The 72,089-nt window shown below is 36.2% G+C and overlaps 2 protein-coding genes and 2 pseudogenes across 3 annotated transcripts; 2 read left to right on the top strand and 2 right to left on the bottom strand.

The window, feature by feature from the left end:
• Positions 1-3,218: 3,218 nt before the first annotated feature.
• LOC143588053 (cysteine-rich receptor-like protein kinase 42) lies at positions 3,219-7,658 on the bottom strand. The gene is made up of 6 exons (XM_077069166.1): positions 6,866-7,658; positions 5,523-5,636; positions 5,092-5,442; positions 4,142-4,376; positions 3,913-4,057; positions 3,219-3,820 (listed from the first exon to the last, which is right to left on the bottom strand). The coding sequence occupies exons 1-6, from the start codon at positions 7,656-7,658 to the stop codon at positions 3,440-3,442; spliced, it is 2,019 nt and encodes a 672-aa protein (XP_076925281.1). The 3' UTR covers positions 3,219-3,439.
• Positions 7,659-29,584: 21,926 nt separating this feature from the next.
• Positions 29,585-34,388, top strand: LOC143588051 (isocitrate dehydrogenase [NADP]-like). The gene is made up of 15 exons (XM_077069164.1): positions 29,585-29,813; positions 29,879-29,922; positions 30,006-30,115; positions 30,753-30,790; positions 31,149-31,226; positions 31,666-31,719; positions 31,809-31,910; positions 32,001-32,089; positions 32,178-32,281; positions 32,357-32,425; positions 32,554-32,669; positions 32,852-32,886; positions 32,960-33,102; positions 33,259-33,381; positions 33,987-34,388. The coding sequence occupies exons 1-15, from the start codon at positions 29,585-29,587 to the stop codon at positions 34,078-34,080; spliced, it is 1,428 nt and encodes a 475-aa protein (XP_076925279.1). The 3' UTR covers positions 34,081-34,388.
• Positions 34,389-38,445: 4,057 nt separating this feature from the next.
• LOC143588057 (glutaredoxin-like) lies at positions 38,446-39,231 on the top strand (annotated as a pseudogene).
• Positions 39,232-39,673: 442 nt separating this feature from the next.
• On the bottom strand, positions 39,674-44,291 carry LOC143588052 (anthranilate phosphoribosyltransferase, chloroplastic-like; annotated as a pseudogene). The gene is made up of 10 exons (XR_013145018.1): positions 43,858-44,291; positions 43,643-43,786; positions 42,241-42,402; positions 41,908-41,991; positions 41,299-41,487; positions 41,134-41,224; positions 40,361-40,420; positions 40,159-40,277; positions 39,957-40,091; positions 39,674-39,859 (listed from the first exon to the last, which is right to left on the bottom strand). The product of XR_013145018.1 is annotated as an anthranilate phosphoribosyltransferase, chloroplastic-like (transcript).
• Positions 44,292-72,089: the final 27,798 nt, after the last annotated feature.

Genomic DNA, 72,089 nt, shown 5'->3' with positions numbered 1-72,089 from the left:
CGTCCAAATTTACTTGAAGTCGTTGGGTTCCAAGTTGGTGTAAATCTTGGAGTCGAGAGTTCATTAATTGGAATTGGCTTTCCAATTCGGGATTCGAACCCGTTGCCGACGACGAACCGGTTGTGGATTTTGGTTGCCTTGACGGGCATATTGGCCGAAACCGAGAATATTTTGGTTGTTGTTTGGAAACATGATAGTAGAAATATTAGTGTAAAAGATATAAATTGGTATAGAAGTGGAAGGAGTGTGTTAAAAAAAATGAGTTTGGTTTGTTTATATAGTATAAATTATAATTAATATAATTTATTTATTTTTTTTAAATTCCCAACGGCTCCAACGGCTATTTTTTTTATTTATGTGCCAACCCCGCGTTTTGTATACAACGCAGCCAAAAACAAGCTTCACATAACGCAGGGGGGCGGTGTACCCCCGCGTTTTCGTCACATAACGTAGTGGCAACGTTGCCACTACGAATGGTCTTACATACCCTGGAAATTAAATCAAGAAACACTAGGACGCTTTGATATATAGAATCAGCATATCAAAAGACAATAAACTTCATGTACCTAGTAGCAAACATTTTGTATTGGGCATGCTAACGAAATACTAAATCACTTAGTTAAATAAAGTCGTGCGTAAATATATAAAATAACCTGCGCGCCGAAACACATGTAATAAAAAGCTTGTTTTTCTTTTGATAGAAAGCGTAATTCTGAAAATAAAATGGTACTCGATTCAATTAGTATTTAAACATGCACCCAGAACATTTATTTTAATCCTTTTTTATGTTTTCAAAATGCCATATTTTTTCTACCAGTTATGGTCTAATAACTTTCCTCTATGATATCTAAGGCTTTAATTATTCGAAGTTGACTTTAAAAGATCAAAATTCGATGAATTTGAATTAGCTTTTCTGAGTTTTTGAATCGGGAAAGCATACAAACAGAAACACTTTTTGAATCGAAATCAAATTTGTGATATCCGAATCGCTTCGACCAGGAATATACTTATTCTTTTTCATCTTTCAAAGACATGATTATTCATATCATGACAACAACCATAAACGCGGCACAATTAAAATCATGTATTGTGAAACACAACATGTTTAACTATTTGTCTAAATGAGTTAGTGGGTTGATGGGTACATGGTTTGTAACCATTGGTAGACATGGTAAACGAGTCATAACTCGGTTAATTAACAAATTGCATTAAATGTGTTACATGGGACAGTAAACAAATTGATAAGTCCACAAGATCAATTAATTTGAATATGGGGTTTCACTTGATAAAGGAAAAAAAACGAACTATTTTCATGTGTACTAGTTCTAGTAGTGGTCCATGTAAACAAATGTTGAAAAAGATGGTATAAGATACATATAATTGTTCTATTTATTTTAATCTTACTAGTGGTCCATGTAAGCGTGATTGTACATTATGCCCACTTAATTAATTCATCTCTAGACTAACGATATAATTTATTGCTATATCAATCATCTTTGTCTTTACATACAAGTCATTTTCTATCAACCAACACAACTTATCCGACAAGCAATATGATAATAATAGTTTTATGTTTTCATTGTCAAATAATAAATTTTCATGAAAACTTATATGTAGATAAAATTCAAATTTAAACACGTGAATATCGATATTTATTGCCGTGCTTGTAAAATGTTCTATCTCTAATAATTTTTAATTTTATTCTACAACCAGCTTATACTTTTATCTTTGATCTTTGTTGTAGCTTTACAACTATTTCTAAAATTCAAGATTGGCTTTTGAATTGAATTTGTTCCGAATTTTTGATGACTGGTTATTCAGAATCGGTGTTTGAGTTGAGTTTGCTCCGAATTTTTGATGACTAATTTGAACTTGTCTCGGTATTAAAATTTAGGTACGTTGCATGATTTGTAAGAGAAAATAATTGTGTATAATGTGTCGCCGTGGTAGGATGAGAGATTGAGGTGCACATTAAGAATCCCGTCACGCAAGGGGCGCATTGGGGGGAAGATGGTTGACGACCAACCAATGATGGTAAAAGTGACAAAGATATATAGTATGGTAGGGAAAAGAGGAAAATAAGAATCATAACATGTAGAATAGATAGTGATACCATGCAACGAAGAGCATGCACTTCTCGCATATCATTGGTTGGGAGTTGTGGTCGTTTCTTTGATGAGTCATTTGCAAGAAGAAACCGGTGACCCATGTTAATAATCGAAACAAAAAGGATGGCCCTAGCGCAATCAAGGGCATTACTCGAGAGCCAAGACCTTATAAGACAAACTTGTAACAAGTGGTATTAGAGAGAGCATAACATGGGGGCAAGTTGGTAAGTCAAAGTCACTAACCCGAAAAGTTCTTAAAAGGTTGTTATGCAATAGTGGTGGAAGATGATAAAAAACAAGTTCTCAAGAGACAAAGTTAAAGCGAGTTATTATGTTAATGTGGGGCTAGCTCACTTGGTAAAGACATTTGTCTCTTAGAGAAAGATCCTATGTTCAATTCAAACCATGGCAAAGTTGAATACTTAAATTATTGGTGTAAGTAGTGTATGGCTTTTTTGAATGAATGATGCTATTTGTTAAAAAAAAAAAAAAAGTGAATGATGATATTTGTAAGCGGCAAGTATGGCTTCTTGAACTCCGATCTAGTTTCATAAAATTGTAATTGTTCTTGTCATGTTCAAAATGCAGTGCTCTACGATGGGTGTGTCAAAAGCGTAAGACAAAGCATGGAATGAGTTTGTGTGAAAATTTCTTGATGCACGTTGAACTATCGGGCGTCCCTCTTAACCAAAGAAAGCAACTGATCTCGTGTGTTGTATGTGGATGTGCAGCCATGCACAAGGAAACCCATGCTTTGATGGTGGGAGGATCAACTGTGCTGTCATAGACCAAATGCTTTGAAGATCGGATCAACTCGATTACGCTTAAATGATTTGGGTTCAATGGCTACATTTATCTTCTCATCCGGGAAAGCTTCAGTGATTAAGAAAATCTGTCCAACGAAAATGCTTACACATCACACGTACCACTAGTCAGGAGTTGTGGCCGCGCTCTCATATCCAAAAACAATTTTATTAGCGGGTCACTCTCATATCCAAGATAATATTATATAGCGACCAACATCATATTAATTAACCTAGGCCTCTAAAATTAGTTTCTTTACAAAAAAAAATAATAATAAAAAAATTGCCTGGAACCACTAAATAAATATAAATGTAACCAAATTTTTATTTGATTAACTTGTTGATAAAATCCACAAAACTCCCTTACAAAGATATACTAAATATTTGCAAAAAGAAAATAAAAAAAAAATAATTAACAAATTACCAAGCACATATGAACCTAGACTTGGTTATAAAATATACACAAATCCCTCCCAATCCAATAAAAAATCCCCTCAAACCCAAACTCTATGGCCAAAAAAAACCAAGCTAACTCGAGCTCAGTTCATCAATTCTTAACGGCCACTCTGAGCTTGGCGTAGTAGACGACCGTGATGTGTTGGTAAACGACAGCCCGATCTTGGTCAACGGGCTAGAAGTCGAGCTGCTGCTTATCCCTTGATTATTCATCAGGGACCGAGCATTTAAAAATGGCGGCTGATTCGGGACCGGCATAGGGGTCACCCGGTCTTCGGCTTTTGTTGTTAAAAACTCGACCACTTCCGCCATTGATGGTCGTAAAGCCGCTGATGCTTGCGTGCACAAAAGCCCGATTTGCATCACTTCTAACGCTTCATGCTCGGGAAACTCGCCGTTTAGTAACGGGTCGATTGCTTCCGTCACCACACCCTCTTTGTATAGCTTCCAAACCTGTTTATTGTTTGATCAAAACACGGTTATAATTTAAAACAAAGAAATGAGTTAAGAACATGGAAAAAAAACGTTTGATTTTTAATTCGTACACTTTGCAAAAGCGAGCCGGTATCTTCTACAAAGGCATTGTTTCTTTTCCCACACGCGATTTCAAGAACCACAACTCCGAAACTAAAAACATCAGCTTTTTCTGTAAGTTGTCCTCGGACTATGTATTCAGGCGCCATATAACCTCTGAAATTAAACAAAAAAAAACAAATTATTAACATTTTCACACAAAAGAACATGGATTTGCAAAAACTATACACATTTGCTTACAAAGTTCCAGCGATCCCGGTGGTAAGATGACTCCGGTCAGCGCCAAAAGTTCTGACGAGGCCAAAATCAGCGATTTTGGGATTAAAATCTTTGTCAAGAAGAATGTTGCTGCTTTTAATGTCCCTATGGATAATTCTTACATGACACCCTCCATGAAGATAAACTAAACCTTCAGCTGTTCCAAGTATCACCGCCATTCTTTGTCTCCAGGTTAAAACTTGTACTTTATCTTTGTCTGCAATGAAATAATTTAATCATATTCAAACAGTTGTCTCATGTTTTCTTTTCTGTGAACTGTGGGAACCCGTTAAAGGAAAACTCACATAACCCGATCAATACCATGCTAACTAATGGGATCGGGTAAAACACGGCTTTTGCTGCCCAGGTGGTCTTCAAGGTGGTTAAAAGCAGAGAACCAGTGGAAGCTAGATTCGAATTTATAGGCTGTAAATGAGCTGAGCCTGTTAGGACTTGGGCTCAGCTCGTTTACAAACCAAGCCGAGCCAGCTCGGCTTGTTTATCTTAATGCGTTGTAATGTTTAGCATAGGCTTGGCTTGTAAAAAGCTTGAGCCGACTCCTGGCTCGTCAAGCAATCTCATTTATTTAATAAAAATAATAATTTTATATTTTTACACATATTGATATGTATAAGAAGAAAACAAACACTATTTTTAGCATATCAATAATGCATAATTAATAAGCTACAAAAGTAATAGTTTATATCTATTCTATATAACAAGATTTGGATAATAATTTTTATATATATTAAAATTTGGGCTTTTAATTTTAACGAGCTTAACAAGGGAGTCAACAAGTCAGCTAAACGAGCCGAGCTTACTTTGGCTCTGGCTCGGCTCTTACCATTGCGCCACCTCTTTGAAGATTACTGTCCCGCATTTTTCCTAACAATTAAATTAGTTATAAAAAATAGAAAAGATAAGGAAATTACCGAAAAGGAAATGATCAAGGCTCTTATTTGGAACGTATTCATAGACCAAAAGACTCTCGGGTCCTTCGATACTACAAGCCAAAAGCTTGACGAGATTCTTGTGTTCAATTGCACTGATCAAATTAACTTCATTAAAGAACTCATCGACCCACTGTCGGGTATTGAAAAACAACCGTTTCACAGCAACAACATCTCCATTCGGAAGAGTTCCTTTATAGACCGAACCCGCTCCCCCTTGACCTAACTTATTTGAAAGGTCAAAGTAATTCGTTGCCTTCTCAAGCGTTTCATATTTGTACTTTAATCCAGACTTGTTAAACGAATTCGATAACATGCCCATGTTTTTCCGCTCTGTAAACGCAAGTCAAGATTTTGATCTCTCGGGTCAGAAATTTATTTTTATATTTAATTTTATTAAGATTTAAGTTTACCTTCTCGGATCTTTGATATTCTTATATATGCAGCATAACCAGCAAAAGATGAGATCATGAGGAAAGCAACTGCAGCCAAGACAACGGCTACTTTGGCTCCTGGACTAGATAGCCCTGAAACCATGGGTAACTACAGGTTAGAATTACCATTATACCCTTTGACCAAAGACTGAAAAAAGCCATCGTTCCCGGTCAAGAAACCGTTCTTACAGAGTCAACATTCAAACACGAGGACTAGTGATACAGACGGTTCTCCTTGTGGTTATTTTTAGAATAAAAAAAATACAACTAATATGTTTTGATTGAGAATAAATCCTTGTTTATGTTTTTATTGAATACCAGACAAACAAGCAAATAGAAAAAAAATAAGGATAAAGAAATGGACCAAGACTGAAAAGTCAACAAAATAAAATAGACCTTCTTCCAGGTAGGTTAACAAGAACATACACCCAAATTTCATTTGATCTGAGGATAATAAATTAAACATGACCAAGCAACCTTGCACATGGAGGAGGTTCATAGATCCAAATAAAAGTTTGACTTTTGAATGTCAAATAAAAGATAACACTTTGGGTTCAATTATTGCAAGGAATGTTAAAACTTAACTTAAAAAAAGGGTTATCATGTTAAAACTGTTTAAGTAATTCAGTAATTAAAAAAATGTAGCTGAAAACAGAAGACACCCATATTAGTTTTGAGTTTGAAAATTACAATGTTTGACCTTTGAATTTATAAAGGTCAATAAACGAAGTGAGCCATTATATTTGAAAACTGGCCAATCTTGAGAATCTTAAGCACCACTTGCCACGAAAACTAGAAAAATTGGTATAATAACATGGCTTGAAACATAAGATGTTCAAAAAATATTACAAAGAAATCAAACAAAAACATATAACAATTTAGAACAAATCACATGAATCACCCAAATACCAAAATCAATTTTTTAGAGTTTATTTTTTTTACCGTACCCGTTAATACCTGTTAACCAATAAAACCGTATAACAATTAGAAAACTGGATTCGTACATGAGACCTCTTTCAGAAAGACTCAATGTGGCACCGAGTGATCAAAAGGTTAGTTGTAAATTCGTCCAATAATAAGTCAAAGTGCAAAATGATGAACAAGCATCATCATATGATCACAAAACCCAAGCATATTAATATTATTATTATTATTATTAAAAGAACTAAAAAGGAAACTTCTTGGCATTGGGATCACAGTTAAATTCATAAAAAACTGAAATAAAGCTTCCAAAAAGCAACCCACTTTGAAAAAAAAAAATCAAAAAAAATTCTAAGAAACATAAAAATGATAAAAACCCAGAAAAGGAAGAAGTGAAATACCAGAACTACCCCCATCTGCCTGAGAATCATTGTTGAAGAACTTGTGAGTAGAATACCTCAAATAACATCCAGCATTCATGCTCCTTCCTTCCCTACTGGGCAAACACCCAACAGCCTCAGCCTTAGCCTTATCCAAACACGTCCGGCACTCGTCGTTGGTCAGGCTCTCCCAGCACTGTGCCAACCCATACACCCTATTCAACCCCAACACACCAAACCCACTATTATTAACCGCTAACCTACTAACATTCTCCACCAACTCACCCACACTCCGATTAAACTCCATAAACCCACCTTGGAAATCATCCCAGTTATTAGTTACCAAACTGGAAGTGCAGTTCCTGGTATCGGTTGCCGGGTCAACGGCCTGTTGGAAGAAGCTGTTGTTATCGTACCGGACGAAGCATCCGTCGAGGAATATGCGACCGGAGGTGCGAGGAAGGCAGCCGGGTACGGCGGTGCGGCTGACGGCGTAGCAGACGAGGCAGTCGGTGCGGGAGAGGTCGCGGTGGCATTGGATCAAGGCGTAGAAGGGGGACTGGGATGGGTCGGTGATGTTGGTGATGGCGAAGTTGTTGCTGGAGCCGTTGAGGTTGCTGGAGAGGCGTTCCATGGCTTGGACGAATGTTGGGATGAAGTTGGGTGAGGTGGCACGGTCGCCGGAGCAGGTGAGGTTGCCGGCGGGGGTGGCGCGTGGGTCGGAGTGGGCGGAGAGGAAGAAGATGGAGAGAAGAAGAGGTTGAATGAAGATGATCTGGGAGGACATGTTTGATGTTTGGTTTTGGGTGATCATGTGAGTTGGGTGTATGTATATGTATATGTAAATGGAGTGGAGAATGAATGAGTCAAAGGTTTAGAGCTGATTTCACACGCTTTTTTTGGTGCCCTTCTCATCTGCCTGCCATCGCATTCAAGTCAAGGATGATTTCACGTTTTCACCTTCTTTATTTTTTTTATTACGTTTTTTACTTTGCTTTAGTCGCACTCATTTTTTTTTTTAACGGCAACTTTCAATAAACTTAAAAAGACCCTATTAGCCAGCAACTAGCAAGGGACGAGAACGTTACAAAAGCCACAAAACAACAAAGCCAAATTAAACATCGAAATCCAACCAATTTCTCCACTCAACCCCTAACTTTCTTGACCGAGCCTTCAACCAAATGAAGCTAAGAGATTTAATTTGGCCCACAATCCTATGAACATCCACCTTCTCGTCTTCAAAAATTCTTTTATTTCTAGCTTGCCAAATGCACCAACAAGTAACCAACACAATAGCTTGGAACATCCTTTTCCTACTGCTTGGAATGGAGATGAAATTGTGCAGCTCAAAGATGTCTTTCAAAGAAAAGACAAAAATTGGTGGAGTCTTACACCACCTTTCAATACGCTGCCACACCAAACACGTAATAAGGCAAGAAGAAAAGAGGTGTTCACTAGTTTCCAAAGCACTGCTGCACATAGGGGAAACAGAGTTGACTGGAACTATATTCCTTTTAGCTAAATCCATTTAGGTAGGCAAACGGTTCTGTAAACAACGCCACCCGAACACATTAACTTTAAGAGGGATCCAATTGTTCCAACAAAAAATATCCGACCCGTTGACCGCTCCGAATGACGACAATAATTTTTTGGCAGACGCCACTGTAAATTCAACGTCTTTATCACCCATCCATCTCCACCTATCCGGTTTGTCTTGAAGAACGACCTGACCAAGACTTTGGGAAAGAGAGACAAACTCAATAACGGTTTCCTCCGTCCACCTGTTTTGGTTCCAGTTCCAGCTTCTGATAACTCGTTTACCACTCATACCGCACCGATCTTCAACTAAACAACCCTTCTTTGATTCGCATTTGAACAGATTAGAATACAAGAATTTTAAAGGTTTATCCTCCAACCAGTAGTCGAGCCAAAATCTAATCTTTTTGCCGTTGCCAACAATACCCTTTATGGCTCCCCCAATATGCAGATTAGCTGAGAGGAGAAAATTTTCAAGATTTGCTATGGAAGCCCAAGTGCCTGAAAAACGTTTATTGTAGGGAAGCGCAGGCCACTTCCGGGGGGGTAAATGTAACGCATCAATCACCTTTCTCCATAACTTATTCTCTTCTACTTTGTACCTCCACCACCACTTCGAAAGAAGGGCAATATTAATTTCTTTTAAAGGACAAAGGCCCAAGCCTCAGTCTTTCTTCGGCCTCGTAACCCGCTCCCAAGGGTCTTTCTTCTACTATCAGTACTCCCCCACAGAAAATTTCTTCTTTTGGCTTCCAACTCCTCTATGACCTTCGTCGGAGCCTTATAGATAGAGAAGTAATAGATGGGGATGCTCTCGAGCACGGACTTGAGGAGGGTTAAGAGACCTCCCATGGATAAAGAACTTGCCTTCCAACCTGTTAACCTAGCATTGAACACATCTAACACCGATTGCCAATTGTTATAGCGGTTCATATTTGCTCCAACTATAACTCCCAAATGAACAAAGGGGGTTGAACCCACCTTGCAGTGTAAGATAGAAGCAAAGTTTTGAATTTCTCCATCCCCAGCCTCAACCCCTATTAAGCAAGATTTGGCAAGGTTGATCTTTAGGCTAGAAATGATATGAAAGATTCATAGAATCCTCGCCAAATTATTAACATTTTCTAGGGACCATTCACCCAAGATTATAGCATCATCCGCGTATAATAAATTAGAAATGAAAGGGCCACTATTTGGTAATTGTAGCCCTTGAAACATCCCTTGTTCACACGCATTAAGAAATAAAACCGACAGCACCTCCATACCAATGATGAAAAGAGAGGGAGAAATCGGATCTCCTTGTCTAATCCCTTTCTCGCACTTAAATTCAAATGTGGGAGATCCATTAACCAACACCGACGACTTAGCCGAGGAAATAATTCCAAGGGAAGCCCATCCTTTCCATAACCTTGTCTAGAAAAGACCAATTAATGTGATCGTAAGCCTTTTCGAAATCAATTTTAAAAAACATCCCTTTTTTTCTTCTTTTTTTTTTAGCCACGAGAGAATTTTGTTAATTATAAGTGGCCCGTCAATGATTGATCTACCACGAAGAAACGCAGTCTGATTCTCTGAGATCACTGAATCTATAACCAGCTTTAACCTATTAGCAAGAACCTTAGACACCACCTTGGAAATAGACCCGATCAAAGTTATAGGCCTGAAGTCATTTAGCGAGATCGGGTCGCGGACTTTGGGAATAAGGGTAGTAAAATAAGAACACACCGATGTCGACAGCGAACCATGAACATAAAAATGGCTCATTAACGCTTCAAAATCACGCTCTAAGAGGGACCAGAATCTTTTTATGAACTTAAAATTAAACCCATCCGGACCTGGAGCCTTGCTTTCACCACACTCCCAAACCGCTTTATTAATTTCCTCAACCGAGAACGGAAGAATAAGCGATTCAGCCTCTGCATCAGAAAGGGATTTAAATCCCCAAGACTCCTTAAAACTCCTTTTGAAAAACCCAAACACCTCCTTTTTTATCTTAATCGGTTTATCACACCACCTACTATTAATAATAAGGCCATGAATCTTATTTGACATAGCCTTATGTTTAATGATCCTGTGGAAATAAGCCGAGTTAATGATTGATGGGTTTTTATTTGTTTTTTTTTAATAAATAATAATGAGGTAATAATTAGTTGGGTCTCATCTAGGCTTTTGTAAACGAACCGAACATTCGGTGAACTGTTCGTCAACCGTTCGGCGGAAAGTTCGTTTATGTTCGTTTATTTAATAAACGAACGAACATGAACACAAAATTTGTGTTCGTTTAACTAAATGAACGAACATGAACAAATGTTCCATTCGTTCATTTATGTTTCATGAACGTTCGTTTATGTTCGTTAATGTATTAATATAAAATAATTAAATATTATCCAGATATGTCATCTGCTTAAAGGTTTTATATCTGTTAATTTATGTTCATTTATGTGTTTTCATATTTAAGTTTGTTTATGTTTGTTTGTGTTCATTCACATTGGTTTGTATATGTTTATTTATGTTCGTTTATCTTCGTTTAGTTATGTTTGTTTATATTTTAAACAAACGAACATAAACTAACACAAATGTCCATTTTTAAATAAACGCACATGAAAATAAATATTTGTTCGATTAATTATAAAGTTAAATGAACGAACACAAATATGCCATTGTTCGTGTTCATTCGATTCATTTACGGGCTTTCAATATTCACATTGATAAATACATCGGTCTTATTCTCTAGCCTCTACCGATTTTATTTTTGTTCGTTTGTGTTTGTGAACGTTCGTGAACACATTAATTTTCTTAATAAACGAACACGAACATAAAAACCCGTTCGGTAAGTGTTCGTGAACCGTTCGTGAACACAATATTTTCTTAACAAACGAACATGAACAACGCCTTGTTCGTGTTCGATCGGTTCGTTTTACAGCCCTAGTTTCATCCGCCACACTCTTTTTTGTCTGACCGTCATTATGGTGAAATGGCGCAAAACGCTCTCATATGGGCTCCAAGGTCTTATTATTCATAAAATTTGTTCATTTCTAACAAAATACGAAATATGATAAAAAAAAAAAACCTTAAAAGATTTGTTGAAACATATGGTATGGTCGAAGATGATATAGGAATTCCAATATGAATGTTTTTTTTTAAATCAAAAGAGTTGTCGACCTAGTTTTGAGATTTCACAACTTGCCTTGAGCTCAGGTGAAACACGTCAATTGAAATGGGTTTGTAAACGCACTTCGGTAACTCACGCACACGCTTGCTTTTTAGCCAAGTCCGTTTAAATTAAAGCCCAAATTTTAATTTATTAAAAAAAAGTTAATGACAGCATAGCAAGCTTTTATATAGTAATTCCATTGCTAGATAGAAATCAAATGCCACTTCCCTCTGTTTTTAATCCAACTAACGTGTCACACTTCGGCTTAGGGCCTAGGCGTATGACCAATAGTTGGTACCTGTTTTGTAAATATATCAGAGTTGCTGTTTATTTTAGCGGAAGACTTTGGTTATAATAAAATATTAATTTATTTGAAAGCTTCCCGGATAATAAATACCCGAGTGTTTGATTTATAAATCATGTTTAAATCTTGTTTATAATATTATAATAATTTAAAACTGAGCCATCACTTGTAACGATTCCGACGAAACCAGGTATACCCTAACCGAAGGACGTTAGTTACGTCATATGTAATGTCGGGTACATGAGTTACCATGGTAATTATACGAGAATACATGGTTCATTGTATTGATTGTACGTGAATATATAATTCACCGTATTGAATATGCGATCAAACGATCGATAGTTATTGAAACCCGAATGAATCGAGGGTTCAATTATAGACGAGATATATGATATTTGGTGATGTTACGAAGTATTAAAGCTTCGGGATAAGTGGATTAAAGCACAGAAAAAGGATTTCGATTTAATAGTGCGTCGGTACGTTAAACGAAACCTTTAATACCAAACCGAGCAAGAGACGATCGATCAAGCCGAAAAAGATGCGTAATAACTAATAATATGACGTTTTAAGTAATAAATGTCATGGTTTAAGTTTTTAAATCGGTTTTATATAAATTTTATTTTTAGACCAAAAACGACCGTTTAGGCCTCGTTTTAAACCGAATTAAACGTTTAACCGAAAAACGAACTGAACCAGATTATCCAAAACATTATCCGGATTGCGGATATCCAAATGAGTGGCCAAAAATGAACTTGTGGGTCCCACCCCACCCCCACATGGAGCCGATCGGAATTGGGGTTATACCCCTTTCCTTTTTATTTTTTTTTTCATAACTCAATCATCCATCTTCATCCTTTCTCTCAAGTTCACAAGCTAAAACCCGAGTTTTCTAGCAAGAACAACGAGGTAAAGATCGAGTCATAATCATTTTCATCTTCCTTTTTCGAGTTATTTGCAAGAAAATGAGGTCTCAATGATGAAAACCGATTCTTGCATGATCAAGTGATGTATACGGGTTATACAAGGGATCTTGGTCCAAGAAAGGAGTTAAACGAACCAAAAACGAATTTTTACGGTTAAATCTTTGTTTTTAAAGCAATAACCGAAACTATGGTGTAAGAGGCTTGATCGTGAGTGTAACTTGCTTGGTATTGTGGTATGTTGTTTGTAGGCTCTGTGTTTAGTGGTAGATAAGGCGGAAAGACGAGTTTGTAGCTTGTAGTGGCGGAAAACGAAAGGTATATTCGGTTTATGTCGGTGTACGTGTTTTTGGACAGATTGTTGGTCGTTTAGAGTTAGGTCATGAAATTTTACAGAGGTGTTAAACACATGAAAATATGAGTTCTGTGAATTTTTGGTAATTTTTGGATAAAGGATGAATATTTGGTGAATTTAATGCTCGGTTTTGGCCAAAAATGGTGAAAAATAGTTAAATATCATGAAAAATTCTGGAAAATTGCAGATAAGCTTTTCATATCATGTATAAGTCACACACAAAATTTTAGGTCCGTTGGAGAAGTCTAAGTAGGCTTTTCGGTTAAACGAGTTCTAGGGATTTCTACCTCGGTTTTAGTAAAAAAGGCATGTAAAAGAAGATTTTGGTTCTGGAAAAATTACAGGGGACTATGTGGATGGCAGGGGACATCCAGGAAAAATTTGGGATTTTTCTAAGATCGTTTGGTATTTACGACATATTTAGTGTTTAAATGGTGTTTAAAAATAGATAAATAATATTTAAATATAAGAATTAATTCTGGAAATATTTTTATAAAATTACACACTGTTAAAAAGTGATTTGGGCAAAATTTCAAGATCCGAGAGTAAACGGATAATTAATCGTGCTAATTATCAAACTTTTAAAGTTAAAACGCGTAAACCGGTAAAGTTCGCATAAGCGAGCTGACTGGTGTATAAAAACATTAAAAATGGACTAATTTCATATAATTGAGTTAAACAAGTAAAAATGAATCATCCGAAAATAAGTCGGATGATTTGGGTATTTTTAACCGATTTTAACGGTTTCCGGTACGCCAAAGACGGAAACGAGTCCCGCGGCCAATCGGGACGTCTAAACCGAGCTATAATTTCACATTTTAAATCAAATTATCAGACAACCACTATTTTCGGGTCGTGTGTGACCAAACTCATTTTTGGAAACATAAAACGGATATTCGTGCTAGGCACTCAAAACGAGAAAACGACTAATAGAAATTGTGACCATGGAACTCTAAACGACATCACAATCTGAGTCCGGAGAAGTATTTATGGGTTAACATTGCCCCGGAACAGGTACAGTACTAGGTTAACAGTGTCCCCAGATGTACCGATTGATAAGGTTAAAGATTATATAAACGATAATTGCATAATAACGATCGTAGGGATCATATTACAGATTGGACGTGTTAACTGATATTGATTGTTGTTACCTGCTTGCATGTGCTAAGGTGAGTTTTCACGAGCCCCTTTTTACTGAACTGTTTTAAATATTTTCCCGGGGCGGAAAGCATGTTTTTTTTATCAAAGTGTTTAAGTACATGCTGATCGCATGGAAATTAACGTATTTATATAATGTTTATTGTACGGGAATCGTACGGTAATGAATTAAGATGGTAATTGTTTGAGTTGCTAACAGTGTAAGGCCCGAAACAGTGTTCTGGGGTAATCGAGTTCCCAGAGGTTATTAAATGTGTTCTGGGGTAACCGAGTTCCCAGAGGTTATTAAATGTGTTTCTGGGGTAACCGAGTTCCCAGAGGTTATTAACTGTGTTCTGGGTAACCGAGTTCCCAGAGGTTATTAAATGTGTTTCTGGGGTAACCGAGTTCCCAGAGGTTATTAAATGTGTTTCTGGGGTAACAGAGTTCCCAGAGGTTATTGGAAGTATTCTGTGGTAACAGAGTTCCCGAAGGTTAATCGATATGTTTTGGGATTAACAGAGTTCTCACTTGTGGGCTCAGCATAATTACATCGATAATAATATTATTTTATGATAATGATTTATCATGGTTTACTCGAATTGTGAAACTCACCAACTATTCGTAGTTGACCCGTTTTCTCACATGCTTTTCAGGTACAACTTAGATAAAGTGATTGATTACGTGCTAAGTGCTTGATGTGTGTAAGGTTTGCGTGCTGGACGTTAGGATACATTATAACAGATAGAATTATGAACCGTATTGTATGATGTGTGTATCACCTAGACGGTAATGAAGGACGAGATAATGTAATTTTGAAGTATATTAATGCATTCGGTTTTCTTTATAAACAATGTGGTTGATATCAGAGGTGTCTGTCGCATCCCGTTTACGTTTCCGCTGCGGTTACGGGGTGTTAAAGAACTTGGTATCAGAGCCATTGGTTATAAAAGAATTAGGATGTCTTTAAAAGATACCTAAAATATAACCAGTAGCTCAAGTATTATAGGATCTGAATATCAACTAATAATTTATAGTGACGAGAGCTGGGTGAACTTGGATGGACAAGTGGGTTATTATGGTCCGGAACATAATAACATACTTGTCCGCACGAGGGAATTCAGGGGAAGTCACGGGGTACATTAATAGGTAAAAATGGCAACATATGTGTAAAGTATATGGTATTATTTATACGTGTTAATGTGTATATATATATATACATATCTTGTGGGTACATGTATTGAGAAATGGGACCCGGATAAGGAACCGGGGAAGGAAATAATAAAAAGTACCGAGGATGCTGAGATTTCTAGAGCATCGGTTGATAATGAGTCTGACTTATCGGGCTATAGTTATGATAGTACCAAGTTAGATCTCCCGTTTGACATTAACCAGAAATATCTAGTAACCGTCACTCCCAACCAAAATTGATGAATCCCTTACCCTACCAACACCGGTACCGTATAACCTAATAACCCCAGATGTTCACCCGAACCGTCGACCCTCACGTACGGACGGATCCGTGCCTGAAACCACTCTTATTTCATTAAGGTAAATAAATAAATAAAATAATAATAATAAAATTTGATAATAAATCAGCAGATAAAAATAATATATAGAAATATATATATATGTATTTCTCACTCTCAAACATATGAGTCATACCACCTCCAGATCGAGAATTACCGATTTCAACGAACCTAGAACGCCTGAGGACATTGACTGAGCAAGTGATAGAGTTTCCCATAATAATAATTAATAATATTTGAAGGCAACCCATGTTGCGCGATTACCTTGAACCTTGCAACTCCCTATGTTATCCTTACATCCGTTAGATGCTTATACCCATGTATACTCGAATAGAATGATTACATATACACAAAGAGGTGTTGGAATCATTATAACATTGTTGGATATTCGTTCTTAGGTGGTATACCGTGTATGCCGGATATACGAATAGACACGGATATTATAACTCCGTGGTACGTAATTGTTTGGTGCTCACGGTGAGCGTGTATCGGTTATGCCGACATGCAGAAGGATATTGAAATCATGAATATTAAACATTGATTTTTGTTGAGAAGGATCTATATGTCAGATGGTGACAAGGGTTATGAACCATAATTAGACGTTAACCGACGTCAGGTTAAGTCTATATGTTATTATATTTGTGGGACATATATACTAGATGCCGGTATGTGTAATATATATGATAACATTTGGTGTGTATGTGTACCTGTTGTTATGATTGAGCTGGTAACGAGTTATATGGTGAGATTAGTATTGATTACTGTGTACGGGTTGAGTACGGCAGAATGACATAAAAAGAGTAACTCCAATGATGGAGATTGATATGATTCAGTTGATTGCTCAAAGATAGCAGATGATGATACCGAATGTAGTATCACAGATCACTGCTAGTGTTGATGCAAATGTGAACGCAGAATTATAGATCGAGCAATCACATGATTATGAATATTTCAATTCTTAGTGGTATTGCTAAGAGTGATAATGTCCCACCGAATGCTATTATGACTACAAGCATTAGTTATATACTAAACATGAATAGTAGTCGTAATGAATTAGATCCGGTGTGAAGAATATGTTTATCGGTTGTGTTAAAGGGATTATTAATAGTTGGCTGATGGTAAAGGGAGGAATAGATTAGCGAGTGGATAGAAAAGATCGAAATGGTTAAGGATATTGGTAAGAGTCTAGAACATTGTGTAGTGAAGTATGCTACAGATATGTTGGTAGATTATGTTGTATTGTGATGGAACACGATGGTAAAAAAAAATAATCAATAGAAAATTTTGGCTCAGAAGATGTGGTCGGAATTTAAAATTCTTGTGCTAGAGCACTTTTATTCGAGTAATTAAGTTCAGAGATTGGAAAATGAACTATGGAAGATAGAAATGTTGTATGCTGATCACTTAGAAAACGTTAATCGTTTGAAGGAATTGTCATGTCTGGTAACATGGCTAATTACTCCTGAAACTAAGCGAAGTGAGCGCAATATTGGGGACTAACTCCATCGATAAAGAGTATAGTCAATCCTGTAAAATATACAACCTTTGAAAGGGTTGTGTCGCAAGCCAGCATTGATATATTTTACTCTATGGGAAGTGGACTGGAAGGACGTTAGGTGAGACGTCGAGTAATAAAGAAGAGAAATGATAAAGGAAGAAGAATGTCGAGTGATAGTAGGCCACGGGTGTGGTAAAGATGGACGTAATGCCCCATTTGTAGAACCAATTGAAGCCATGGGAACCGGCAACCCCAACCCATTCATGTACAACCACTCCGAACCCAACAACTTCAATAACAATCCATCCAAAGAAATCAAATTATGCCAAATAGTTGTACTTGCTATGAATGTGGCAGTACAGAACATTTCAAGCGAAATTACCCAAAGTTGAACCAAAGTGTCGTTAGAAGACGAACCTCATGACAAGCATTAACCTCTGATCAAGCAAGGAGCCGAGCTTTTGTGAGTAATTTGAATAAAGCACGTCATGATCCAAAGGTGGTATTGAGTACGTTGTAGTTTTAAATCAATAGGCTTCAGTGATATTTTTACGGTCGTCGATAGAAGTGAGTTCCTGTTAACCTTCTATCATTTGGAAAGATACCGATTAGTGAAACTATAGAACCCTATACTGTAGAATCGCTAATGGTAAATCCCTAATGGTTAACTAAATTGTTCGGAATTGTCCTATTATTCTGAACGATTAATCATTTCCTTATTGACCTACGACCAGTAAAGTTAAGAAGTTTTGACGTAACAGTTAACATGGATTGGCTAATTCAACATGAAGCTGAAATCAAATATGAAAAAGAAGATGATTAGAAGCTCTCTTTCGGACGATGAAGCGATTAGATACGGAGAAAAGTGTACGGTATTATGTTACCACTCTAATCTCATCTTGAGGTGTTATAATATTTACGACAAGAAGACGTGGTATACTTAACAAACGCGATTGCCAAAGTATTTAAAAGAAAACATATAGAAGATATCCCAATAGTACGCGAATTCCACAAGTTTTCCCAGAAAAACTTCCTGGATTACCGCCAACCCGACAGGTCGAATTCAGAATCGATTTAATGCCTCAAGCTGGCCCTGTTGCTAAAGCACCCTACCGACTTGCACCGTCTGAAATGCAAGAATTTTTTGATAAGGTTTTATACGATCTAGTTAGTCACCATGGGGTGCACCAGTGTTATTGAGAAATGAAGGACGAAGGTGTTAGGATATGTATTGATTACGGAAAATTGAATAAAGTGACGATCATGAATAGGTATTCACTTCTTCGAAGTAAACGATCTGTTTAACCAACTGCAAAGGGTGATTTATTTTTAGAAAATTGATCTTAGATATAGTTATCGCCAAATGAAAAATCCAAGAAGAGGACGTTGCAACAACAGCGTTTTGGACTCGCTACGGCCATTATGAATTCTTAGTTATGCCTTTCGGGATAACAAATGCGCCGGCAGCATTCATGAAACTCATGAACCGAGTCGGTAAACTTTATTTTGACAAATTTTTCATAGCATTCATTGATAATATTTTGATATATTTGCAACGTAAGGAAGAGCACGAACGACGGTTAAGGAAAATTGTAGAAGTGTTAAAGCAAGATGAGCTATACGCGAAGTTTTCGAAATGTGATTTTGAATAAAGAAGGCATAATCCCTTGGTCATGTTGTAAAGCAACAAGGATTACGCAAAGATCCAAATAAGATAGAAACCATTAAAATTATGCCAAGCGCCGATTTTAAGTCTCCCCGGTGGAGACGATGGTTTTGTCGCGTATTGTGACGCATCGCGTAGAGGGTTAGAATGCGTGTTGACGCAGTATAATAAGGTTATAGCCTATGCTTCCCGACAGTTAAAAGTACACGAGTAAAATTACACTACTCACGACTTAGAACTGGGAGCGGTTATCTATGCACTTAAAATGTGGAGACATTGTCTCTACGCTACGAAGTGCACCATCTTCACCGATCATAAAAGTGTGCATCACATATTCGATCAGAAAGAACTAAATATGGGGCAACGAAGATGGGTCGAGTTGTTAAGCGATTATGACTGTGACATCCGTTATCACCCTGGCAAAGCTAACGCCGTAGCCGATGCTTTGAGTAAGAAAGATCGGGTTAAGCCATTGCGAGTGCAAGTGCTGGGGATGATAGTCCAGTCGAACCTTCGAACCTGATTCGAGTCGCTCAACGTGAGGCGTTGAAAGAGGAACAATTGGAAAAGAAGGAACTTTACGGCAACGAGAAGAATTTCGAACAGCGCGTGGACGAAATTCTCTATTTCAAAGATCGGGTTTGGATCCCGACCCTCCATGACCTCCGTGAATTAATCATGGACGAAGCGCATAGATCGAAATATTCCATACATCCGGGATCGGATTAGACTATTGATGATACGAATATCTGAAAGGATTTTATTAATGGCCAAGTTTGGAGAAAGATATGGTTACGTATGTTGGTGAATATTTAAGTTGTGCAAGAGATAAGGCTACATACCGAAAACCCTTGGGAACGCCACAACGACAGAAAATTCACCAATGATAGTGGGAATAAATTACATTGGATTTCGGGACGCGAATTCCCAAGATATATCAAAGGCATGAGGACAATTGGGTAATCGCGGATCGATTAACCCATCCTCGCATTTCATTCCAATCTATGACGTTTACCACAATGAATTCTCGCCCAAATTCCTAATGGTGAAATGGTATCTCGTCGTGGAGTACCATTTTCAATGATCTCAGATCGAAATAGTCATCCTACTTTCATTATTGGAAGGAGGGGAAGGAAGCATCGAGAGCTTGAAGCTTTCTATGGGTGAAGTAGTTATCACCAATTAGTTAAATTGAAAATGAGCGTCGATCGAGCCATAAGATTTGAATTGATCCGAGAAACAACCAATCGGGTTTATAATGTTTAAGAGAAGTCGAAAGTAGCGCGAGGATTGGCAAAGAATTTATGTCAACGTTCAAAGGAAACCATTGTCACTAAATAGAGGTGACAAGGCATTTTAAGGCATCACCTTAGAGAGAAGTGATGTGAGGTTTGGCAAAACTGAAAATAGCTTCTTAATATATTGGACCCCATGAGAACTATCTCCATGATAGGTCATTTAGTTTATCGATCAAAGTACTCCAGGGACTAAGTACTATACATGATGTTTTGCCATGTATACGGATTAAAAAGTACCTAAACGATGAGGCAACGAAAGTACTAGTAATGGAAGTACTCATAGAAGACATATTTGATATCATAAATAATTCCGTTGAGATAGTAGACGGGAAAACTAAACAGTTTGGACATACCAAGCTTTATTGATTAAGATTAAGTGGAATTCATAGCGAAGACCAGATTATACTTGGTAACACGACGGTGAATTCTGAAGGAAAAACCCCCACCTCTCTCTCGATGGGGGATAGAGGGCGTGTAAAATTTCGAGAACGAAATTTCTTAACGGGGGGAGAATGTAACGATTCCGACGAAACCAGGTATACCCTAACCGAAGGACGTTAGTTACGTCATATGTAATGTCGGGTACATGAGTTACCATGGTAATTATACGAGAATACATGGTTCATTGTATTGATTGTACGTGAATATATAATTCACCGTATTGAATATGCGATCAAACGATCGATAGTTATTGAAACCCGAATGAATCGAGGGTTCAATTATAGACGAGATATATGATATTTGGTGATGTTACGAAGTATTAAAGCTTCAGGATAAGTGGATTAAAGCACAGAAAAAGGATTTCGATTTAATAGTACGTCGGTACGTTAAACGAAACCTTTAATACCAAACCGAGCAAGAGACGATCGATCAAGCCGAAAAAGATGCGTAATAACTAATAATATGACGTTTTAAGTAATAAATGTCATGGTTTAAGTTTTTAAATCGGTTTTATATAAATTTTATTTTTAGACCAAAAACGACCGTTTAAGCCTCGTTTTAAGCCGAATTAAACGTTTAACCGAAAAACGAACTGAACCAGATTATCCAAAACATTATCCGGATTGCGGATATCCAAATGAGTGGCCAAAAATGAACTTGTGGGTCCCACCCCACCCCCACATGGAGTCGATCGGAATTGGGGTTATACCCCTTTCCTTTTTATTTTTTTTTTCATAACTCAATCATCCATCTTCATCCTTTCTCTCAAGTTCGCAAGCTAAAACCCGAGTTTTCTAGCAAGAACAACGAGGTAAAGATCGAGTCATAATCATTTTCATCTTCCTTTTTCGAGTTATTTGCAAGAAAATGAGGTCTCAATGATGAAAACCGATTCTTGCATGATCAAGTGATGTATACGGGTTATACAAGGGATCTTGGTCCAAGAAAGGAGTTAAACGAACCAAAAACGAATTTTTACGGTTAAATCTTTGTTTTTAAAGCAATAACCGAAACTATGGTGTAAGAGGCTTGATCGTGAGTGTAACTTGATTGGTATTGTGGTATGTTGTTTGTAGGCTCTGTGTTTAGTGGTAGATAAGGCGGAAAGACGAGTTTGTAGCTTGTAGTGGCGGAAAACGAAAGGTATATTCGGTTTATGTCGGTGTACGTGTTTTTGGACAGATTGTTGGTCGTTTAGAGTTAGGTCATGAAATTTTACAGAGGTGTTAAACACATGAAAATATGAGTTCTGTGAATTTTTGGTAATTTTTGGATAAAGGATGAATATTTGGTGAATTTAATGCTCGGTTTTGGCCAAAAATGGTGAAAAATAGTTAAATATCATGAAAAATTCTGGAAAATTGCAGATAAGCTTTTCATATCATTTATAAGTCACACACAAAATTTAAGGTCCGTTGGAGAAGTCTAAGTAGGCTTTTCGGTTAAACGAGTTCGAGGGATTTCTAGCTCGGTTTTAGTAAAAAGGGCATGTAAAAGAAGATTTTGGTTCTGGAAAAATTACAGGGGACTATGTGGATGGCAGGGGACATCCAGGAAAAATTTGGGATTTTTCTAAGATCGTTTGGTATTTACGACATATTTAGTGTTTAAATGGTGTTTAAAAATAGATAAATAAATTTTAAATATAAGAATTAATTCTGGAAATATTTTTATAAAATTACCCACTGTTAAAAAGTGATTTGGGCAAAATTTCAAGATCCGAGAGTAAACGGATAATTAATCGTGCTAATTATCAAACTTTTAAAGTTAAAACGCGTAAACCGGTAAAGTTCGCATAAGCGAGCTGACTGGTGTATAAAAACATTAAAAATGGACTAATTTCATATAATTGAGTTAAACAAGTAAAAATGAATCATCTGAAAATAAGTCGGATGATTTGGGTATTTTTAACCGATTTTAACGGTTTCCGGTACGCCAAAGACGGAAACGAGTCCCGCGGCCAATCGGGACGTCTAAACCGAGCTATAATTTCACATTTTAAATCAAATTATCAGACAACCGCTATTTTCGGGTCGTGTGTGACCAACTCATTTTTGGAAACATAAAACGGATATTCGTGCTAGGCACGCAAAACGAGAAAACGACTAATAGAAATTGTGACCATGGAACTCTAAACGACATCACAATCTGAGTCCGGAGAAGTATTTTCTGGGTTAACATTGCCCCGGAACAGGTACAGTACTGGGTTAACAGTGTCCCCAGATGTACCGATTGATAAGGTTAAAGATTATATAAACGATAATTGCATAATAACGATCGTAGGGATCATATTACAGATTGGACGTGTTAACTGATATTGATTGTTGTTACTTGCTTGCATGTGCTAAGGTGAGTTTTCACGAGCCCCTTTTTACTGAACTGTTTTAAATATTTTCCCGGGGCGGAAAGCATGTTTTTTTTATCAAAGTGTTTAAGTACATGCTGATCGCATGGAAATGAACGTATTTATATAATGTTTATTGTACGGGAATCGTACGATAATGAATTAAGATGGTAATTGTCTGAGTTGCTAACAGTGTAAGGCCCGAAACAGTGTTCTGGGGTAACCGAGTTCCCAGAGGTTATTAAATGTGTTCTGGGGTAACCGAGTTCCCAGAGGTTATTAAATGTGTTTCTGGGGTAACAGAGTTCCCAGAGGTTATTAAATGTGTTTCTGGGGTAACAGAGTTCCCAGAGGTTATTGGAAGTATTCTGGGGTAACAGAGTTCCCGGAGGTTAATCGATATGTTTTGGGATTAACAGAGTTCTCACTTGTGGGCTCAGCATAATTACATCGATAATAATATTATTTTATGATAATGATTTATCATGGTTTACTCGAATTGTGAAACTCACCAACTATTCGTAGTTGACCCGTTTTCTCACATGCTTTTCAGGTACAACTTAGATAAAGTGATTGATTACGTGCTAAGTGCTTGATGTGTGTAAGGTTTGCGTGCTGGACGTTAGGATACATTATAACAGATAGAATTATGAACCGTATTGTATGATGTGTGTATCACCTAGACGGTAATGAAGGACGAGATAATGTAATTTTGAAGTATATTAATGCATTCGGTTTTCTTTATAAACAATGTGGTTGATATCAGAGGTGTCTGACGCATCCCGTTTACGTTTCCGCTGCGGTTACGGGGTGTTACATCACTACCTTGCGAGCGTCTATCTTCATGAATATCTATATCCCTTGCTACCTATGATAATATGTTTCCCTGAAATGTGGGAAAAAATACGTCAGCTATATACTGGTGAACACGACTCTATAAAACATTTCGAATGACAATTATAATACAATCATAGTTTTCTGTACACTCAGCATATGCACGTCCACATTTGGGCTTTGTACCACTCCCCTACACACACACAATTGTTCCCCCGAGCTATATGTGTATAGCCCCTGCAAGGAGAACTAGTTGTGACCGTTAGCCCACGGCCACACCGGCCATTGATTGATGGGCTGAACAGTTATGTTTGGATCCAGACACATGTGTACTCGGTCTGAGTTGCTTTTATTGTCTATATTGTATTATAACGTTTTAAATGATCACATAATTTCATGTAAACATTGACTGACTCGTTAAGACAAACACCCGTTCATCTTATCGAGTATAAATATATTTTGATTGATTGAAAAGGTTAATGTATTCACGTTATAAAAGGTTTGAACGTATTCACCTGTGGTTGTCTGTTCTGAATGATATGGTGATCTTGTTTGAAACTTTGACTGTGAATGAATGATTTATTGACTAACTGATTGATTGATTGATTGACCGATAATAAAATAGGTATATAAATATCCGGATCTTCTCTTGATCCGGCTATAGACCTTTAGTCTAGTTTTGATAGCTTTAAACCTTGATTAATCATTTGTTTGAATAAAATATTGAGATTTGTAGTCTTTCTGTTTATTGACTAATCATATGCTGAGTTTCTTCTTTATGAAAAAATATCTATAATCTGTTTCTTCTTCAAGAAGAAACATTCATTGATTGCTACCTTTGTATGTAAAATATTATCGGTCATGTCATATAGGCCCGAATTGGACATCCAATTGCTTCGATTTGAATTATCCGGAGAATGCCTTATCTTATATAGATATCCAATAATGTTTCTTAATCATGAAGAAACTATATTTCTTGTATATAAAATGTTACGTTTCTTAATCGCGAAGAAACTATATATCCTTATGAATGTAAACTTTGTGTTTCTTAATTGTGAAGAAACATTACTATAATCCTTTGTGTGTTTAAAGCTTATGTAAACATAAGACAAAATGGCAAAACAGGTCCTTTATGTTTTCATGGTTTTTCAATAGTCGTCCTTTAGCAAACTTAATGGCACAAAACATCCTTTATGCTTAAAAAATCTATTACGTTACGTCCTTTGATCATAACCCAGTTAAATTTTCTCGTTAAATCCAATCATGTGCAAGGCACATGAGGGTAGCTTAGTCATTTTGCGTGAGTAGTTTAGTCACTCCACCTCCTCTCTCTCTCTCTCTCTGATTCATCATTATCATCATCATCATCATCATCACAAAACCTCCAAGAAACTTACAAAATTCATTATTCATCTTTCATCCACCACCATCACCCAACTTGCCACCGTCCCTTTTTGCACTTTTCGGCCGTCGGCTACCATAAATCGCCGTCCGATCATCGCCCACAACCACCCTCAACCTTTGTCTATCATAAATTAATCGTTCGTTACAGGTATGGTGTTCGATCATGGCCGGAAAGAAGAAGAAACAAGTTCGAACTCACCATATCTGGGTTTATTCATGTGCCGCAAACAAGGTCTTATCTCAGATCTGGATCTGTCATTCTGTTGTTGGTTATGAAGTGAAACCACCAGATCTAGGTTTTGCTCGAAACCACCATCACCGTGTTTGTCTCCGCCGCTATAGTGGTGGTAGCCACCGCTTCTCTCTCTAGAAAAGAGGGTTATGTGTAATTTAAGCTACGATTTTGAATGTTGGAAATGATTTGGTGGTTTTAATTGGGGAGAGATGTGAATAAGAGGTTGAAGGAGCTAGGAAAGGTGAGGTAGTGGCAGGTGGTTAGCTTGACGGGGTTCTGGAGTTGGCTTGACGGGGTTCGACGGCGTAACCTGTGGTGGTGGATTTGAATGATGGTGGTAGAAATGGTGGTGACCTTGAATTGTACGGTGATGATGTACAGTAGAGAGATAATCAAGAGAGAGAGATGGATGAAATAAAGATTTATTTTAAATATCATTAGTTTTTTTAGTAAAGGTAAAATGACCAAACTACCCTCATGTGCCTCGCACATGACTGGATTTAAAGAGAAAATTTAACTGAGTTAATCAATAATGGTTAATCAAATCATTGACCATTAATTATAAATTAATGGTTAATCAATAATCATATACCAAAATTGTTTAAAATTACCATATTCAAAGCATTGACCTACATTGACCTTAAATATGTAAGGTCAAATTTGAGTGCGTGATCAATTTTATAACTATCCATTACATATACTTATATATGGTGATCAATTTTATAACGATAATAAATTTTTTAAATTAGAATACAAATAGAAATCAAATAGTTTTGTAAATTATAAAAATACGGTAATATAAGTTATGTTTTAAAATATAGTCAAAATTTAAATCTATATAAAATAATATATTGTAGTCAAATCATTATTATTATTATGAACCATTATTTATAAGGAAATTCAATATTCAAAATTGATGTTAATTAAAGTGTGATTGGGATAATTAAAGTATTTAAATTACAATATTCATGTTAATTCGGTTATTTAAACAAATATGGAAAGTCAAACTAAATAAATTGTATTAATGAGATAATTAAATATGTAAATGAATATACATGGTTATTCAAATAATAAATATACATCAATATAAAAAAAATACATCTTATAAAGTCATCCTCAATTCGTGAAATTAGATAATACGAGTGAGACAATAACCTGAAATAATAAAATCGAATATTAATATTGATATTATGGATTATTTTAATTATAATTAATAACCGGAAAATTTTAAAGGTGTTACCGGAAAAACGAAATTGTGAGAATGACCATGGTATCTCGGATTTTTTCGTAGAATTTAAATTGAAATTAGGTTGTATGACTCGTGACATTCACCTGAAATTATAAAGTAGAATATTAATGTTGATGTTATGGAACATTTGATATTTAATTTATAACCGAAAAAATTATATGTCTTTCCGGAAAATAAGAAATAATGATAATAACCATGGTATCTCCATTTTTTTATTAAGAAACTAAAATCAAATTTTCCGTAAATCAATCGGGTAAATTACCTGAAATAATAAAGTTTTGTTATAACATTGATATTATGGAATATTAGAATTATAATTTATAACCGGATAATTTAAACGTGTCTTACCGGAAAAAAGAAATAATGATACTTAATATGGATGAAGCTGATTTATATTTAGAACCTAGAAGAAAAACATGTATAACAAAAAAACAGGAAAAATATTAAACTTCAAATAAATATAAAACACCCATTGTTATAGGTATAACACATAAATGGAAAACTTACCGGAATAACGTAAATACGTAGAAATATTAGCTTTATCGCCGTTTTTGATTTAGAACATAAACTGATTTTTAAAAAAATCAGTTAACAATGAATATAAAGATAAAAAGGTTAGATCTACAATAACCGGAAGAAAATATGATGTTGCCGGAAAAAGATATAATCTTGCCGGAAAACCATATAACATTGTTGGCCATTAAAGTATAATATAAAACCTTACAGGAAAACGATTAATCTCGATCTACATTACCGGAATATAGAAGATGGTGGATGGTGGAGTTAGTAAGCCGAGAGAGAGAGAGAGAGAGATTAAAATGATTAGGGTGGAAAATTCTAAGGTTTAAATAGTGTGTGAGATGACACGTGACAGAATATTAGAGCACATGAGAATGGAAACATGCTGACTGGATTGTACACGTGAACAACCTAAAAGAAAGACATGTGTCTACATTGTATTGCTTTATTACTATTTAAATATTACATATCATTTATTTAGACGCTTTTAGTGGTTATATATACTTACGAAAACCCATATAGAGGCGATAGTGCTAATGAGTCATACACCACGGTCAACAAAAACTTTTACCAACTCATTTTGACTTGTGGCTTGTTAGCTAACTAATCCAACATTCCAACCTACCATTTTACAATTTTAATATCTGTATACGTATATTTAGTACAAGGAAAGAAAAAAAGAGAAAAAAGCCATTTGAAGAACAGCTAAGCAATAAACAACTAACCAAAATCGATCAATAGAAGAACAACATATCAATACTTATAAGTATCAAGAACCCTCGTAATAAACCAATACCTATATACTTGTATTAATAGTATTGATACGTACAAGTATCAATACTACTCATTATGTCTATAATTGTTTAGAAGTTCCCGAGTATAATTCGCGATTTAGAAGTTCCCGGGTCTAATTCACTATTTGATTAGCTTGAATAGTATACCTAACTGAAAAACTGCTAGGTCTTAAAAGATAGTGTGAAATTCGTGTTGTTGGAATATTAAAGCAATAGAAAATAGTGAAAATAAAGATCAAACAAATTTCTTCACTTTGTTCATGGTAACTAATTTCTTATTTGGTATTAAAGATTTCTCAATTTCGAATTGATCGTTATGGCGGTCCTTCATCAACCTTATTTTTACAACAAATTTTTTAACATAAAATTCTCTAACCTTACATTTGCAAAGATTTTAATCATTGTATTAACCATTTGTTATGTTTGTATTCTTGTTATTTATTATATCACTAGATATATTTGATTATTATTGTTATTTTTCAAATTGAAGTTATATAACCCAAAAACTATTTAGGAATCAACTTTTTCATCAAAATAGAAGGCAAGCGAAGAAATGTGTGCTTAATGTCATGATATGGTGTAAGCATGTTTTCATCATGATCTATACATAGGGTGGGTAAAGTTTAGTCAAGAAGAATCAACAAAATCATAATCACAGGTAACCAAATTTTATAATATACAAAGTTATATTAAATGTTTAGTCAAGAAAACGTGTTTGGAATCTTTCATAAGAATAAATGGTTGAAGACCTCGATGAACACATGCTAACACTTTTCTCTTAATACAATTAGTTTTGATAAACATATTAATAGTACTATTATCTTGATAGTATAAATCACCAACATATTTTGATTAATCATCCAATCTAGTTGGTCGACACAAATTTTCCAAGATGCTTAACGTTGTTTTGTAAGTGTTAACAAACTTGAGTGTGACCTTAACTAACCTGAACAAAATCAAGAAAAACACATATCTATGTTGATGGTCTTACTTAAAACTTATTGTTTTACAAACACAAAACACTCCTTGTTGATTTATATTCTAAAGTGATTTGAACTTTCCATAGACGATTTACATGTGCAAAGGCATTCTCAATTGGTTTTTCTCTCGTTTATAAATAAAATATTTTTATACCTTTATCATTTCATTTCTCATTCACTCACATTCATTTGAAAAAAATATTGAAAAATTATAAAGGAAGAATAGTGTTTTCTTTAAATTTAAACAATACCAACAAAATTTAATCTCCCTTCTACTCACAACCACTCCAGTCACACTTAGAAACCAGTAACACACTCGTATAATGTAAAGAAACCCCTTAGTTTACATTACCAATTCATTATCAAATTAATCAACCAAATTCATTTTAATGATATTTTCATAATTATATATATATATATATTGAATCCAAGTAATGTAAGTTGTTAGAACATTTTAGAAAGAATAAACCCGGTTAAATGTATAGTCGGCGTAAGTCCGTAACGCATTAGCACAGCATCAAAGCTGACGAATTGACAATCACAATGCTCAGTCTGAAACTCCACCGTGTGAGCCTGACCACCATGTTATCTTCATCTATCAGAAACCCTAGCTTACCATCACCTTACAACCTCCTTTGTTCCGTCAAATCCACCACCAGTATCCTTCCAATCTCCACTCACTCATCCAAACTCTCACTTCGCTGCTTCGCCTCCGCTACCATCACCGCCACCGATAAAATCCCCGTACAAAATCCAATTGTCGAGATGGACGGTAACTATTACCACTTAATTACTACTACTTAGAATTATTATTTTGTTACTTTTTTTATATCTTAGGTGATGAAATGACGAGGATTATTTGGCAGATGATTAAACACAAGGTTTCATTATATATTTTTATTTTAATTGTTCACCTAATCGAGTTTAGAGCGTTTCTCTGATGACTTATTGTTTTTTATTTCAGCTGATTTTACCGTACATAGATTTGGATATTAAGTATTTTGATTTAGGCATTTTGAATCGTGATGCTACAGTCGATGAAGTTACTTTTGAAAGCGCACGTGCTGCGTTAAAGTGAGTCTTGCTCCTTTATTTTGTTTTCCTTCTGGATTGCATTTTGTATATGATTATGAATGATTTTTGCTTGTTTAATCATGAATTGACTTCATATTGTAATGTATTTGTGAATGATCGTTGTATGCATGGATGTTCTTATTATATCACGCATACCTATTCCACATATCACTGTTTACAAAGGAGCAACTGTTAACTGTGTTGCTGCTGATTGTTGTTAGATAGAATAGATGCGAATGCTAATATGAATTTGTATAGTACAATTTATACACAAGTTAGGCCAGGCCTGCATAGTTCAAGGAGGTCAGGTGAACTATATAAGCAGGAGCTTTGTGCTTAGGTGATGCAAATTAGAGAAGGAACTGCATTCCATGGTTAAAATTGGCATTAGAATCACTTTTTTATTCACAAGTCATCTTGTGGAGTTTTTGATTTGTAGATAGTGTGATATAACTGAAAGCATGAATGGAGTGATAGTATTGAAAATGGTAATCATATGTAAGATTAAATAGCACAAGAAGAGAAGGGAGAAGGGATGATTTTAGACTTTTGGTGTTGCCTGTCAGTAGACTTTTTTTTTGTTATCCATTATACTACTGTTACTTGTAGGCTTACCCAACTTGTTTATGCGTTTCAGGTATAATGTTGCTGTAAAATGTGCTACGATTACACCTGGTTAGTCACTCTCTGTAAACCTACTTCTAGTGTGTAATAACTTCGTTCTGCGGGCAGAAGGGTGATTCATTTGCCAGGGTGGTCCCAGGTGTCTGGGACTCCTGGCTTTTGCTGTTAAAAAATGTATTAATTCAAAAAGATTGGCCTCTTCACTTTTGCACAATTTTTTAAACAACTAACTTTTTATTTGTTTAATAGAGTCTAGTAACTGTTTTATGATATCTGGTGTTAATCCTTTGTTTCGAAATCTTAGTAGTCTTCGAAAATCCTTAAATTCATTTTACTGTCTTGTCGGTCTTGATTTCTTGATTATGCTAGTTATATATCAGATTTTTGTAATTTGTTTCTAATGTTGCAGATGAGACAAGAGTCAAGGAATTCGGATTGAAATCTATGTGGAGGAGTCCCAATGGCACAATCAGGAATATTTTAAATGGTTTGTATATGATCTCCTTAGTCATAGTTGTGAGAAATTTCAACACAATTGATCTCTTGTTGCGTTTCTTAAATTGCACTCCAAACTTCTTACCCTGTGTAATCACCTAGGGTAATTTACAAATTTCCTTTTTGAGTAATACTTCTGAAGAGGGACATTCATCTAGTCTAGATAATTCACGGGATGATTTTAAATGTTCCAAGTCTTTAGTGAAGATTAGTTTTGTTCATGGAATTTGTATGAGTATTTCTTTTTATTTAAATTCTTCTAAATATTTTGTATGTTGCTCTGTTTATAAATTGTGAATTTATCCGAAGCACTTAACATATCACTTTGACCTTTCATATATTATGTTTGTATTTACATTTTATTTTAGCATTTTTAGTATATAAGTTTTAGTTGTAAAATTTTTTAACTAATTAATGATATTTGGTGTCAGGGACGGTTTTTCGTGAGCCTATTCTGTGCAAGAATGTTCCAAGGATAGTTCCAGGTAAGATCTTACTCCCACTCACAACATATGTTGGGTAACCATGGATGACTGGCGGAACCCTAATTTTATCTCCGGCATTAAATTTGCAGGGTGGAAGAAACCGATCTGTATCGGCAGGCATGCGTTTGGTGACCAGTATCGTGCTAAGGATGCAATTATTAAAGGACCGGGGAAACTCAAGATGGTTTTTGGTATCTTAGAAATGACCCTGTTTCTAATTATATTATACTTGAAAACATAAACTAGATTTATATAAGGTGACTGTTTCATGATTTGATCAGTTCCAGAGGATGGTGAAACTCCCACGGAGCTTGATGTTTTTGACTTTAAAGGTCCTGGAATTGCACTTGCTATGTATAACGTTGATGAGGTTTGATTTGTTCGTTTTGCTTGGAATCATATTTTTATAGTATAAATTAATTAAAATCTTACCATGAGAGGTTTATGCTTTTTGGTAGTCCATTCGTGCGTTTGCTGAATCATCAATGGCAATGGCACTTTCAAAGAAATGGCCTTTATATTTAAGCACCAAAAATACTATTCTGAAGAAATATGATGGCAGGTAACACCGTTAACAGTATCACTCTTTTCTTGTTAGTAATTTGCTTAATGATTTACCCTACGTTGATCACAACAGGTTTAAGGATATTTTTCAGGAGGTATATGAGGAGAATTGGAAGGAGAAATTTGAACAACATTCAATATGGTAATTTTCGTTATTGGTTAGAATTGGTTTTGTTATTTTCTTGGTGGTGATTGTTGGATGATATATTCTTTAAAAATGTTCATGTTAATAATGTTTATTCTAATCGGTGATCTGTTGCTTAATTGAAGGTATGAGCATCGGTTGATTGATGACATGGTGGCTTATGCACTGAAGAGTGATGGCGGATATGTATGGGCATGCAAGAACTATGATGGAGATGTACAGAGTGACTTACTTGCCCAAGGTGATATTGCATTCTGATGCAGGCTTGTAGTTGTATATGAATTGGTTGTTACTTTTGAAATAGGCACCTAGTACTTACATTTGAATAGATTAACCAAATATGTTGTTAACTCACTGTTGGCACCCTTTGCGAGTGAATGGCACGCTCTGTATTCTGACTAAATTTTCAATATTTATTTGCAGGATTTGGTTCTCTGGGCCTTATGACTTCAGTTTTGGTACATATATTAATCCTTACCTGAGAAAGTTATGTGGTTTTAGGACTGCATGTTAATCATGTATGGTTTGCAGCTATCGTCAGATGGGAAAACATTGGAAGCAGAGGCAGCCCATGGGACTGTAACCCGGCATTTTCGGCAACACCAAAAGGGAAATGAAACCAGCACAAACAGTATTGCATCTATTTTTGCATGGACAAGAGGTCTCGAACATCGGTCTGTAATCTGTTTCTTTTATCACCTTTATGTGTTCTAAAAAAACGTTCATGTTAATAATGTTCATTTTTGTTAAAAGTTTTCTACAGTGTTAAGTGTTACTTCTACTGTTAATGCATTCTCCTGATTTGGTTTATACTGCATATTATTGTGCAGAGCCAAGTTGGATAATAATGAGAGATTGGCAGATTTCGTTCAAAAGCTTGAGAGCGCGTGTGTTGAGACTGTTGAATCAGGCAAAATGACCAAGGATCTTGCCATTCTAATACACGGACCCAAGTGAGTACTGCTAACGCTATCCTAATAAATTTAGTATGCCCTTAAATTTAGTACTGTTACCTGAATGTGATTGCATACCCTTTTGACCGCATGTTATTGCTGGCCATTCTAAATGATTTTCTATGATATGTCTTGAATTCGATTCTATTGTAAGTGTACATTTTGACCCGTCTACTTATGAATGGGATGATCTGGGTTTCTTTTAGTCCCAAAAGGGATCAAATGAAACTTTTTTAAGCTAAAGAGATGCAACCTCCTAAATCATTTTGTTCAAAGATCCAGATTATAATCTTAATAATCTTGTATTCGTATTCATACCCAGTGTAAGAATCAGCAAAAAGTGTTATCGGGTCCATACTGAAGTATGATCTATTTCATCCTGTTACTCAATATGCCCATTTAGATTTAGGTACCTCTATATTTCATGCATCAAAGCTAGTTCTGAAAAGTGGTTTAGTATTAATTCACTATATAGTAATCTAGTAAAACTAGTTTAGTCATTATAAGATTACCAACTTAAGTCATTGACCAACATGACATGCTGCTTTGACTTTCTAGATACTTTTAAACCAGTGGCAGCTTCTGAGATAATTGCATGTGTACAGGGCATCAAGGGAATTCTACTTGAACACTGAAGAGTTCATTGATGCGGTTGCTCAGAATTTGGAGTCAAAGCTTCAGCCTCTTGCTGTTCATTAAAGTGGTATCGGCTGACAATATCAGGCCCATGTTTTGATTGATTTCTGCTGACAATGAACCTTTGAGAAAGGATATCAGACAACAACAAATACATAATACTGCAGGGAGGCTTTTTGAAATTACATGTCATCGTCTTTCTTGCCATTTTTTTTGTTTCATAGGATTGGTCACTTGGTTCAAAGCTGAGTTTGGTCTTACAGAGGCATTGTAGACAGGCTCTAATTGTTTTCATGGTGGATGTTTGATGCTTTACCTTTTTGGTACCATGATTTTAGGTATTTAGTAGTGTTTACAGGTGGTGATGCTTTGATAAAATAGTAATCTTGTTACTTGGATGTACCTCACTGCTTCGGTAGAGGTAGCAAAATAGGTGCCATGGCCTGTTCAGTAATGTGGGTAACTCAATAGAATAGTATTGGGATTACTCTATAGAATGGTTACCAACTTTGAAATTTGTTCCAATCAGGTCACTGATAAAAACTTTTGTTTCAATCAGGTCATTGAACTTTCATTTTTGTTCCAATCATAGATATTTTACCTGGATAGCAAGTAATCTAGGTTTTTTTTTAATTTTTCAATGTTTTTACTTTGTATAATAACTTTTAAAGGTTGCGAAAATTAATAAAAATGAGAAATATAATTTTAAAATTCCGAAAATTTGTAAAAAAATGCGGAAAATTGAGGTTCGAGTTAGAACGGGTCAAGGTCGGAACGGGTTTCAGGTCAGTTTATTTTTTTTGAACCAACGAATCAGCGCGTTTTCAACACGTTACAACTCGTTTTAACAGCAAAAACTCGTTTAAGCGATTTTTCAGTTTGTTTCAGCACCTAACAGCTCGTTTAAGTGATTTTGCAGTTCGTTTCAGCACATAACAGCTCGTTTAAGCGATTTTTCGGTTCGTTTCAGCACCTAACTGCTCGTTTAAGCGATTTTTCAGTTCGTTAAGTGCTGAAACGAACTGAAAAATCGCTTTAAACGAGCTGTTAGGTGCTGAAACAAACTTAAAAATCGCTTAAACGAGCTGTTAAGTGCTGAAACGAACTGAAAAATCGTTTTTAAACGAGCTGTTAAGTGCTTAAACGAACTGAAAAATCGCTTAAACGAGCTGTTACGTGCTGAAACGAACTGAAAAATCGATTAAACAAGCATTTGATGTTAAAATGAGTTGTAACGTGTTGAAAACGCGCTGATTCGTTGGTTTAGAAAAAATAAAACTAACCCGAAACCCGTTCCGACCTTGACCCGTTCTCACCCGAACCTCAATTTTTCATTTTTTTTTGCAAAATTTCGGAGTTTTAGTTATATTTCGCATTTTTACTAATTTTTGCAACATTTAAATGTTATTATGCAAAGTAAAAACATTGAAAAATTAAAAAAAAAACTAGATTATCTGCTATCCAGGTAAAATATCTAGGATTAGAACAAAAATGAAAGTTCAATGACCTGATTGGAACAAAATTTTTACCAGTGACCTGACTGAAACAAATTTCAATTTTTGTTTCTATTTTATTGAGTAATCCCAGTAGTATTAAGTTTCTCATTTGATTCACTGAAGTCACTTAAAACTATGTTTAAAGTCACTTAACTTTGTTCCAATCTTGTGTGATTACTAAGTTAACAATTAATCAGACGATTATGTAGTAAAGTAATTTTCCTTTTCAGTTCCAACTGCTTATGTGGTTTACTAAACAGCGACGTTGTTTTAGTTGAAAAATTAATAAAAACACGTATATACGAGGTGTTTTAGCTGAAAATTAATAGAAACATGTATATGCGAGGTGCGTTTACCAAATGCCTAAAGATAATTTTTGGTCTTTCAGTAATATCCGTTGAAGCTAGTTTACCTTGAAGGCTAGAGTGAGTTGCTAATAAAATCATCATATCAATAATCTCTGTTAAAGCTTGTTTACCTTCCCAAACTATTTCACTGGGAGGTGCGTTTACCAAGCACCTGTGATTTTTTTGTCAAGCCTCAACTTCACCTTGATCACCAAATATGGCTTATTTCAGATTTCCTAACCGGTATTTTGTCATTAAGTCTCATGGGGATTTTGATGCACCAGTAGTGGCAGAACACGAGAGCCGAAGCTAGTTTCTTTTACGTGAAAAAGGAGAGGGGTTGGGGAGGATTTTGGCTATGGTTGGCAAAATATAACGTTGTGTTCTTGAGTCTAATTAATGGAAGGAACTGGGATGAAGCGGGGAAAGGTCATGTTCTACGTATTTTTTTTTTCGAAAGAAGTGGGGAAAAATGAGAGGAAAATGAGGAAGATGACGCTTATCTTCTTCACTGGCTTTATTTTCAAATCGGAGAGGTTTGTAGAGAAACAAGTCAATCTAATCAAACTACAATTCTTTGAAGTTCCTCAAATTTCCGTAAACCTTTAGTAGAAACAGTAGGAGGATATGTTTCATCGTTGCTTTTCTATTATGTTTTCTCGAAGCTTCTTCTTGTTCCCAAGTCTTTGTATCTCTCTTATTTTCCCCTTATATATTCTTGTCCCCAATATCTACGCCCTGCTTGCGGTGCGCGCATATAATGTATATATGTGTGAACCCTTGGGTGGGCAAAAGTAAAATTGCACTAATTTTGACGTTATTTTACTAATCACGTGAAAATAACGTTAAAAGTGGCGGAAGGTTAATCAGGCATCATGTGGTGGCGTTGATAGCCGAAAGACAAGGGCACATGCACCAATCAGCCGGTGTCCCGATGATTGAGTGTTATGTGCCTTATGTCCAAGGCTTGATGCAAAACTACTATCGAGCCGGGGGTCTCACCGGAAGCAGCCTCTCTATCCCTATGGGATAGAGGTAAGGCTGTCTACATCTTACCCTCCTCAGACCCTACCATAGCATTGCTATTGGTGGGATATACTGAGTACGATGATGATGATGATGATGATATTCTTGTCCCCAAATCCTCATGCTTGCATTCAATTCTTTGGTTAAAGGTTCAATCAAACCCAATAAAGGAATTCATGAATTTTGCATGCGGGTGATTCTTATAATGGAATTCAAGTTGGTTTGCAAGGCAAAAACATTTTTATACAGGCCTGCTAGTAGTATATAGCCTAGAATGAATCGTTTGTGTGATCAAACACAAATTATTTGAATTTGATGGGGACTACATTATGTTGTACTAGCTTTTGTTGTTATCTAGGATAGTTTGTGTTTAACTAAACTCATTTGTATTTGTATAAACGGTTTTTGATGGATTTAAATTCCATGGCTCCGCCACAAAACACGAGTCTTAAATATGCTAGTTAACTATTATTATATCATGCATTACGATAATAGTATAGACAATATGACATAATTGGTACCTTATCTTTAAGTTACTTGATGGAAGTAACTATTTGTGTAAAAAGGTATAAATGTAATTTACTTTGAATGCCTAATATTATTGAGAAACTACAGGAAATACGATCATCATAACACAAATAAACTATTTTCCTCTAAAATCCTCCATCAAATCAGGGAATCATAATAGGAATGAAATGGCTTCATAGTCTTCATTCAAAGCCTTGATTTCAACAAGTTTTGATTATTTTGATGTATGACTCCTCTCAGTAGATCGATTGAACTGACAATCGATCCACACTCATCCACTCATGATGCTGTTCTCAGTCAAGAATTAATCAACATCAGATGGTTATCGCTAGTTTATCCCTAAAAAAGCCATAGAAACCATACGGGTTTGAAAATTAAAACAATTACACATTCGTCTGCTGCCTATCTTTGGCGACCATTGCCCACTTTTGTCCATCTCCGATCATTGCCCCTATCCTCCTAGTTGCGCATCTAGTTGTCATCTCCCTAGTCAGCTATTATTTTGTTTTACTTATGTTTTCGTTTATTTAGTAGCTTATTACAAGTTTGGAGTATTTTATTTTTTAATTACGTAGATGTAGAGGTGCACAGAAAAACCGGTCCCGGACATGACCCGGCGGTTCCTACCGGAACCGGACCGGACCCGATCCTACCCACGGGTGCGGACCGGGCTTCGGATTTTCCAGCTGGAACTATATCCGGAACGGGAACCGACTCGGACGCGGTGGAACCGGTTCCACCAATACCCGGTCAAAACCCAACCCGAAAAAAACCTGATGAAACCGGTCAATACCCGAATCTGGTTTGACTTTTATTGATTATACCCGAAACCGGTTCCGGTTACTAAGAATACCGGTTTGTGGACTTCTATGTAGATGGCTAGATGGGGGTACAAGTGAGTTAAAGGCCCCACTAAACATCACTTTAGTCGATCCTGGTTGACCCACCCGTGTAAGACGTACGTCACCACTTATACCAATTAATCGTTTCATTCCAATTTCACACAGCACAGCACAGCACAACACAAGAGTTGATTCTTTAGGGTTCGTAAACCATAATTATTATTAGTCCATCTAAGCTAGCAATGGCTTTAGCCAAAGTCAAGGATCTCGTTTCAGCCAACCCTGTCCTCGTCTTCAGGTATCATTCTATTTACCTTCCATTCTCTATTTCTATTTCTATTTCTATTTCTCTTCCGAATCACAAATAATGTATATATATTTTTTAACAGCGTACTGTGTGAGCGTTAAGAAGTTGTTAACCGACCTTAATTCTTCCTTCAAACCTATCGAGCTTGACTTAGAAAGTAAGTAATAGTTCCTCTATATATCTTGTATGTACACACACTGTAATTGTTATTTAGATGACACTTCACAACAACTGAAATTATGTTATGATTGCAATAAATCACAACTCATTTTTGACAAACTTCCATAAATTTTGGGTACAAACCATGCGCGTTGGTTTGAAAACATTCTTAAATTAATTTGACTGCTGGTGTTTCACCTGAAAAACGTCTAAAACCCCGTGTACGTGTATCTATGTCTGCTGATGATGGAAGTGAGATGCAATCAGCATTGGACTGGTCAACGAAGCGTACCAAATGTCTTCATTGCCGGCAACCACATTGGTGGCTGTGACAGTAACGTCTTTATTCATTTGTTTGACATTTTTATAGTTTTCCCAAATGAATAAAAAATGTAATGTCTGTGTCCCACAATAATATTATGTAGGTACTGTTGCTATGCACAAAGCAGGAAAGCTTGTTCCCCTCCTGACTGACTGAAGCCAAAGCAATTGCTACCAAGTCATCCTAAACATTAACCATTCTCATCTCATGGTATTGGTATCTTTATAAACAGAGTTATACACTTTATCGGAATCTTGCATTTGAATGGTCAGTTTTGTTTTCACGATATAATGCTGTCTGAGACCAGTGATGATTGTTCAGTCAAACTATTATTATGGGATACCAAAAAGATCTTTAGGGTCCTTTTGAATTTGAAAGTTACATATTATGTTTAATGGGTCTAAATGGGTAAACTGAAATAAAAGAATGGGTTTCAGATAATGCACAAAAAGCTTCTGATACTGTCACCACCCAAGGGTATTGTGTGCACTCTTATATGAGTAGATGATCGCGAGAATGCGTCTTTGAATACTCTTTTATAGTAAATAACCAAATATTCACTTTAGTTTTGCGGAATAACAAACTATTGAAACATCAAACAATCGGAGCACACATTAAATATACCTGACCTAGCAATCATGGTTTTCAACATAATATTGGTTCAATCAAAGTAAAACCTTCAAACAGTCTTCATCAACTGAACTAATTCAACATATAGAATGACGAAAATAAAAGCTTATTCTCTATGTAGCTTTGACGTCGATCCTCTACTTAACTCACTAATGCACGGTGGCAAGCTCTTTAACCGTCTGCAACTGAAACAAAACCAAGGGTGGTTAGCAGTCAGTGGGGTCCCTTAAGTTTTCCAATAATGAGCACTCGCTTACAAAAAATCCGAGGGTGGCAACTTACATTTGAGACAGTGATCCAACGGTCTAGTGTTGTAAGAGCCTTCCCGGATTGATGCGTTTCTTGAGCAAGGGCCACCGCTTCAGCCAAGGTGCCAGCATGTTCACTCACCATAAGTGCTGCTGCCGCATTTAAGACCTGAATCATATGTTTTAGTTGCAGCATCTGACCAATTTGTTAAATGCTCCAATGATTTAAGGCTTACCAGTGCATCTGCTATCGGTCCTCTCTCACCCGAAAGTACATTTCTTAGTACCTGTGCATTGTATTTTGGGTTCCCCCCTCGTAGATCCTCAATCGTGCATCGAGAAATTCCAAAATCCACTGCATATGGTCAAGTTACATACGCGTTTAGGAACCAGGTCGTGTCTCGGCCTTAAGAAATAATAGTGAAAGAGAGTTCTTACATGGGTTGAAATGGAATTTCTTGATCTTTCCAGGTGTCACATCGAAAACTATTCCTGGACCTGTGTCATGTTTGATCGATCATAAAGATGGCTTAAGGTTTAAGTAGCAAGAAGGGCGGGTTGGGTACTAAAATGTTACTTTTAGTAGGTGTCGAAACCGTTAAAACACTAAGCATGTTTAAAACACAATATTATTACGGAATGATCTAATTTGCCTCTATCCCGTGCTCATGGTCTGATGGTGGTTTTGACAAATTTGGGCCAAGCCGCTAACTACAGTTTTAGAAAACAACAAAATCTGGCCATTTTGATTTTAGTGGTTTAACCTGATTTTTTATTTTATTCAAAAAATTGTTAGTATGTGTCAACCTTTTCAAATGAATATATGGTTTCTGATATATTATGCATATAATACATATGCATAAATGTATATTTCGAAAAGGAGAAAAATAATAAATAATAAAGGTGAAACGACTGATTCGGTTTACATGTCTGGTTCCATATTTCAAACCATGGGCCTAACCATTAAACCGTCAAAACTGAACCGTATAAATCTCAAACCGATCGAACCAGCTGACTTGCTTCTGTTTAGCCAGTTCAGTTGGTTTCAACTAACACCCTAGTTTGAACTCATGGAAGAATTCTAGCTAAACTTTTTAATTCGAGCCGATGAAAGTTGAAACACAACCTAAATCGAATAATTTATAAGTAAATGGGTCAAAACGCCCCCACTATATTAAGCAACACTTGGATCAAGACAGATTGATATATACCGAGTGGGCTCATCTCATCCAAGCCTTCGGAATGAGCAACTAAAGCTCGTTTCACGCCATATCTTTGTAGAGCTTTCGCCATTTTAGTAACCTACCACCAAAAGAAAAGTTAAATGACAAACATCAGGTAATGTAGTTCGTACAACGTTGGAGGAACAAACATACCATGTCTTCCTTGTACACCCCAACGACCACAAAGGGAACCCGAGCCGGATTGAGCATTGGACCCAACATGTTGAAGACCGTCTTCACACCTAGCTTCTTTCGAACCGGTGCAATGATTTTCATTGCTGGATGATACTTGGGAGACATCATGAAACCGATTCCCACTTCTTCCAAACATCTTTTCACTCCCTGCTCAACAAAACAGAGTTTAATGTATACTGTATGATACATAGGGTGTTCATCGGTTCGGGTCTTGGTTTGAATATTTTTTGGTTGGAACTGAAACCGAAACGAATTCAAAGTTTGTAAAACAAACTGAAAACGGAGTTCTAAATTGGTTCAGTTTAATTCTAAAGAACATATTTCAAGATGGGTGTTAATTGGTTAGGCTAAATGTAACAAATAAGAAAATATATATATTTTTTTTAGTTTTCTAGAATTGAAAACTGAACTGAAAACTATTACCTAATTCAGTTTCTGTTTAAAACTGAACCAAGTATTTAATTCAGTTCGATTTTCAATGGTTTCTTAGGTGCAGTTTAAACACTAATATTTGACTCTAAAAAGTCAAAATGTAGATGTGTTTATGAAGAATATATATATACTGACCTCAGGTTCCAAGTTAATGTTGACTCCCAATTCTTCCAGCACATCGGCACTTCCGCAAGCAGAAGAGCTGGATCGGTTTCCTTGCTGATCACCAGATTATTTAAGTTATTAATCAATGATGAATATATATATGTTCTAAAATTTTAGAAAAGATTTGCTAAGTTTTACTATGTTATTTGGAGTAAAGTATTATGAAACAGTCAAAAAGCCGAAAAGGTTGAAGGAAATTTTCAGTATAGATTAGTATTAAAAAACTTACATGTATAACCTATAAGACATTTTATCCCAAACAATAACTATATTAAAGATGAAACCATTTAATAAAAATGTGACCTTAGCAACTTTAGCACCACAGGCAGCAGCAAGTATTGCAGCACCAGTTGATATATTAACCGTGTTAGCTGCATCTCCACCCGTGCCCACAATGTCAACCGCATCCTCTATCCCCTCCACTTTCTGGCTGCATTTGATCATCGCCTTCGCTAACCCTACGATCTGTATTTTACGATCAATTCTATAATCTAGTAAGTAGTAATCATCATATAGTGATTAAAATTACTAATAGATTATCATATGTAATTATGAATCCATCTTTTTATATTCATCTCACTCAAGTGTGGGATATGTATATAACACGTAAAAGAACAAGTACTAAATACTATATAACACGTTATCATTTTTAATCGTGTCGTGCGTATGTAGATCCGTCCCTAAAAAGGTAGTTAGTTTCTTTTAACCCTATTAAAAGTATATATTAAAAATTTTAACCCTATCAAAAGTAAACTTTAAAAGGTTAAGTAATCATAAATAATTTCGTATCTTATGTTGTCGTCAATATCTAACTAGTAACTACTAACGTGTGACGTGTGTACATATATATTAAATAAAAGATAAGATATAAAATAAGGGACAATGACGTGATAACAACATACTTTATAAACACATTTTTATATGACATATATATGTTTTTATACCGTTTAATTAGTTTCACATGTAAAGCATGTGTGGTGAAACATGAGTGGTGAGACTATACATTATTTACAACTGCAGTTACAAATTAATGCAAATTAATTAATTTATTTATAAGTTCATGACACCATAGCCCATAGAATAAAAAGAATTGATAGTTTGTGAAAATAATAGCTACAATCTGATTTTAGCAGATACCGACAGATATTTGGATATCAAAATTGACAGCCTAATGTTAAAATTAAATGACTAAAAAACACATGACAGCCTAGAATCAAAATTAAATGATTAAAGCACACGTGAAGTAATTAAATTCATGATTCATGCTTATTCACAAGGAATTTTTGATTAAAACTTGAATTGCTTATGACATTATGTTACAAAGTCTCACAACTTCAAACGAGTTGAAAGTTACGCTTATTATATCTTGAACCGTTTTTTATCACACGCTTGCTTTTATCCCTTTACCACAGACATAGCTGATTAATCTTTTATTAACATCGTATCAGATAAAAAACATAAATTATATTAAAAAAAAAACGATTAAACTAAACAATATATGTCCCTCAAGGGACAAGGTGTGACGGTAAGGTATGCCTTCTATTCTAAAAATTGACGGTTCAAATTCTGCAATATGCAGAAAATACAGGTGAACTATAATTTATGAGTATGTTAGTTTGCCGTTGGAAATAAACATTAAACAATATATATTTTTTTAACGATCAACAAAATATTCATGAAATATATGTTTGCTTGAACTACTAACCTCTTCAAAAGTTTCTCCTTTGGCTCTAAGAAGAACAAAAAAAGCACTGATCAGCGCTTGATTACCCTCTCGTAGCAACAATTAGAGTGAGCTTTCCGCCTCCTGTTCGCTCAAATTGACACAATCCAGCAAGTTCTCCATAATCTGCTTATATAAACGCAACATCTAATCACACACCGCTTCAAACGCACTACTAAACAACTTTAAATAATGACCTCCTTTGGAAAACAAAGCTGCAGATCCAAACGCGAGCAACGAAACCGAGTTTTCGTTGCTAAAACGTTCGGATTCTTCCATGAACCGAACCTGATTCGGATCTGAGGTGATGAAATGGTGTGGTGGTGGAAAATGGAAGAAGTGCAAAGAAAGGATGCTGCTGCCATTAGCTAGTGATTGTTGTGCAACTATATGATCAGGCTGTGAGATAGAATTGTTTATGATTTATGTACGAACATAATTGAAGTTATTGCGTCATCATATAGCATTTATGATACCTCAACTGCCTAACATTAACTCTAGGTAACATTCTTTAAGCCACTCACGCTTTTTACTCTTAAGAAACTAAACATACATTTAACATTTTACCATCGTTTTAGACTTTTAGAACAACAATATGAGAGAAAATCTATCCCAGTAACTATTCAATAAAAACAAATGGCCTATTTTTCTTTATTCTCACATCTCACTTCTATTAAATAATAATATATTTTTAAGCAATATTTTCTTATAATCTTTAATTTGTGACCTATTGATTTGCTAACTCGTATCAAAGTGTGATATCACAAAACCAAAGATCTTTTGGTATTAAATAATTATGTTAAAAGAATATATATTTAGAATTTAGTATAAATTTAGTTATGAGTACTTATTATTTAATTTTAGATAGTGAATATATCATTAACCAAATAAATGTAATATGAAATTAATCATGAACTTTCTGAATAAACTAGTTTTTTTACTTAAAAAGTTCTATTTAGAGTGAATTGCGGTTTTGCCCATGTGGTTTGTTCAAATATGTGGTTTTAGTCCAATAGTTTTAATTTTGCGATTTTTGTCCATGTGGTTTCATTTCAATTGCAACTAAACGTCTAAACCCAACTAACACTGTTAAGTCTAGTCGTTAAACTCATTAGCGTGCCCTTCACTTGGGGCAATTTTTTTCCTTTTTGGTAAAATCCATAACCATAACCAACATGTCGGTTAATAGAAAACCAAAACCATAACCGATCCGTTATGGCGGTTTCGGTTAAGCGGTTTTGAAGGTTATAGCGAGTCGGTTATGGGTCGGTTAACCGTGACCAAAACAAATATAATTAGGCCTAAAAAATTAGTACCAAATATTACCAAAAAAACCAAAAAAAAAAGACATGACACGATCCAACAAAATGCATAATGCATAATATTAATACCAAATATTCAAAAAAAACGCCATGACGTAACCCAACAATAAAATTCAAGTTAAATCGATGAGAAACAATGAACCAAAAGTAAAAAATGTTTCCCGATATGGCACTAATTCCAATTTCCAAACCTCTTTGTCGATCGGTAGTATAAAAAACGGGGCGGTTCGGTTATGGCGGGTTTGATATTATCAATAACTAAAACCGACCCACATTTGACGGTTCTACAAAATCATTAAACCGACCCACTGGTTATAGTGGTTATCGGTTAAAATCGGTTCGGTTATGTCGATTATGATTCGGTTAATGGTTAACAACGGTTAATTTGCTCACCCCTAATTCAAATGATGCAATACAAAAGTCTTTAAAAGTATATTTTTTATTACTAAATTTATACCATTACATCTAGTCAACCTGTGATATACACATACTTCTACTCTAATTTTAAATAGAGGAAATAATGCTTTTAACATATACGCTTCGAGGTTTAAAATTTATAATTATTTCAGTCCATTCTAACCCTAAGTAATTCATGAATACCTTTTAATACTTGGAGGGATACTTATGTAATTTACTAAATAAATTAAAAAAAATCCCCTGATTTTGAAGATTACACAAGATAATGCATCAAACAATAAATATTTTTTTTAAATATATTTGGATATTTATAATAGTATAATATATAAATTCAGTTTATACGTTTTAACATTATTAAACTCTTGTTATAATTACAATTTATAATTTGTTGTATATGAAAAAAGTTATGAGAAACTACTACTAACTAATTAATTAATAAATTTTCTCTTTTTTTATTTCTATTTTATTATAAGGTTGGAGATGTAAATATGATAATATATATATATATATATATATATATATATATATATATATATGATTGATTTCTTTTGAGAATCACTTTGAGTTTTAAGAACTCGAAAGAACTCAACGTAACAATTTTTTTTTCCGAATTTTTTTTACACATGTGTAATACGTAAGTGTAAGTGATGTACAAAAAATTACGTTATTTTTTTACACACCGAATCGACTTTTTACAGATGTGTAACTAACGTTTAAACTTATGTAATTATCAAAATTAATTATTCTCTCTCCTGCTTCATTTTTTAATTACATTTAATCTCAGCCACATGTTTCATATCATTTAATTAAATGTGTGGTCCAAAATTGAGTTCTTAAAGTTAAGTTCTTAAAACTCACTATGGTTCTCAAATTAACCCTCCCATATATATATATATATATATATATATATATTTTAATTACATTTAATCTCAGCCACATGTTTCATATCATTTAATTAAATGTGTGGTCCAAAATTGAGTTCTTAAAGTTAAGTTCTTAAAACTCACTATGGTTCTCAAAATAACCCTCCCATATATATATATATATATATATATATATATATATATATATGGGTAGGGTTAACGTAAAAAATAATAGTTTTGTGAAAAGTATAAGAATAGATGTAGACCCTTGGATCTAGGATCTAGTGGTTGAGATTGGTAGTTTCTAAAAGTTGTATAGTTTCTTATTAACATGGTATGATGTCCTATTTACATGGTATACTTTATTTTAAAGTCTTCTCACACTTCTCACAGAATAATTGTTTTTTATTTGAACCTTTTCTATACATATATATATATATATATATATATATTGGATCATTTCAGAAGTTTTTTTTACAGAGAGAAGTGCGAGAAGTGAAGGTGTAACTCCATTAATCCCTAATTTCACTTCATTTCTTATATGTAGGTGCGTATGTACGTGTGTAGGTACGTATGTTTGTATATGTGTATGTGTGTAGGTACGTAGGTTTCAATGTGGATCGGCACATTTGTATGTGTATAGGTAGCTTTGAACGTGTATTAAGACATAGATACAACCAACCTACATACATGTTAGTAACATCATAAGCAAGGGAGTGAAAAATTAGGGATTAATGGAGTTACACATTCACTTCTCGCACTTCTCGCAAGATCCATCCCCTATATATATATATATATATATATATATATATATAAAGGGTTAAAATAAAAAGAAGTTTCCTAGGAATGGTAAGAACCAAATTTTGACATTTGACATTAAAACCTATGGTGAAAGAACAATTATAGGGAACTATGTAGGTTATAAGACCAAGCCTCATCTCCAGGCATTATGCGTCACGTGGCGCCCAGTCAGAGTTATGGCTTTATACAAAAACATGGTGTAGTCATAAAGCCCCACCCCCATGCATTATGCGCCATGTGGCGCCCAGTCACTTATACACCTTTTGTTTCTTTTTTCTAATTTTTTATTAAGAATAATCAAATAACAATAATATTTTATTAAATAAATATTACACTAAAATAAAAAACACTGCTCGTCGTCGCCCTCTTCGTCTTCGCCCTCGTCGTCTTCATCGTCTTCGCCGTCGCCCTCTTCGTCTTCATCGTCGTCGTCTTCATCATCGTCTTCATTATTGCCCTCGTTTTGATTATCGTTTTCACCAGGCAAAGGCCGAGTCATCCAAAGATGTTGCACCAAATCCTCCTTTAGTGCGTTATGTATCTCTATTGACCGCACGAAATCTGAGTTTTCGAGTCTTTGCTCCATACTTGCCGGAGTCCGTGGTGGATCCGGGTCCGGTATGAAAGTTGGACATATTGCTCTTCCCTCGTCCTCGATGATCATGTTATGCATTATGATACACACATACATAGCACATTTCATTCTTTCTAAAGACCATAGACGACAAGGATTTTTAACAAAATGTCATCGTTGTTAAAGAACACCAAAACACCTCTCGATATCCTTTCTCGCAGTCTCTTGCACTTTCTTAAAATACTGTCTTTTTTCGGGTCTCTGAATGTTTTAATGATTATCGCATACTCGGGATATATTCCATCACCAAGATAGTACCAATGATAGTAGAAGTTATCGTTAGCCTAAAACGAAGCGACGGGAACGGTCCCAGATATGTAACTCTCCATCATAGGAGACTGCTTTAAGACGGTTATGTCATTGTTGGAACCGGGAACACCAAAGAATGTCGGCCAAATCTAAAGGTCATATGAAGCAATGGCTTGAAGGCTGACCGTTGGTCCCTTTGGTCACCTCGTGTGAATTGACCTCGCCATGCAGTTGGACAATTAGCCCATTCCCAATGCATGCAATCTACACTTCCTATCATGCCGGGGAAATCATGCAACCTTGTATGTGCCTCGTAAAGACGTTGTAAATCGTTCCAGTTGGGCTCTCTCAGATAATGTGGTCCATATAGTTTCAATATTCCTATATTTTACACAACTTTTATAAAATAATTGATTAAAGTAAACAAGTGATATAATTATAAAAAAAAAAACGCACCGTAACAAATTCTCCAATGTGTCCCGAGTTGTTTTATCGGCCATCTTTAAATATTCGTTGTTGATATCGGTCGTGTTTCCGTAGGCGAGCACGCGTACGGCTAACGTAACCTTCTGAATAGCCGTGAATCCTAGCGTCCCTCGACCGTCCGGCTTTTGCTTAAAGTAATCAATCTCACGCTCCAAATCGTTGGTGATGCGCATAAATAAATTTTTAGACATCCGAAAACGACGCCTAAAAGTCTTCGAGTTCTTGTATCTCGGCGAGTCGCAGAAGTAATCCGCCACCAACCGGTTGTTGGCTTCGGTACGATCTCGTTCGATATATGCTCTTTTTGAAACAGGTGGTGGTGAGAGGTAATCGCACTCGCAACGAAACTCATATAAGTTGTCGCGAGCATAATCACACTCGTAACTGCCTGTTCCTCCGCCTCGTCGTCGGCTTGTTGGTCGGGCCCGAAAAACAGTTTATATATAGATGGAGGATCCATTTATATAGTGAATTTTGTGTGAGAAAATTTAGAGTTGAAAGAGATATTTAATAAGTTTGATGGGTTTTGATTGGGGATGAGTTGGTTTAATATATAAGTTTTTTTTATAATTCCAACGGCTCCAACAGTCACTATGTAACGGCTAGTTTTTTGATAGGGGTGCCATTTAACGCGTTATGTGTATAACGTTTAAAAAAATAATAATCCCAAAACGCGGGGGGGGGGGGGGGGGGGGTTCCCCCGGCGTTATAACCCAAAATGCCGGCTTCAAAGTTGGACTACAGATGGTCTAATGATGAAAGAATAATTGTAGGAAACTATGACGGTTTTTTATAATTTTATATCTCACATTGATTGATATGATCAAATGGCTATGATTTATTCCTAGTCTTCATAGGAAATTACTTGTTTTTAGGATAACCCTCCCCTATATATATATATATATATATATATATATATATATATATATATATATAACCCTCCCCTATATATATATATATATATATATATATATATATATATATATAGGGTAAGGATCCTAAGAGAACCCTTGGCAAATTGAGAACTTTGAGAACCATTTTAGGATACTGAAAACATCTTTAAAAAATATTTAAAAAAATCATAAAAACAAAAAGTAACAAAAATTTTAAAAAGGTAAAAAAACCAAAATTTTTATATTTCATTCCGGTTTCATTAAAAAAAATTCTTAATATACACATATGTACAATATCATTTATCTTAAATTATACATATGTGTATAAAAAACATGTAAATGTACATATATATATATATATTATACATATGTGTATATAATTTAGCTAAACCGAGTTTTTTTTTGTTTTTTTTGTTTTTTATGAAACCGGGATGTTAAAATAAGTATTTTGGTTTTTTTACTTTTTTCATTTTTGTGTTTTTTTGTTTTTTATGAAATCGGAATGTTAAAACCGGGATGTTAAAATCCGAATGATGGTGCTCCTTTATCGGAACCCGTGCACATCTTATATCGTGCCAAAGTGCATGACCATGCTAGGAAAATGCATGACCATGATCTGAAACGGCACCATCATGCGTCTTATGTGCATGACGGTGCCACCTTATTGGAACCCGTGCACATCTACTATCGTGCCAAAAGTGAAACTGCTCCATCATGCACTTTTTGTGCACCATCATGCATTTCCGAGGGCACGAGCCCGTGCACTATCCGATGCCGAGGACAAGACACATTAATTTTGAAAGTGCACTAGCTAGTGCCGGAAATGCACGACCATGCACTTTTTGTGCATGACCGTGCACTTTTTTGGAACCTGCAACTCTGAGCCGCCGAAAGTGAAAGTTTGACTTACCCAAAATAGTGCACGACCATGCACTTTTTGTGCATGACCGTGCATTTTGTCCAGAAGCTTATAAACACTTATTTTCACTTCATTTTGGTGTGTGGAGTCTTGGGGATTCTCTCTCAACCAAGTGCAGCAATTTTAGGGGATTCTTGGAGGCTTCCACCAACACAAGATTCATCATTCCATCCTTCAATCCTTGCTTGATCTTTTTTTGCATTCCTTTGTTCTTGAACATGTTTTGTAAGCTTATTTCTAGTTTGATTGTAGTTGTATTAAGCCTTATGGGCTAATTACTTTTGCTATCTAGACAATGTTGAAGCTCTTGCTAATGTGATATATTATCTATTCATTATTTTGGTAAAGTGGTTTTCTTTCAAGAATATGGTTGAATTTATAAGTTGATATTGATGGTGTTCATGCTTGTTATGTTACATAACCTTGTTAGTTTTGCAAATGTTTAGGCATTCATGTTGGAAAACTATGTTCTAGATGTTTGTTTGTAAACTTTGAATGGTCATGAAATCTTTGTTTACATTACTAAGTTAGGAATGACTAGTAAACATTAACTTGGTTATATAATTATTGATGAGTATGAAACCCTACACTTAATATTGGAAAATTGATAAGTGTTGTTATGATTCTTGACTTGGTGATGACTTGCTAGTTAAAGTTTCATAAGTTTATATTAATTTCATGAATTTGGCTACTTTAGTGTAATCTTAGGTGGTTAGAATGTTGTTCATGCTAGCTTTCTTTTGATTATGAGACTTTGTTGTTTTGACAAACAAGTTAGTCTATATTTATCTCTTGATTGAAAACTCATCATGATGATTATTTGTTAGTATTAGGTTGCTTTATTGAAATCTAGTATTTATATTTAGATTCATGATGTTTTGCCATATCATTGTTATTTTGTCATGTTAGCAGAGTGGATTCTTGTCTAGGTAGTTTGTTGGATTGATTGTTTTTCTTGTATTTTTACTTGCTTTGTTTTCATTGTTTGCTAGTTTAATTACTAAAATATTCAAATCAAGATTTATTTGTTCGGTTGGTCATTTACAAAGATTTAGTACTAAAAAGTTATCGTGTTCATGGATTGATACTCGGTTCTTACCGAAACTTTATTACAAACGATAGGTACACTTGCCTTTCGTGTGTGGTTTAGTTGTAGGTGAAATCCTATTTTAAAACCCGAGTTGTGTGAAACTTTTACTTACATTTTTATATATATATTCACACACGTCAAGTTTTTGGCGCCGTTGCCGGGGATACGGTGACTTTTCGAGAACGATCCAAGTATTCGATTTAGCCTTGTTTATATTTTCGATCTATTTTATTTTACTTTATTTCGTTTTTATTCATCTTATTTTTATTTCAAATTTCAGTGTCTTTTACTTGTTTAGTTACCTTTTTTATTTCCGTAGCCACTTTGTGTATATGTGTTATTTTTTATTTTTATATCTTTTTCTTTATTCATTATTTACTTTATTTTTCTTCATGTATATTTGGTGCCCGTGATCCTTTTGGTTTGAGTGTTCCTTGCAGTGATACTTATGGAGCAGCATTACTCTGGAGATTATTGTGAAGGATACCATTATGATGACGAGAATTATCACATGGAGGTTTGGTGCGAAATATGTGGGGAACCCCATCACACACATGATTGTTATTACTCACCTGGGTGTCCCACCGATTTTAATGAAGAACCTTACCCTTATTCACAACCATTTGAGGGTACCAACATACCACCTTCCCAACTCGATCTGAGCACGGGATTTCTAGAGTATTGGGCACAAAGAATGAAATGTTGGGACGCGATGCTTGAAAAAGGCATGCAAGATATTGGGATACCGCTACCTTACCCTTATTCACACATGATTGTTATTACTCACCTGGGTGTCCCACCGATTTTAATGAAGAACCTTACCCTTATTCACAACCATTTGAGGGTACCAACATACCACCTTCCCAACTCGATCTGAGCACTGGATTTCTAGAGTATTGGGCACAAAGAATGAAATGTTGGGACGCGATGCTTGAAAAAGGCATGCAAGATATTGGGATACCACTACCGATACTCGATACTCGTGAATCCGAGGAACAGCTCCGTAGATTAGAGGCCCAAAGTATTGTTATTAATGAACTTTGTGCTAACCATCGACGGGAGAGTTTTCCTTGCTACACGAATGACAATATCTATTGGGATGATGAGGATGAAATTAAAGCACCACAACCCTCATCCATTGTTGTGTTGGAGCACGTTCAAGAACCGAAGACCATAATGGACAAAGTGCAATTCTCAAGCCCACAAAGTACCGCAAAAGTCCCACCTCCGGTTCGTATTATTCCATCGTGGGAAGACGAGTTTGGGGATGAATTGTCAGGTATACCGTTCATGGAAGTGAATGAAGAAGAGTTCGACCCGGTTGGTGATCTTAATGAATTGGAAGCATTATTATTTGGAAAACCAACCGTGGAAGTCAACAAAGCACCACACCAAAAAGAAAATTTGCAAGTGAGTGGGTTCACCAACAAACCAATGACTATGGTGACATCCGATTCACTACCTTGCAATAAAGAATGTCCGACCATGGATGAGCATGATGGTGAATCGCCACCCAAATCAAAAACACCATGGGAGAGGGCATGGAGAAAGCCGGACCAACCACAGTTTAAGGCGTGTCAATGGTCATATGAACACATCAAAAGTATAAAGAAATGCCGAGATGATCGCTTTCTTCACTACATAAATTGTATCAGGTTTGGTCCAGGTAAATTTAAGTGTTGGTGGCATGACCCGTTTATTTGTTTTTTCTAAAACACTTTTTATGTTTACCATAAATTTCTTAAAAACCCATGGTAAACTCATCAAACTAAACGGGTCGTACAACAATTTCAATATCAAAGAGCCACCCGTTAATAAGGGGTTGTGAGTCTAGCTATCGACTATTGCGAAATGTAGCATGTTTAGGATTTTCATGTGTTTTGGTTATGGTAGTATGTAGGGTTGCACCGTTTTCCCTCGTCGGTGCAACCCATTTGTGTTTTTTTAAGTACTTTGTTTTGTTGCAAACTATATATTGATGGTTTGTATTATGTTGGTTTTGGGATGACGTTTGTTGGATGATTTTATTATATATGATGGGTTTATAATGTGTTTGTTAGTATGTCAGTGGCATGTTTTGGTTTCTTTGGTTTTGGATGCTTTCACGCGTTGCCGGGTCTTTGGTTTTGACAGATTTCTGGATTTCAAGGGAGTTTTTCTGTTCTCTCTTTTGCACTTACTTTTATAGTTTTTTTTGTACAACGAGGGCGTTGTACAATTCAAGTGTGGGAAGGGAATTTGAACTTTGTTTGTCTAAAATTAAATTTTTTTTGCAAAACTCCTATATAAATATTTGTAACAAATAATAACCATTAAGCAATTTTTAATTCAAATTTAATTGCATTGTCCTGAAGCACAAATATTTAAGACATTCAAGCCGAATATCTTTAAAAAGACATACCTTTAAACATGACAAACAAAAAGATTCACATTCTTACTTTGCAAAAATTACCCATTCCGTCCGTTTCCGTGAGTTAGCCTCGTCAGTTGTTTTTGCTCATGTTTTTGCGGGCAATTGAGTGAGCCGGGTGATTATTGCAAAGTAGAACTTGTTTTTGGCATGCATTTCAAACCATATACACATACATAGTATAAACCATTTGAGGAATTTAGGATAAACCCATGTCTAGCCATTTTTCACTTATATTTCCCTTACCCACATTATTCCCCTAGTAGCCCATGTTTAGCCTTTTCTCGTGTTTTTCTTTTTCGCCCTATATTTTATCGCCCACTTAGCCATAAAGCCTTTTTATTTTCACCCATTTTTTGTTAGAAATCCGGTTCGGCTAAGTTAGTTTGTTTTTCATTTCATTTTCATGTATTTTATCACTTGGGAATATTAGAAGCACAATGCTATCTCCCAAAGTGTTTTATTAGTTTGTATTCATTTGTATAGTTTTTATCAAAAAAAAAACCAAAAAAAAAAGAAAAAAAAAGAAAAAGAAAATAAAAGAAAAAGAAAAAAAAATGTTGCAAGAAAAGAATAAAAAATTTAGTTCATCCTATATTGATGAAGTTTGATTTCAAAGAGCAATTTTTGGTTCGTTAGCTCTCGGTTCGTTTAGACCACTTGGTTTAGTTAGTTTTTATTTTTAGCTAGCTTAGTTCCGGATTTTCTAGCCTTTTTAGCCACTTTTCCCAAAAATTCCTCACCCTAACCCTAAGCCAAATTACAACCCTCAAGTACTCGTGTTTTATGCTATGTATGTGTCGATTAGATTTGAGCCTTAAACAAGCCTATGCTTTGTTTGGTCATCGTCTTGGCATCGTGTGTTCTCAACATACAATATTACATGTATGATCACTAAATATAGCCGAGTGTATGAGTGAACATTGTGAGGTTTTCAAGGTGGGAATGTGATGGCAACAAATGTAATGTTCTTTAGACTATGTCTTCATTTTTAATAGGCTTGTTTGGAAACATCAATAGTGCTTACATGTAAATCTTTTAAAAACTTTGAATGATTATTGCTTGCGGGTTATTCTTGTTTTTGTGGAGTTTGTTTCATTTGCTTGAGGACAAGAAAAGTTCAAGTGTGGGGATATTTGATGTAACATAAAGTGTACACCTTTTAGTATCAAATTATCCTCTTATTTTGGTAAAACTCCATGCAAATTCGTTGTATTCGGTACTTATTTGAGTTATTTATGAATTTGCAGGTCCGGGCGTCCGCCCGACGAAGAAACGATGAAAAGATGGCATTATTCGGACAAAAACCAAGAATCTGCCAAAAGTGCATGACCATGCTAAGAAAGTGCATGACCATGCAAAGAGCATGGGCATGACCATGCTAAGGAAGTGTATGGCCATGCTGAGCAACTGCACCATCATGCACTTTATGGGCATGATGGTGCTTCTTTATCGGAACCCGTGCACATCTGATACCGTGCCAAATTGCATGACTATGCTAGGAAAATGCATGACCATGCTCTGAAACGGAACCATCATGCGTTTTATGTGCATGACGGTGCCACTTTATTGGAACCCGTGCACATCTACTATCGTGCCAAAAGTGAAACTGCACCATCATGCACTTTTTGTGCACCATAATGCACTTCCGAGGGCACGAGCCCGTGCACTATCCGATGCCGAGGACAAGACACATTAATTTTGAAAGTGCACTAGCTAGTGCCGGAAATGCACGACCATGCACTTTTTGTGCATGACCGTGCACTTTTTTGGAACCTGCAACTCTGAGCCGCCGAAAGTGAAAGTTTGACTTACCCAAAATAGTGCACGACCATGCACTTTTTGTGCATGACCGTGCACTTTGTCCAGAAGCTTATAAACACTTATTTTCACTTCATTTTGGTGTGTGGAGTCTTGGGGATTCTCTCTCAACCAAGTGCAGCAATTTTAGGGGATTCTTGGAGGCTTCCACCAACACAAGATTCATCATTCCATCCTTCAATCCTTGCTTGATCTTTTTTTGCATTCCTTTGTTCTTGAACATGTTTTGTAAGCTTATTTCTAGTTTGATTGTAGTTGTATTAAGCCTTATGGGCTAATTACTTTTGCTATCTAGACAATGTTGAAGCTCTTGCTAATGTGATATATTATCTATTCATTATTTTGGTAAAGTGGTTTTCTTTCAAGAATATGGTTGAATTTATAAGTTGATATTGATGGTGTTCATGCTTGTTATGTTACATAACCTTGTTAGTTTTGCAAATGTTTAGGCATTCATGTTGGAAAACTATGTTCTAGATGTTTGTTTGTAAACTTTGAATGGTCATGAAATCTTTGTTTACATTACTAAGTTAGGAATGACTAGTAAACATTAACTTGGTTATATAATTATTGATGAGTATGAAACCCTACACTTAATATTGGAAAACATCCATAACTTGTCTTTCAAAAACATAACATAAAGCATAGTATTTCAAACATCACGACATATCTCCAGATGTCAGCCTCTTCGGAACCTACCATGTGTCTTCCTCAAGCCAACTGCCTCAGTCGATTAGCCTGCGTGCATACTAAAAGTCAGCTACGCTGAGAGAGTTCTAGTTAATCATACAACATTCAGTACATTCATAACTACGTACTTCCATACGTGCTTTATACTTTCGTAATTCGTTCATAATATACATACATACCTTCATACTCTATTCTAAATTCTACCTTACTTTATTCTATTCTGCCTCGGATTTTATTAGGGTCCGGTCCCCTTTTCTGCCTTGAGTATTGTCACACCCCCATCTTAGGCCTAGGCGTGTGACCCAATAGTTGGTACCATAATTGTAAAGAAATTAGAGTTGCGTTAGTTTGCGAAAGACTTATAAATCTTTAAGGATCAAAATATAATATTTACATATATTCAAAAGACGGGATTATAATATACCCGTTTGAGTTGTTTAATAAAACATTAATTGTTATATTTACAAACCACCATTTTAAGCTATTAGAAAATAATCCGAGCCATCGGATTTAGAGTATAGCACTTCGACACATCCAAGCGCTAATCTTGTTCACCTGCAAAATATAAGAAAATACATCAACAACGAATGCCGGTGAACACGCTGACGCAAAATATTTTCTTTTTACTTTATTACCCCTCGAGACTACGCCTGCCTCGGCCCAACGTGGATTAGGAATAACAAAGTCAAATAACACATTATAAATATGAGCCTCTACTCTAGGTCACCTCAGCAAACACCGCAGCGTTCGACTTAGTTAAGTACCCGTAAATATACACAATGGTCGTACTCCCTGCAAGAGAGAGTCCTACGACCAAAGGTGGTGCGATGAGGGCTAGGTTTATACCCTTTATTTATAACGGTTTTAGGAACACATAGTTCCTTGTAAACAATTTAATAAAACAAGTTGGACTCATTTAAAAATAAGTAAAAGTTTGGGGGCGTATTCACCTTATCTCTTTAGGATCGGCTTCACTCACCGTCCAAGGGTCTTTCCCTTCTTTATCTCGCACCTATAGTACGAGTATAAATATTTGTTAGTCGGATACACGATCCGGCTTAAGACCTTTAGTCTTATTTTATATCTCAACCTCGATGAACCTTTAGTTCATTTTCTTTTTACTTAAAACCTTTAGTTTTAAAGTAATTTATAAACCTTTAGTTTATATTAAAAACCCGACGTTTCTTCTTCTCCAAGAAACGTATTCTTTTTCTTTTATTATTTAAGAATACTCATTATTCATTAAATAATATTTTCATAACAAAAAACATACATATATACTTACACACATATATACGTATTCATATTCAATATCTTATCTTTTATTCATTTCTTTGTTATGTTTATTTCTCTTTTATCGAGGTATCGAGTATAACCTCGACTTAAGGCTTATGCCTATAATATAATATTATATTATATTATATTTGTCGTTACGCCTAACCTTAGTGGCGTATTGGAAACCCTATGAAATTGAGCAGCACTCCGACGCCGCTTTACTTCTTGATCAACTTTGGTCGTCAAATGATAACACCAAACTTCAACACTTGTCGACACGCTTTATGAGATTCATCACCATTATAACAAACACCTTCTTGGTATGTGGGTGGAGGGTGGCAGGCACTTTGAGGAAACGTCAACACAGAAATCAAGGACCGGGACACGTTTTACGAGGAAATATGGCATGCTTATCGAGGTATGGCTAGAGAGATGTTAGAGAGAGAATGAGATCTGATTTTGGTGTGCATAAATGAGCTGCCCTTGGCCGCTATTTATAGACCATTTCTGGTTCCCATCGCGTACCGCGCCAGGTCCCTGGGCATCCTTCGCGTACCGCGACGTAGCCCTGGTGAGTCACCCAGTAGGTCTGTCATGTGGCGACACGTGGCAGACGCTGCTCCACGTGGCGACACGTGTCTGCATTGTTGCCACGTGGTGACACGTGGCGGCAGACGTTGCCATCGTGTGCCACATGGCACACGTGTCACATTTTGTCAGACACCCCGTCGCGTACCGCGATGGGTGTTTCTTTTGATCCGGCGCGTACCGCTATGGGTCAAGAAAACAAAATTTTCATTTTTAATCCTCAACATTGGATTTTTGGCCATTACAGTCCCTAGACTTTGGAAAGTTTGATACTTTGAACTAGAAATTTTCACGTTGTTACATCCTCCCCACCTTGAAACAAATCTCGTCCTCGAGATTGCTTTACAAGAACAAGTGGGGGTATTTCTTTCTCATTTCCGTTTCGAGTTCCCAAGTATATTCGGGCCCTCTACGCGAGTCCCATTTTACTTTCACAATTTTTAACGTTCTTTTCTTTAATTTCTTTGTTTTCGAATCTTCGATTTGAACTGGTCGTTCTATGAATTTTAAGTTCTCATTTATTTCAACGTCTTTTAATGGCATTGCTAATGATTCATCGGTCAAACACTTACACAGATTCGAAACATGGAATACATCGTGTATCCCTTGCATTTCCTCAGGCAATCGCAATCGGTATGCAACAGTGCCGATTCGTTCAAGTACCTCAAAAGGTCCAACGAATCTAGGACTCAATTTTCCTTTCTTACCGAAGCGAATGACGCCCTTACAAGGCAAGACTTTCAATAAAACTTTGTCACCGACTTTGAATTCCAATGGCTTACGACGGACATCGGCGTAACTCTTTTGGCGATCACGTGCCGTATTAAGTTGTTCTTGGATTTGGAGAATCTTGTTGGTGGTTTCTTGGACTATCTCAGATCCAGACAACTGATTGTCTCCAGTTTCAGACCAACACACGGGCGTTCTACACTTTCGACCATATAACGCCTCGAATGGTGCGGTTTGAATACTTGCGTGATAACTATTATTGTACGAAAATTCCATTAGGGATAAGTGGTCATCCCAACTTCCGCCTAAGTCAATTACGCAAGCGCGGAGCATATCTTCCAACATTTGAATTGTCCTTTCGCTTTGCCCATCAGTTTGTGGATGATAGGCGGTGCTAAGGTTCAACTTTGTACCGAGAGCTTGTTGGAAGCTTTTCCAGAAGTGAGACGTAAAACGACTGTCTTGATCAGAAAATATAGACATCGGTACTTCGTGTAAAGCAACGATGGTGTTTACATAGATACGCGCTAATCTATCCATAGAGTATGACTCATTAATGGGTATAAAGTGTGCGGATTTCGTGAGACGATCCACAATTACCCATATTGCATTGTGTTGTCGAGTCATTTTCGATAGTTTGGTAATGAAATCCATAGTGATTAATTCCCACTTCCATACAAGAAGTTCGGGTTATTGGAGCAATCCCGAAAGGCTTTTGGTGTTCAACCTTGACTTTCAAACACGTTAAACATTTCGCAACATGCGAAGCGACATCCCTTTTCATTCCATTCCACCAATAATTTTCCTTGAGATTGTGGTACATCTTATCACTTCCGGGATGCATCATGTATTTCGATTTATGAGCTTCGTTTAAAATTTTCTCACGCAAGCCTCCAACGACTGGTACCCAAATTCTATTACCGAGTCTAAGGATACCATCGTCACCCTTGATTAGCGAGTCAATGGTGCCATTTCGTTTTTCGTCGGAGATTTGGTTTCCGTTGATCGCTTGTGTTTGAGCGGATTTGATTTGTTCGAAAAGATCAACTTGAAGTTCTAAACGCAACGCTCAGACTCTTTTGGGCTTCTCATGTTCCTTGCAAATTAAGGCATCGCCACAATGTTGGCTTTGCCTTCATGGTAAACAATCTCACAATCATAGTCATTGAGCGTTTCCATCCATCGCCGTTGGCGCATGTTAAGCTCTTTTTGATCAAAAATATGTTTTAGACTTTTGTGATCAGTGTACACAGTAAATCTTACTCCATAGAGATAGTGCCTCCAAATCTTAAGTGCAAAGATTATGGCGCCTAACTCTAGATCGTGAGTCGTGTAATTCTTTTCGTGTACCTTCAGTTGACGAGAGGCTTAAGCGATTACCTTTTTGCGTTGCATTAGTAAACATCCCAAACCAGAATGGGACGCGTCACTAAAGACTACAAAATCCTCAGTACTTCTGGCAAAGCCAAGATAGGTGCTTGGGTGAGTTTTTGTTTAAGTATATCGAACGCTTCTTGTTGCTTCGTTCCCCATTCATATTTGATATTCTTTCGAGTTAAGGAGGTTAAAGGAACGGCGATACGAGAAAAATTTCGATGAATCTTCGGTAATAGCCGGCCAAACCTAAGAAACTTCGGATCTTGGTTGGCGACTTTGGGATCTCCCATTTAGAGATAGCGTCTATCTTAGCGGGATCCACTTGAATATCATTAACATTAATGATGTGACCAAGAAATTGTACCTCGTGCAACCAAAACTCGCATTTCGAGAACTTGGCGTACAACTTTTCGGTTCTCAGAATTTCAAGCAATGTTCGAAGATGGACTTCATGATCAGCCTTTGACTTAGAATAAATAAGTATGTCATCGATGAATACGATAACAAATTTATCCAAGTAAGGCTTGCAAATGCGATTCATCATGTCCATGAACGCGGCCGGAGCATTAGTAAGTCTAAACGGCATAACCGTGAACTCATAATGTCCATACCTTGTTCGGAACGCGGTCTTTGGAATATCTTCGGATTGAACCTTAAGTTGGTAATAGCCGGAACGAAGATCAATTTTAGAAAAGAAGCTAGCACCTTGAAGTTGGTCGAAAAGATCATCGATACGAGGGAGTGGATAACGGTTCTTGATTGTGACTTTGTTTAGCACACGATAGTCGATACACATTTGCATGGATCCATCCTTCTTTTTGACAAATAGGATTGGCGCTCCCCAAGGTGACGAACTTGGTCGAATGAAACACTTCTCCAATAGCTCATCGAGTTGTTTCTTCAATTCCTTCATTTCCATTGGCGCTAAGCGATACGGAGCTATGGCGATCGGAGCGGTACCGGGAATCAGATCGATCCTAAATTCTACTTCCCAATCGGGAGGAATACCAGGAAGTTCATCAGGAAAGTCGGAAATGATAGGAACGTCTTTGATTTCTTTTGGCTTAGATTCTTCGGTGACGTAGGCCATGAATGCGAGGCATCCTTGATTCAAACACTTGTTAGCCCTAATCATTGAGATTATGCTAACTTGGCCAGCGTCTTTGTCTCCTTCAATTCGAATCGTTCGTTTATCAGGGCTTAAAGTTCAATGGTTTTACTATTGCAGATGATACGGGCATGGTTATCGGATAACCAATCCATACCAAGTACATATCAAAACCAGCCAGACTCATGGGTAGCAAACAAATCGATAGAATATAACCAGCTAAGAGAAATTTTCCGTTTTCAAGGGCTTCGGAGATCTTAACGATTTCACCGCTAGCAGTCTCGACGCTTAGAGTTTTATCTAATTTTGTTAATGGTTCGTTTAATAGACTGCAAAAATTATAATCTATAAAACTTAGATTGGCACCCGAATAAAATAAAACTCTAGCATAGGTGTCGTTGACAAGAAACGTACCGGTAATGGTTTCCGGCAGGTCGGCGGCTTTCTTTGTGTCGAGTACGAAGACTCGAGTGTTTCCTTTCTTATCCTTGCCACTTCCACCCGCACCACCAGCAGCGGGTTTGTTATTTGGGCACTCGAAACTCAAATGACCCATCTCCTTGCAATTGTAGCAAGTCATCTTCTTCTTCCAGCAATCAGCAGCATCATGACCAGTGCGATTGCATGATTCACAAACTTTAGAAGGCGGGGTGAAGTTGCATCGTCCCTTGTGATACCTCCTACAAGTCTTTCATTGCGTGGCGTTTGAATTAAATAGACTTTGGTTCACGCCTTTTCCTTTGAATCGATTGTTTCCTCCACTCGTCCTTCCTTGAGTTGTTGTTGTCGTAACCTTTTTGTCTTCTTCTTTGTTACGAACCATGCCGCCCATCAAATATCCGGCCAACTCCATCGCAGAGTCAGCGGTTTGAGGTAAGTGTGACCTTACCATGTCGCGGATTTCCCGCGGTAATCCCCATATGTATCGTGTGACTTTGCTGAACTCAGGATTAACCAGCTGGGGAACAAGGCGCCAATACTCATGGAATTTAGTATTGTATTCTCGAAGGTTTGTCCCTACGACTTTGAGATTAAGGAATTTCGTTTGAATCTGGTCGGTCTCATGCATGGGACATAATTTTGCCATCACCAAGGCTTTAAACTCACTCCAACTCAAACTATACATCATCTCTCTTCCTTTTCTCATCAACAGAGCATTCCACCACTCGTGAGCCTCACCCTTGAACATAAGGGCAGAATATTGGATCTTTTCTTCCTCATAAAATTTACTTGTTATTATAATCGTTTCCATCTCCTCAAGCCACCTCACCGTACTGATGGCTCCCTTATCTCCATGGAACTCTTTTGGTCCATAGTACTTGAAGTCTTTAAACGAACACCCACTAATTTTCATTTTCTTAAACTTTTATCTAACTCCAGCGTCGGATTTAGACTCATGAACACTCTCTTCGATACGAGACGGGTTCGGACGGGATTTTTCAGATTTTCGGGAAGGATGTACGGATTGAGAATTTCTAGATTGCCTAGAATGAGTTCTATTCAAAGATTCTTACCTAACCGCATCTTTGATCATTTTTTGTATTTTAGTCATGTATTTTTTGGGAATTTCTTCCTCTCGCTCGTTCTCGGGGCCTTTCCCCTTGTCTTTCATCTCTTTTTCTTTACGAGCATTTCATTGTTATTACTTTGTTCAGAAATTTTCTTTTATCTTTTTCAATTTAGTCTGAAAATTTTAACAACATTTCTTTTATTAAAGGAAAATTTTATTATACATATATATATATATATATATATATATCACAAGAGATATATATATTTATTTTAAAATACTTAATATATATATATATATATATATATATATATATATATCGTTCCAACGATATATATATTATCCTATCATTATATGAGAACGTTTCAGACGTTCTTTATTACTGTAAGTCCCGAATCTGGATCACTACAATATGATATCAACTAAACGAGTATTGGTGCGGAATACCAACACTCGGCGATTCAAGAACACGAATAAGAACTAGTAAATAACACACGATTGCTTCAAAACACACATATATTATTAAATACGTCGGATGCTTAAGCACTTACAATACTTGGACTTGAAATGAACAACCCGCTCTCTAGTTTCTGCTCACAAAACTCTCTTAATGTGAACAACACCCTATACATTATGTAAACTATATATAGGGAAATCAAACACCTAGCCCAATCAAAGCCCAAAGCCCACCGAGAACACAAGTGTGTTCTCGGTTTACATACCAACCTGAAGCCCAACCCAATAAACACATAACTAAGTACAAACCACCAAATATGGACCCAACAATCTCCCCCTTGGTTTGTAGCTTCGTTCTTGTTTATTTCACTTCAGACTAGCCTAACCGAAATCCATAGGGATTTCGGTATTACACCAATGTAATTCTTCAACTCGTCTTCGTTTACATCACTTTAGTCTTGATCATGTCATGGCCTTTTGATATGCGTCAGTCTAACCAAATTATGACCCAACAATCTTTCCCTTAGACTGATGCTTTCAAGATCTTCAGAATCTTTACTAGAACATAATCAGCAACTTCAGTGGTCAGCAACTTCAGCATCTGCATCCAATAATCTATCATATCCTCCTTTTTAACAACATCATCCAATTTGAATCCAGATACTTCATATGCTTCCGTTGCAAGAAATCAGTCTTGAAAGAAATCAACTTTGATAGAAAGATCAACCAAAATGTTTTGAAAATAATTAAATAAAACAAAATAAGACAGAAATATAATTTTTTAATTTTATTTTTTTTAATTTTTATGATTTTCTTGAAAATACTTGAAATGAGATCATACCAGTTAAACCAACTATAACACAATAACCGAAATCATATTTCTTTAATAGAAGACAAGTTTTAAAACAATTTCTTAACACATTTGTTTCGACAAGAGTAATCAAGAAGTAAAAATAAAATAAATGAAATAACTTAAGACCAAAAACAACAAATAAAACAAATTTAATCACCCGGTCTTCTTGTAATTTAGCAAATTAGGGATCAAATAACAGTTTTGATAAAAACGCCGCCTTATATGAAAAGATCCGAACATGGAATCATATTGTTTCAGTTTCTTTCACAAAGATTCATGTTCAGCGTTATTATGACATAAAGAGATAGGTTGATAGCAGGTATAACGAACTTAGCATGATTTTCATTGCATCAGTGATATGAATTAGGTTCAGTTCGGCATAAAGCTTAGATGGACATCACTTATGGACCTGTGATGCCTCATATCTCTTCTCAAAACGTATCTGGCTTTCCCAGATCACCCCAATTTAACTCCAACCCCCTAGTGCTTGATCAAAAGATTTTTATAGATAATCAAATAGAATAATTTAAGCTTTAAGGTTGAACGTTGGACTTACAAGCCATCCGGACTTACATGCCTTTCATTCGAGACATGACAGGACTTACTTTTATGCCCCCATATCTGTAATTCTAGTTTGACCCTTTAAGCTTTTGAAATACGAATATATTAATTAATTTTTGCTTCACAATCCTTTTTTATTTTTCTTTATTTTTTTATTATATATTTTTCCTTTTTTTTATAACTTGAGCAAAAACTTAGAAACATAATATTTTTGGTGATCAAGACACTAACGGGCTCGTGTATGACTGGGTAATTTTTTTTCTGCCTATCATTCGGAGAGATGTATCTGGAGACATGCACCTGTCTTCAAAATGACTCTCCACAGTAAGTTTGGCAAATTTAGTTTATATCACTTCAACTTTTACGCATCATGGAAAGCTACCATACAAATCAATGACTGTTCTAGAGCCTTTTAAGCTTAATAACTTCACCCGTTAGGCACACAGAAACAATTTATCTATCACTTTCCAAAGGTTGGATCAATTTTCACTTGAAAATGTTTTGAAGCTTCTGAAAAGCTGTTAACTGATTAAATATATCACTTCCCATAAAATTACAGAAGACACACATGTTAAGAACTCAGTCACCCCGGTCACTCTTCAGTTTTTAGGTAAATGGCTATCCCGTATGACCACTAGTGGTTAACAGGACCAAACATATATGAAAATACGTGTCCCTCCAACTTGGAATTACCGACATAATTTTAAGTGAAAGAATTCAAAACACAAAAAAACACATCACAATCGCCCTAGATGCTTTTAGTCTTTAGGTGAATGGCTATCCTATGAATCTACAAGTAGATCACCGGACCAAACATATACAAGTAAATGTCCTTCAAACTTGAGCAGCCGACATGATTTTAAGCGAAAGTGAATTTTGAAAGACATAAATAATATTTTTTTATTAAACGCACACACACTCTTTTTGAATTTTTTTAATTTTCTCCCCCTAAATTTGTGCAAAAATTTTGACCGAAAGGAAAAATTTTATGTACAAATTTAACCTCAAAAAGACTCAATCGTCGAAACGAAATATTTAATAAGAAATATGTGATAGTCAGCCAACTGATGTACTATCATTTCTCATGTACGTTCAAGTCATTTTCTCTTTTTTTAAATAAAACAAAATAAAAAACTATACTTGAAAAACTATACGTGAACATATCTTTGTATTTATTTTTATAAAAATTTAAATTTTTAAAATCTTTTTGACTGATCAATCTTTCATACCAAAGTGATATGGTTACCTTTTATCTTCAAGACATCATTTTTCATTTGTGAGAATCTCCCCCTAGGAATAAGCTTGTTTCGAGATTCTGCATCCTAGCGAGTTGAATGTCTGGAACAAACCTTTTAATATGTAATGTATTCCCTGAATTGTTCCTACACACTTAGAGAGTAGATTAAAACGTTCTATCACCCTAAAATCCCATCAAGGCGTCAAATAATCCATTTCATGGTTTAAAGATTTAAAAACAATGGATATTTTCCCTTTCATGTGCCTGGAACAACCCATTTAATAAACAATGAATATGAGGTTGTTCCTACACGCATAGCGGGATTACTTGGACATAGGAACCCAAGTCATAAATGTCTTGGGGTTTCCTTGAGCATCAACATGTGTGACCTCTTGCCAACTCATATCATTCCCATCTTTAACAGAATCATTTGTTATGACAGATTCTGGTTGCTGAGTTTTAAGTTTCCAAGTCTGTCTTAGTTTAGTGAAATTTGAAAGAACAGACTTTGGAGTGGAGCAATTTGAATTCAAATTCTTAGAACTCTCAACACTCTTTGATTACTGAAAATTTATTTTTCTTTTAACATTTTCTAAATCATTTGATTGCAAACCTATCATATTGACTTTGAATCCTTGAGTATCTGTGACCCGTTGTACAGATACTCGTGGTTTTCTAAAATAAGCATTTTGTTTAACCACTGGATTCGGTTGAAACCTGTTACCTTTCAACTGAGGAGCTTGTCTATTAACAGCACGGTAGTGACACTCCTTTGCCAAATGCCCGCCGTTCCCTCAGACGAAACACACCTTCATAATTCTTCTAATATCAACGGAAGCACTTGCCTCATGTTGGAATTTCTTCTTATGAAAGTTTTTTCCATTCTTCTTGCCCCTTGGCACAACCTTCTGATTTTGCTTGTAGTATGGAACATATAGACGATGATCACAATTTCTGGCTATATGTCCTGGTGTGCCACAGTGGTAACATGTTTGCCTCTTGATATAAGTAGCACCCGATGATTTATCAACACATGGAGATCCGTAGGATCTATGAGGACGAGGCTGTCCTTGTTGTGCTGATTTCTTACGTGCCTTCCCTTTGTTGCCACAACTCTGTGTATTATTATTAGTAAAATTTTGAGTTGTGGTGTCATCTGAGTTTGATGACACGTTAGAATGAGATTCATTTTCACTAGCCTGAACCCCTTTACTATCAGAAGCAACATTATTTACTATATCTACACATGAAGTAGAAGCATCAAAATTGTTCACACATTTAAAAACAGGCTTGATTTTCTCTAGGGATCCTGATCCAACAGTTTCAGATTGAACTTGTTTACCATACTTCATGTCTTTTATCTTTTCCTTCTGTTCTTTGGTGACAGGGGTAGGGACATAATTGTGGTTGTAAGGTGGGGGAACTTGACTGTATCTTATTCCATCACCTTCATTTTCCTTCCACCACAATTGGTTTTCAATCATTGAGTTAACTACTTTACTGGAACCATCGAATTTTTTAAAATCAAGTTCAGCCTTTTCAAACTTGCTAGTTAGATTCAAGATTTCTAACTTTGAGGCTTCCAGTTTAGCAGTCAGATCAACGATTTCTTGTTTAGCAACACGATGGTGACAGCTCTTTATGCTAAAATCATACTTAAGTTTCTTAATGTCCTTGTTAAGAGATTCAATTTTGTCTAAAAATCCATTTTCATTTTTCTTAAGTTTGAAACTCTCTGATTTTATTCTCTCCATATCTCTACTTAGACTATCATTATGAAGTTTATACATTTCTATTTTCTCACCACAATTTAAAGAACATGGTTGAAAAGCGAGTTGAGAAGAATCCATTGAGTAATTAATCAGATTAAACTGATTTTCCCACCAAAATTTCTCGAAAAAATGTGATCGCCAAAATTCTCAAGAGAGATGTCCCGCTCAAAAGAGGTGTCCAGGAAAAATTTTGTTCAAGACAAACTTTTTCGAATTTCCCGCCAAAATTTCGCCGAAAATCAAAAAATTGTTTTCGCCAAAATTTTCAAGAATGAAGTCTTCCTTATAAGGATTATTCTGGAAAAATTTCGTTTAAGAAAATTTTTCCCGCCAAAAAACTCTTTTTACCGAGAACTTCAAACTTGGCCGAGAACAAGCTTTTGACTGAGAACAGATGTGTTGACCGAAAACAAGAGTTGACCGAAAACGTCCTTGACCGAGAACGTCCTTGACCGAAAACAATAAATGTTGACCGAAAACTTCAAACGTTGACCTAGAACACCTTGTTGACCATTTCTTTGACCGAGAACACGACTCAGCCGATAACTACTGGTTTTTGAGAGCTACAGAGGCCGAAAACAAGACAAACTTCAACTGAATTATAACAAATTTCCAAATAAAGGGGGATTTGATTTAATTTCCAAATCAAATCCAATCTTTATCCAAAAATAGCCCAATCTACTTCTCCGAACACTGCCTCGCCGGAAAACCACCTAGTAACCTTGCAAGTGATATTCTTGAATCGTTGATACCACAATAACGAGCCTGAAATCGTCAAAGGCTCTGATACCAATTTTAAGTCCCGATTCTGGATCACTACAATATGATATCAACTAAACGAGTATTGGTGTGGAATCCAACACTCGATGATTCAAGTACACGAATAAGAACTAGTAAATAACACACGATTGCTTCAAAACACACGTATATTATTAAACACGTCGGGTGCTTAAGCACTTACAATTCTTGGACTTGAAATGAACAACCCGCTCTCTAGTTTCTGCTCACAAAACTCTCTTAGTGTGAACAACAACACCCTATACATTATGTAAACTATATATAGGGAAATCAAACACCTAGCCCAATCAAAGCCCAAAGCCCACCGAGAACACAAGTTTGTTCTCGGTTTACATAGCAACTGAAGCCCAACCCAATAAACACATAACTAAGTACAAACCACCAAATATGGACCCAACAATTACACATATCATATAAAACTATATTACACATAGCTTCACATTTCACTTCTCCCCACCATCTTCAGTCTTTCAAGAACTTCTTCACTACCCTTGTTAACTTGTTACATTTATGAAGAAGTTTCTCTCCCATCTTTTTCTTCTTATTTCCTTCCTCATCTACCTTCTTTCTCCAGTCGTCGATCTCGTGCAGAGCGCAATCCAAATGCTCTTCATACGACTGCGGAACTACGTTTGGGTATCCGTATTGCGGAGGTGGGTCACGGTAACCCAATGTCACCATCTCATAGTGATTCCTCAGTTCAGGATACGGGACGTAAGTCTGGTCGGATGCAAGGTAGTGGTATGTCTTGGCGGCTTGATTTTGCTTGCGAATCTCATCGGCTTGTTCTTGAATTGAAGGAATCCTTCCTTGAAATGGCGGGAAGCTTGACGAAGCTTGGTTCCTTAGTTGCTCCAGATATTGAACATACGGATCGACGGAACCATAGCTTGGGTTTCGGGAAGTGAGTGATCCATCCATTGAGCTTGATATCTCGTTGGGATTTCCAGGATGCACTTCTTACGGTTCTTCCTCATTTTCTTCTTCAAGGTCTTCCTCTTCATCGGGGTCCTCCTCTTCTTCGGGATCCTCCTCTTCTTCCGGTTCATCTTCCTCCATAGGTTGTGTAGTTTCGTTCTCCATTGGGGGCATCTTGAAACTTTCGTAGGGCATCATTACCCTCATTTTGGGTTTGCGGGACGGCCCTTCGTCATTGTTGGGTTTCGAGTTGACTTCATTCATGGTGGAGCTTCCAGTAAGCCATCTCCGTGGGTCAGAGTGGCACTGCATCCAGTCGGAGGATGGGGTTCGTGGTTCTTCCTTTATGGGTCAGTTTGAAAGGAAGGCATAGGGTAGGTGTGCATTTGGGAAATATCCAGTGGGGTAGCATTGTGGTTCTTGTGATGGTTGATAAGTGGGAATCTCCGAGGGTTGATACATAGGTATGGTTGGTGGGTGATAGCTTGAGTGTCTTGGTGGTTCGTTTCTTGGTGGACTATCGGGAACGTCTATTGGGTAGTGTCGGCTTCCGGGGTAGTACACAGGTTTGGTCAAATCGTGTTCCACATCTTGGTCAAAATACGCTTCATAGTATCCATCACTCATGTTATCCTCAGGGTAGGGTTCAGCGATTCCTGCTTCCTTGGCTTTGCGTACATAGTTTTCCATCCAACTTTTGAATGACATCTACATCATGGGTGGTTTAGAATGTGGAGGGAAAGAAAAGGTTACCAGCCTATCTTATCCCTAAACACATAAACAATTATTTCCTATACTTGGATCGAAGCTTGGGTATTGTTTTATGATACCCAATTCGCTAAGATCGATGGCTCTGATACCAACCTGTCACACCCCCATCTTAGGCCTAGGCGTGTGACCCAATAGTTGGTACCATAATTGTAAATAAATCAGAGTTTCGTTAATTTGCGGAAGACTTACAAATCTTTAAGGATCAAAATATAATATTTACATATATTCAAAAGGCGGGATTATAATATACTCGTTTGAGTTGTTTAATAAAACATTAATTGTTATATTTACAAACCACCATTTTAAGTTATTACAAAATAATCCGAGCCATTGGATTTAGAGTATAGCACTTCGACACATCCAAGCGCTAATCTTGTTCACCAGCAAAATGTAAGAAAATACATCAACAACGAATGCTGGTGAACACGCTGATGCAAAATATTTTCTTTTACTTTATTACACCTCGAGACTACGCCTGCCTCGGCCCAACGTGGCTTAGGAATAACAAAGTCAAATAACACATTATAAATATGAGCCTCTACTCTAGGTCACCTCAGCAAACACCGCAGCGTTCGACTTAGTTAAGTACCCGTAAATATACACAACGGTCGTACTCCCTGCAGGAGAGCGTCTTACGACCAAGGGTGGTGCGATCATGCCCATTCATCGCATAGTACCACCTATGTAAGGATCTAGACATACGTATACCATAGCCTGAGGGCTAGGTTTATACCCTTTATTTATAACGGTTTTAGGAACACATAGTTCCTTGTAAACAATTTCATAAAACAAGTTGGACTCATTTTAAAATTAGTAAAAGTTTGGGGGCGTATTCACCTTATCTCTTTAGGATCGGATTCACTCACCGTCCAAGGGTCTTTCCCTTCTTTATCTCGCACCTATAGTACGAGTATAAATATTTGTTAGTCGGATACACGATCCGGCTTAAGACCTTTAGTCTTATTTTATATCTCAACCTCAATGAACCTTTTGGTCATTTTCTTTTTACTTAAAACATTTAGTTTTAAAGTAATTTATAAACCTTTAGTTTATATTAAAAATCCGACGTTTCTTCTTCTCCAAGAAACATATTCTTTTTCTTTTATTATTTAAGAATACTCATTATTCATTAAATAATATTTTCATAACAAAGAACATACATATATACTTACACACATATATACGTATTCATATTCAATATCTTATCTTTCATTCATTTCTTTGTTATGTTTATTTCTCTTTTATCGAGGTATCGAGTATAACCTCGACTTAAGGCTTAAGCCTATAATATAATATTATATTATATTGAATTTGTCATTACGCCTAACCTTAGTGGCGTATTGGAAACCCTACGAAATTGAGCAGCACTCCGACGTCGCTTTACTTCTTGATCAACTTTGGTCGTCAAATGATAACACCAAACTTCAACACTTGTCGACACGCTTTACGAGATTCATCACCATTATAACAAATACCTTCTTGGTATGTGGGTGGAGGGTGGCACGCACTTTGAGGAAACGTCGACACGGTAATCGAGGATCGGGACACGTTTTACGAGGAAATATGGCACACTTATCGAGGTATGGCTAGAGAGATGTTAGAGAGAGAATGAGATCTGATTTTGGTGTGTGTAAATGAGTTGCCCTTGGCCGCTATTTATAGACCATTGTTGGGGTCCCATCGCTTACCGCGCCCGGTCCATGGGCATCCGTCGCGTACCGCGACGTAGCCCAGGTGAGTCACCTAGTAGGTCTGCCACGTGGCAGACGCTACTCCACGTGGCGACACGTGTCTGCAGTGTTACCACATGGTGACACGTGGCGGCAGACGTTGCCACCGTATGCCACGTGGCACACGTGTCACATTTTGTCAAACACCCCA

This window comes from Bidens hawaiensis, unplaced genomic scaffold (genome assembly GCF_021521415.1).
Source record: "Bidens hawaiensis isolate Kalapana, Puna unplaced genomic scaffold, B.hawaiensis_p1.1 tig00035963_1, whole genome shotgun sequence".
NCBI classification, from domain to species: Eukaryota; Viridiplantae; Streptophyta; class Magnoliopsida; order Asterales; family Asteraceae; genus Bidens; species Bidens hawaiensis.
The sequence above is the reverse complement of the archived record's forward strand: the minus strand, read 5'-3'. Positions and strand labels throughout refer to the sequence as shown.

What these genes read in the sequence shown, in the direction of transcription:
- LOC143588053 (XM_077069166.1), bottom strand. Translation starts at nt 7,658, where the DNA reads ATGATCACCCAAAACCAAACATCAAACATGTCCTCCCAGATCATCTTC. An exon ending in GGCAGATGGGGGTAGTTCTG is followed by an intron (nt 5,637 to 6,865) that starts GTATTTCACTTC and finishes CCATGGTTTCAG; the next exon opens with GGCTATCTAGTCCAGGAGCC. An exon ending in CCGGCTCGCTTTTGCAAAGT is followed by an intron (nt 3,821 to 3,912) that starts GTACGAATTAAA and finishes AACAATAAACAG; the next exon opens with GTTTGGAAGCTATACAAAGA.
- LOC143588051 (XM_077069164.1), top strand. Translation starts at nt 29,585, where the DNA reads ATGCTCAGTCTGAAACTCCACCGTGTGAGCCTGACCACCATGTTATCT. An exon ending in TCCAATTGTCGAGATGGACG is followed by an intron (nt 29,814 to 29,878) that starts GTAACTATTACC and finishes TTTATATCTTAG; the next exon opens with GTGATGAAATGACGAGGATT. An exon ending in GCCTTATGACTTCAGTTTTG is followed by an intron (nt 32,887 to 32,959) that starts GTACATATATTA and finishes TATGGTTTGCAG; the next exon opens with CTATCGTCAGATGGGAAAAC.